Source organism: Muntiacus reevesi, chromosome 16 (genome assembly GCF_963930625.1).
Source record: "Muntiacus reevesi chromosome 16, mMunRee1.1, whole genome shotgun sequence".
Classification (NCBI taxonomy): domain Eukaryota; kingdom Metazoa; phylum Chordata; class Mammalia; order Artiodactyla; family Cervidae; genus Muntiacus; species Muntiacus reevesi.
Genome location: NC_089264.1, coordinates 420,921 through 493,009, shown reverse-complemented (window position 1 = coordinate 493,009; position 72,089 = coordinate 420,921). Strand labels below are relative to the sequence as shown.

At 38.0% G+C, this 72,089-nt stretch overlaps 1 long non-coding RNA gene across 1 annotated transcript; it reads right to left on the bottom strand.

The window, feature by feature from the left end:
• Window positions 1–27,730: 27,730 nt before the first annotated feature.
• LOC136148080 (uncharacterized) lies at window positions 27,731–64,278 on the bottom strand. The gene is made up of 3 exons (XR_010659434.1): window positions 64,170–64,278; window positions 56,023–56,128; window positions 27,731–27,832 (listed from the first exon to the last, which is right to left on the bottom strand). It is a non-coding gene; the product is annotated as an uncharacterized lncRNA (long non-coding RNA).
• Between the last annotated feature and the right edge of the window lie 7,811 nt (window positions 64,279–72,089).

Genomic DNA, 72,089 nt, shown 5'->3' with positions numbered 1-72,089 from the left:
AACATAAATGTAAACCATATAAACTGAGAGACTGCAAACAAACTGATGGCATCATTCTTCCTCAGCCCTTAAATATCTTTGAGTTAGTGCTATCACTAGCAAAGAAAAAAAAAAAGAAAGAAAAGAAAAAAAATCAAATTCTGTATTAGGAAGGTCTGGTAATAATTCAGTACGGCCAGCAACTCTCCACAGTTTAGTGCCTTCACACAACAGATGTTATTTCTGACACTTGAATGGCCAGGTGGGGTTTCCTCATTTAACGGCCTTCAGAAATCCTGTCCTCGGCTCAGTCTTTGGGATCCTCTCACTGTGTATTTGGAGAAAAGAGACCTTAGGAAAGGTGCATCTGTCCTTAACTGCTTTGGCCCTGAAGATGTGTGTGTTGCTCTCATTTACATTCATTTTAGGGGGAAGCAGCCACAGGGCCCCATCTCTCTGCAAACAAGCTCAGGAAAGTATGACTTTTCATTATCAGTCCATTAGCCACATCTGCCACATTGTCCTTATGTTCTCCTACACAAACTACAGGTAATTTCTGAGGCTCTATCAGTTAGGCATTTCACAACAAAGTCACAGAAATCCCAGGATCATTTGATCTACAAACACATGTAACTTTGTGAAATATATATTCCAACTGGTTGACTTTAAACTCAATCTAAATACCAACGGATCTACTCACATTTCTGAGAGACAGCTTACATTCATTAACAAATGTTAGTTAGCCTGAGTCTCAACACCAAGGTGTCAGATCAGATCAATCTGAATTGAACACACTTTACTTTTTTGATCTTCAAGGTGAGAGATATCTTGGTGTTGTAGAAAGTACCCAGCACTGGTAACTGGGGTCATGATCCACCTTCTAAATTTATAATCAAATGTCAATATAATCAAATCTAGAGGGAATTCTTATATAGGACTTTTAAAAAATCTTCATAAACTTAAACCCACTGTAAATATTGTTCTCTAAAACTTTGGAAATGGAAGTTTTACTTTTACAATAGAAGGCTTATATAAGATACAGGACTTATTCCAAATCACAAACTTGGAACCAAAACTTGAGGCTCTATATTACCAGTCTAATATATATTTTCTTTCTTAGCAAAGCAGGAAAATGTCAAAAGGAAAAATGTAATAATGGTTGCATGTAGGAGACACTAATGATCAAGTTTAAGAAAAAATTTGATAAATCTGATAAGACTGTTTTACTGCCGAAATTCTCCCTGCTCCTTGATAGTTGACCCAAGTAGTACCAGGAACTGCAATTATATCAATAATCATCATAAACTGTATCTATTTCTCACTCTTCAATCTTTTTTTTGTACTTGCAGGCTTAGGATTGCAAAACATAAGGCAAAAGGTATCACTTTGAAGAGTTTTCATCATTATAACCTTTTGGTCCCAGGAAGTGGTTATTTCATTTTAATAGTCCTCTTTCTATATATATAGGTGTCTTATGCCTGAAATGAATTTTCAAGACTGTCTTTATGTGAAGTATTTGGCAATCCAAAAACTACTGTTTCTGAAAATATGTATAGACCAGGAATGAAGTGTTCCATTTTTACAATGAGATGCAGATTTCCCATTAAAAAGTAAAGCTTTCATCTCCAATGCTATCAAGGACAGTATTTGAGTTTTGGTGAATTAATTTAAGAGGCTATAGAAGTCCTATAAAAGAATTTTTGCTAGTCTATTTATTACTTACTGTTGATTATAAATTTGAGCATTACTATTAGTGTCCAGCTTGTGACTTTGAATAGTAGCAGATAAATATTGCTAACTGGTATTTAATCATTTTCAGTAACACTCTTTTCAATTAAACTTAATCTCATACACGTTTATACAATTTTACAATTTAATTATACAATTATCTCATACTATTTGTACAATTTGAGGGATCAATTATCAAAATGCATTGATACTATTTTTTTACTTGTCTCTATCTCAATCACCCTGTTTACTGTTTTAAGTGCCCTTTCTTCCTTAAAGCAAAACAGGACAAAAAAAAAAAAAAAGAAAGAAAGATAGATACAGGAGAAAATGTGGAGGTTATTTCAGGGCTGAAGTAAGATATGAAGAATTGTTCTAATCTTTCCTCCAGCTTTTAACAGTGTTTCAAACTCTATCAAGTAAGAATAGATGACTGTTATGCGATGTAGGGCATTGTGGGCCTGGGGTCTTCAATATTTCTCTAAGTTTGTAGATTTCATGGTCACAAGTAAGCACAAGTAGTTAATAAGTTCTATGCACCATCTTCGCTAACCCTACATACCTATGAACCGGCACAATGCCTAGTACATAATACTTGATTAAAAATTAATGAAGTATGGTTGGCAGCAGTTCCTCTATCTCTTGGCCAATCCTGACTTGTACATTCTTCTCTCAATATTATAGGTAAGCCAAATAAACAATCACCCTGAAAGCTCTTCAAATGGCTAAGAAAACTTCTGTCCCAAACTATACTGTCATCTGAAATTCCACTTTTGAGTTTCATTCATTTAGCTAAAAATGTCGGTCTTGTTAAAATGCAAAACAAATGCAGCAACACAGAGTCAATCACACTTGAATCCCTTTTAAATTATTTAAACTCATGACAGATGAATATCAGATTTGTTTTTCCCTAGTGCAGTCTGGCCAGAGGAGGGAGTCATTCTGTGGTCATAGAAGTAGGATGAGAAAAACCCAAGTCAGTAAGATGAGTTTAGATGAGTCAGAACAAAGAAACTTATCTCACACTGTTGCCTATAGATGAAATAATACTAAGAGCATACATATTATCTGATTATTACCAGTACTCATACATAATGAAAGTGAGATCCACTGCTGTGAACTAGTTAAAAGCTAATCATTGTCAGAGTCAAGGTTAGTTTCTAAGAGACTTGACTTTTAGTTTTGTGCTCCTTCTTTCAACTTTGATTACTTCTTTATAAATGCGAATCCTACTTCAAAGTAACCTAAACCTTATAAAATATTTTGGAAATTCAAAAGAACCTTAAAAGGAGTATCAACAAATTTCCTGCCTCTGTAATTTTCTATAGTATACATAAATAACTACTTAGGCTCCTTAAGAGTGATTCAATTTTCCAAACATGTAAACTATGATTAATTAAGTGTGAAGGTTTATGATTATGTAATTGGAATTTGGTTTAAAAATATTCTCCATCATTTTCATCAATACTAAATCAGCTAATTGAAATAATCATTGGGATCTACATCTATAGCAAAAAAGAAAAATCTGTATTGCTGCAAAAAAGAAAATATCTTTCCTCCTACTTCAAAAATGTATTCAATAAGGTAATTACTGCTAAATAAAAATTATACCATGTTCCATAATAGAGTGCTGAGGTCAACAGAGTCAAAATTAAGAATATCAGGCAATGCATTAGAGTTCTCGAGAGAAATGGGACCAATAGGGCATAAATATGTATATATGTGTGTTTATAACAATATATGTATATATTTGTACACAAACACATTCATTACAGGGAATTAGCTCCCATGATTAGAGAGATGCAGAAGTCTCAGTATTTGCAGGGTGGTAAGTCAGAGCTGAAGACTCAAGCCTAAGTCCACAATTCTGAGAATCAGGAAAGCCAATGATGATGTTCCATTCTAAAAACTAGCAGGCTTGAGATCAGGAAGAGCTAATGTTTTAGTTTGAGTCTAAAGGCAGGAGCAAAGTCAGTGTCCCAGTTCAAAGGACACAAGTTGGCAGAATTCCCTCTTCACAGGGGAAGGTCAGCTTTTCTGTTCTATTTAGGCATTCAGATGATTAAATGAGGCCCACTCACATTGGGGGGGGGGGGCAATCTGATTTACTCGATATGCCGATTTAAATTTTAATCTCATCCAAAAACACTCTTAGCAAATACTTGGTGTCTTAATCCACTTGGGCTGCTGTAACAAAATACTATAAATTGGACAACTTATAAATAACAGAACTTTCTCAGAGTTCTGAAAGTTGTACATCAAAAGATCAGAGTGATAACATGGTTGGCTGCTGACTTTTTCTGGATTGTAGACTTCTTATTGCATCCTCACATAGCAGGAAAAACAAGGGATCTCTGTGGGGCCTCTTTTATAAGAAAACTCATCTCATTCATAAGGGTTCACCTCTTGACTCTTAAGTCACTTCCTTACACCCTTAACTCTTGATACTATCATTCTTGTGGGTTGCCATTTCCTCCTTAGGGGAGCTTCCTGACCCAGGGATCAAACCTGTCCATCTTATGTCTCCTGCTCTGACAGGCGGGTTCTTTACCACTAGTGCCAGCTGGGGAGCCCCCTACGGTGCCTGGCATCTACATTAGTCAGGGAGCACTCTAAGGGAGCCCTCTGTGACATCCTAAAACAGTGGGGGCAGCAGGAACATTGTTCATAGTAGGGTGACTGAGTCAAAATTTTACGTAGTGAAATAGTCTACTGATAAATCCATTTTCATTTTGTGTTTTACTGCTCTGTACTCACAAAAGCATATAAAAATGAGCTTCCCTACAGTCTCCAACCCTAACTCCCTTCTCTCCAGAAGCACAGTCAGCCCCACAGTTCTAGTTCTTAACTCTCCATGTGACAAGGTGCATAGTAGACAGGATCCTCTTCACACCTCTTTAAAGAAATCAGACCCAGGACCATGGACCACGATGCTGTCAGTTCTTACAACGGCTCTTTCTGTGTGGAGACTGGGGACACTCCAGGTCTTCCCTGGTAGCTCAGAGGGTAAAGCATCTGCCTGCAGTGCAAGAGACTGAGCTCCATCCCTGGGTCCGGAAGACCCCCTGGAGAAGGGAACGGCAACCCGCTCCAGTGCTACTGCCTGGAGAATTCCATGGCGGGAGGAGCCTGGCAGGCTCCAAGAGAATCTAAGGAGAGAAAGACAAATGGTAGTGTACTACAGAGAGCTCATATTCTCTTGCTTATCTTTTTCAGGAATTTTGTGTTGTCAAATACAGTCATCATTAAAATTTAAATGATATAAACTTACTGTGAAACTAATTTTATTAACAACAATACTAACGGATATTCAAAACTCATCACTTCCTAATTATTATACTGCATTTTATTATAATCTGTGCTCTTTCTTGAGGTTATTTACATGTCTTAAATTTGTATGGTGGAAATAATAAAAAAAATCTGTTCCCAACTCTGCCTTCACTGACATCATGTTGGTAACATGAAACTGACCACCATGGGAGCAGTCCCACTACAGAAATGGGCAAACACTACACTGTGGCTTCAGTTTCACAGTGAGTCCATTACGAAGCTGGCATATCACTTGGCTGACAGAGTGAGTGCCAAGGTCTAACAAGGATGATCTGACCCTAGCTATTGTGAGGTCACTGAGGATGAAGCAGAGGACAGTGGTTACAAATTGAACATGGCACCCATGTATGGAAGGATTTCTAAACGTGCTGTGTCTATGGAGTGGATTCTAAATCATGATATTCTGGAATCCCCTCCACCTTCAAAGGGATCATTCCTGGTCTGATCAAAAAGTATTGGCAGGCATGACCTTTGCAAATGAGGACCAAGTCTCTCTTCACTTGTTCTGGTATAGAAGAAGCCTCCGATCTCGTCTACAAAATAATGGAAGGGTTTCCCACTATTAGATGACACTGTACATTTGCCCAACTAGGTGGTTTGTGTCTGGATCCAAAATAAATGGTATTTATATGAAAAATCTGATATTACTTGTACCCCTACGATTGTGTAATGATTCATGTTTGTTATTGCATGGGGAAATGCCTTGTTAGTAAAAATTAAATGTGGCAGTAGGCATATCTCATAGGGACACTGATTATAAATTGCATTTATTACTAAGTTTCATATAGGCCAAATATTTGAAATATTCATATTGTCTTAGAAAAAACAGGTGTGATTAATGTTTTAAATGTTTGCATCTGATTCCAGAAACTATGTTGCAGAGTTATAATTCCCCCTCTATCCCTCAGATTTTGTGAGACTAAGAAATGATTATACATGTGACATTGGAAGGAGAATTGATGAAGTTGGTAGAAAGGTCCTACAACCTTTCTCAAGACCCCCCAAATCATGCTACCTTAAAGATACTCTAAGGATGGCTCAGATATTACAGTTAGTCAAATGCAGCTAATGAGTTAGTAAAATTAGGATATTAATGTTACTGGGAATTGGTTGATCCTCACTGATTAGTGAGTTAGTCATGAGAAAAACTGCCCTATCCATTGTATCCCAGGGGCTAGCCAAGGAAAGAAAACCATTTTACAAGCAAGATTAAAGGGAATTAAGTACAGAGAATTGGTTATACCAGTCATGGAAGAGCCATGAGACCAAATAAGGGATGTGTGTAATCCACAGATTATCACCAACAGAAGACTACTATTCTCTTAGGCTGGAGGTCAAAGGAAACAGGTGATATCACCAAGAGTCAAGACAGCATCTATGGTCACCTGGCTGACAGGCTTTTTAGGACCTGGAGTCAAAGAGTTGAAGACATTCCTGCCAGAGATGCCAGCAAGATCAAGATAGAGAAAAAGACTCTGGTTTCTCCCTTCCTCCTGCTCCTCAACTACATATCAAGGATTCTCATTAAATCTAATCATGTGAACAGTATGTAGCTTCTAGGGGTCAGCAGAGCAAGAAAGGGAGAGGGAATACATCTGAGGGGAAACAGGTACAGGAATAATAAATCTAGCAAATCCAAAATATGTATCTATATCTAGATGGATAGACAGATAAACACAGACTCCCCCCAACATCCATTAATGCTATGACAAGGTAAAGAAAAATAGGGTTTTTTTCCCTTTACCCAGGTATATTATCTAAAGGAGCACTCAATTAGTTACTGAATTAGAAGTTGGTACATTCACCTGCTATTTAGCGTCCTAAAGGAGCACAAGATTGGCCAAATATCATGAGAGTCTATTACTGATCCAAGAGACTCTTTTTTTCCCATTATTCCGAAGCTCTCTATCTGTTCTCAAACTGGGAGAGGTACTATAAAACAGAAAATGAGACTGATCTGACAGTTAACCCACTCTTTTCACCTTGCCTTCTTTTAAATATGCTGAGAAAAGTAAAATGGTCAAAAGGAAAGGAGGAGGAGCGGCACAAGTATGCTCACAAACTAGGTGATGGATGGCTGACAGCTGACTCTTTCTCAAGTGCTTTTATTGTCCCACGTGCTTACCCCTGCATCCCAGGAGACAGCTTGATGTAACACGCCAGTATGAGTGTCACTTCCTTGCCATATCCTCTTTTCACCATCACAAAGATAAGAGTCCATCAGAAAATACATGTTTCCTAGGGTTACTTCTGTTTTACGCAGATCCTCTTTATGAAGCTATTCTTAGAGTCCTCTTCAGTATCATAAGCTTCAACTAAGAAAACTACCTTTCCTTCCTTTCTGAACATTGTTTCATGAGGAATGAGTCCTGTTACTTACAAAGATAGGCAGAGGTCTCTCAAAGCAGAAAAGTCATCTCTTTTGCTTGCTTTCCACGTGCCATCTAGGTACTACAGTTAAGAACTTCAAGCACACAAATTTGTTCTAGAGAACTGGCAACTCAAAAATACAAATAATCTTTATAGTATTCAAGTAACCCTTAAACTTTTTGAAAAATAACCTTGCTTTAAAAGTCAGAGTGCAAAAAAACTCAAAAGAGTTGGCACGTCCCTCCAAAAGATTCTCTAACGTTTAGCAAAACTGAATTCACACTAAATCTGTTTATGAGTAAAAGACAAGTCAACTTTAAAACCAATCATAGATGACAATGTTTCTTTTCAATGTGTCTGCTTTGGAGCCATATTTCTGCTAAACACTCAAAAATTTCTTCTTGAGTATTTAGTGATATATTAGAACCAGAAATAAGGGATGTTAGTGCTAGAAGGCAGTCAACGGTCTGTAATTTAATTCACATATTCCTTCTGCACCAGACTCTGTAAGATCACTGAGTCAGCTTAAGAACTTTGAAGCTGTAGAGTCCAGGGCAGGCCATTACAGTATGCCGATATCACTGTCCTCCTGCTCTGACGTTCTCCACTGAGTGACAGGGGAAGGAGAAGGAAGCGCAGTCACCATCAACTGAGAGTGATGAGACTGGAATATTAAAATTCAGGCTTATCTGAGCTGACTGAATTGGCTGGCAGAATGTTCTCCAGTTAAAGGTGGGGAAAGGTTAATTCTGCACATGACACCGCTACTGCATTTATACAAGTCTCCTAGGACAACTGTTTGCCTTGAATTGTTTTCTTCCTTTATTTCAGTCAGACAGTTGTGTTGACTGATTTTTCTTTTTGATGTATGAAATGACTGTTTGACTGAATTTACCATTTGATTTCTACTAACGCACTGTAAAAACAATAGTCAACTTAGACTGGCAGGTATGAAAAATTCTACCGCAGAACCAGACAGAAATATTGCGTTCTATAGGTACATATGTCATATGCCCTGGGTTTTGGAAAATTGTTCCAATTTCAACTATTTTGCCCCATGTTTCAAAAGAGTGGGGCCACTGATTTAATAGTAAAAATAAGATTTGTGAAGTTCATATAAAAATAATTTTGTGTGAACCTGAGAATCACATAATGGGATCAGAAAAGAACTATTATGAGAAATTTTACTGTTTCTTACTTATCAAGAGGTGTTTCTATGTCAAACTTTTCAGTCTTCTTCTAGAAGATGTTTAGGAACAAAAGGTTTGAATATATTCATAGCAAATCCTTATTTATAGTTTTGTTTTCCCAATAATTATAGTTACTAAGATAGGACATGGAAAATGGCCTATCTCATGATTCTAAGCTCCTATTGAACATGTGGGAATTGGTAACATGAGTAGGAAAGTGAAGCAACTTTTGAGATTGTTACTGAGTAATGCTGATTTTATAATGAGTGCTTCCTTACATATCTGACTAATTTATCACGGTGCAGATGGCTGATTCCCATGCTTAGAAATGACAAAGGTCTTAAGAAATTCTCCATATTCCATTCATCAATCTGTGTTCTTCTTCAAAGCAAAATTAATCCCTTGACTATTAACATATTAGCTTAATTATAATTTTTAATTTTAAAATTAACTGTGAGAATCGGAATTTCTGGTAGGAAAAAGTGATGGAAGATGGGACAAAATAAAATAAATCAAAGAATTCATAGAAAGCTAAAACAGAATTTTTCAATAGTAGGTAAGGACTTCTGCTTCCAACTATATCAGTTTACCTTAGGAAACCATACTAGAAAGGTCAGATAAATCATAAGCAACATTTGACTGTGAGCATTATAAAGCTAATGAGGTAGCCATGACATAGAAAAATAAAATAGAAAAGAAACTCATAGAAGTAAGAACAGTATTCTGCACATGCTTTATCTAATCCAGTCATTTAGAAACTATTGATGAAAATCAAAAGCATGAGAAACCAAATATGGCTCCTAAGAGGCAGAAAAGCCAATAGATCTTAGGACAATATTGGAGGACTGAGGAGAGAGCAGGGTTGGACTTTAGAAATAACAAGGCAGCTAGAATTTTAAGGATCAAAATCCCAGAGATGGGAAAGATTCAGAGACTCGAGCTCAATTCAGCAACAGTGGTCCCTTGACGTTATCACATTTTCCACGTAGGTAGACAAGGCAAGATGTTAAGAAGTCAAACAAAAGCTAACTGAAGTCAAAACAAAGACTCAGGAGTCTTGTAATGCTGAGGAGATAAAACTGAGGTTCAGAACCCACCAAAGAATAGTGGCCCGGTGGAAAGCTAATGATATGAATTAGGACACTGGAGGTTTCTATATGTATCTGTGTCCACGTGAATGTGTGTTAGGAAGGTTGATGAAACAGCTACCTTGATGGAAACATCTATAAAGAAGGAAAATGAGTATGAAGCTTGTGCAATGACTGAAGATCAATAAGCTGATCTTTCCTTCTGCTCCTTACCTGGGAATAGGAAATTCTCTCTTGAAAAAAGGACAGTTGACCGTTCAACAATACAAGACTTAGAGACACCGACTCCCTATGCAGTCAAAAATTCACATATCACTTGATAGGCGGCCCTTCCTATCTATGGTTCTGCATCTGAGGATTCAACCAACCACGGATCATGCAGTGCTGCAGTTGTTGGGAAAAAATCCATATATAAGTGGATCTGTGCAATCTAAATCCAGGTTGTTCAAAGGTCAACTGGAATGTCATTATGATTCTCTACAACTTGTCATATCCCAAGTCTGGTGTTCATCAAAGAACCACCAAGACTCCCAAGAAAAGGAGAATTAGAATAAAAAACAGAATCAGAATCATGGATGACCTAGATATTAAAGTTCAAATATATTTTGATAAATATTACCAAGTTCAGGAAAATAGATGACAAGGTAGAGAATTTAACTAGACAACTAGAAACTGATTAAAGTTGAACTGACAGAATTCAAAATTAAACTCAGTAGTGGGCCGAACACAGGTGAAGAAAGATAAATGAACTGGAAGACAGAGTAGCAGTAAAAATAGGAAGACTAAACGTGGAAAACAAAAAGGATAAAAAAGTACAGAAAAGAGCATTTGAAACATATGGGCCACAGTAAACATTTTCATCATATGTTTACATTGGAGTCCAAAGGGAAAAGAAGAGAGAGATTCGGGCGAGAACAATATTTAGAAATAATAGCTGAGAGTTCTCAAAAACTAAAAAGAATATATCAAGCCATAAATTCAACAAGCACTAAAAAACGCAACAAGAGTAAATATAAAGAAACCATATCTAACACCACCAGAGTACAATTTACAAATAGCAAAGAAAAACAGAACACCTTAGAAGTAACCAGAGGAAAAACAACAGTTGACCTTTCAACAACGCATGAGATTAAGATTACTGCTTACTTCTCAACAAAAATGATTAATACTAGAAAATAATGGAACGTGCTAAAGAAAATAACTGCTCACTGAGAATTCTAGAGGCAGAGAAAATGTTGTTTGGAAGATGAAATAAGGAAATCTGCAAACAAACAAAATTTAGAGAATATGTTCTCATCAGAACCAACTGAAAGGGAGACCCGCAGGCAGAAGGAAAATTATCATAGAGGAAAATAAGGACTTGACAAAGGAATTAAATAGAACAGAAAGGAAGCGTAAGTGAATAAATCTGAATAAAATCTAACTGCACATAAGAGTAATAATGAAATATATAAAAATTAGAATGCATTAAAACAAGAGGAAGAGGAAAAAGTAATAAAATAAATTTAAGGTCTCAGCACTGCTTGAGAAGCAGTAAAAGAGCTAATAAGTCACGGTGCATGTGTAACTGCTACCTATATAAGCATTGTGAGCTAATAAAGGGAAAATGGAGTTTGATGAATTTAAAAGGAAGAGCCAGAGGAACATAAAAAGGAAGGACAAGCAGAAAACAAGGAGTAAAAGGTCTATAATAAGATACGTTAACTGTAAATAGTCACATTAAAGGGCAGAGATTTTTTGAAACAAACAAAAATCTTAATTCTATGCCCCTTACAAGACACCATAGTCAGACTGCAAGTTAAAGGATGCAAAACTTATGTCATAAAAACAACAAGCAAAACTGAAAAAAAAATAATGGGAGATTTGAAAGCAAAAAGTATCACTGGAGATAAGACAGGATAATAAAACCAACCATTACTTTACAAGGAACATATCATAAAACTAAACTTCGAGGCAATATATGAAGGGAAATTCTGAAAACTAACTAGAAATAAAATCTAAATTACCTAGATCAATAATTCAGAACAACAACAAATCAGTAAACTACAGAAGATCTGAATACCATTGTTAAAGTCTTTGGCCTATACACCCCGAGGAAACCAGAATTGAAAGAGACATATGTACCCCAACATTCACTGCAGCACTATTTACAAAGCTAGACAAGGAAGCAACCTAGATGTCCACCAGCAGATGAATGGATAGGAAAGTTGTGCTATATGCACACAATGAAATATTACTCAGCTATAAAAAGGAATGCATCTGAGTCAGTTCTAATGAGGTGGATGAACCTGGAGCCTATTATACAGAGTGAAGTAAGCCAGAAATAGAAAGACAAATACTCTATATTAATGCATATAGAGAGAACTTAGAAAGATGGTACCAACAATCCTACATGCATGGCAGCAAAGATGACACAGATGTAAAGAACAGACTTTTGGACTCAGGGGGAAAAGATGAGAGTGGGATGATTTGAGAGAAGAGCATTGAAACATGTACATTACCATATGTAAAATAGATGACCTGTGCAAATTTGATGCATGAACCAGGGCACCTAAAGTCGGTGCTCTGAGAAAACCCAGAGGAATACAGTGGGGTGGGAAATGGGAGAGGAGGTTCAGAATTGGGGGGGACACATGTATACCTGTGGCCATTTCATGTTGACCTATGGCAAAAACCATCACAATATCCTTAATGTAACTATATCCAATTAAAATAAATTAATTGAAAAACTCTTTGGCCTACATTTGCATAAAACACTGCATTAACAAGAATGAAATGCACATTTACATACAAATTTTGAGGTGTACATGGCACACTTTTAAGTTGACTGAATGCTGGGTATAAAACAAGACTCAGAATAATCAAGAAATTTTAAAATGTATAACCAATATTTTATCAAATATTTGGACATTAAAAACACACTTCTGGATTTCCATGGTGGTCCAGTGACTAAGACTCCATACTCCCAATGCAGGGAGCCTGAATCCCATCTCGAGTCAGGGAACTGGTTCCCACAAACAAAGAGTTTTCATGCCACAACTAAACGACCTTGCATGCTACAATGAAGACTGAAGATCCTGAAAGCCACAACTAAGACCAGGTGCAGCTGAATAAACAAATTAAATTAAAAAAAAAAAAACCAAAACATACTTCTGATAAATATGGATGTCAAAGATAAAGTCATAATAGGAATTAGAATTTTATTAATTGAATGATAATGAAACACTGACCTAGAGCCAGACATCCTGGAATATGAAATCAGGTGGGCCTTAGTAAGCATCACTACGAACAAGGCTAGTGGAGGTGATGGAATTCAAGTTGAGCTATTTCAAATCCTGAAAGATGATGCTGTAAAAGTGCTGCACTCAATATGTCAGCAAATTTGGAAAACTCAGCAGTGGCCACAGGACTGGAAAAGGTCAGTTTTCATTCCAATCCCAAAGAATGCTCAAACTACCGCACAATTGCACTCATCTCACACACTAGTAAAGTAATGCTCAAAGTTCTCCAAACCAGGCTTCAGCAATACCTGATCCGTGAACTTCCAGATGCTCAAGCTGGTTTGAGAAAAGGCAGAGGAGCCAGAGATCAAATTGCCAACATCCGCTGGATCATCGAAAAAGCAAGAGAGGTCCAGAAAAGCATCTATTTCTGCTTTATTGACTATGCCAAAGCCTTTGACTGTGTGGATCACAATAAACTGTGGAAAATTCTGAAGGAGATAGGAATACCAGACTACCTGACCTGCCTCTTGAGAAACCTGTATGCAGGTCAGGAAGCAACAGTTAGAATTGAACATGGAACAACAGACTGGTTCCAGAATTAGGAAAAGGAGTACGTCAAGGTTGTCTATTGTCACCCTGCTCATTTAACTTACATGCGGTGTACATCATGAGAAACGCTGGGCTGGAGAAAGCACAAGCTGGAATCAAGACGGCCTGGAGAAATATCAATAACCTCAGATATGCAGATGACACCACCCTTATGGCAGAAAGTGAAGAAGAACTAAAGAGCCTCTGGATAAAAGTGAAAGAGGAGAGTGAAAAAGTTGGCTTAAAGCTCAACATTCAGAAAACGAAGATCATGGCATCTGGTCCCATCACTTCATGGCAAATAGATGGGGAAACAGTGGAAACAGTGGCTGACTTTATTTTTCTGGGCTCCAAAATCACTGCAGGTGGTGACTGCAGCCATGAAATTAAAAGACACTTACTCCTTGGAAGGAAAGTTATGGCCAACCCAGGCAGCGTATTAAAAAGTAGAGACATTACTTTGGCCACAAAGGTCCGTCTAGTCAAGGTTATGGTTTTTCCAGTGGTCATGTATGGAAGTGAGAGTTGGACTATAAAGTTGAGCACCAAAGAATTGATGCTTTTGAACTGTGGTGTTGGAGAGGACTCTTGAGAGTCCCTTGGACTGCAAGGAGCTCCAACCAGTCCATCCTAAACGACACCAGTCCTGGGTGTTCATTGGAAGGACTGATGTTGAAGCTGAAACTCCAATACTTTGGCCACCTGATGTGAAGAACTGACTCATTTGAAAAGACCCTGATGCTGGGAAAGATTGAGGGCAGGAGGAGAAGGGGACGATGGAGGATGAGACAGTTGGATGGCATCACCAACACAACAGATATGGGTTGGGGTGGACTCTGGGACTTGGTGATGGACAGGGAGGCCTTGCATGCTGCAGTTCATGGGGTCGCAAAGAGTCAGATATGACTGAGCATCTGAACTGAACTGAATGAAAATATACTGTAGCAAAACCTGTGGGCTGCAGATAAAGCTGTGGTCACATAGACGCTTAAGTATTAGAATTATATAATATATGTAATCATATACGTGTGTGTGTGTTGTGTAAATGGAAAAAGAATAAAGCTTCCAAAAGATACCCTATTACCTTGAGGTAGACAACTACTGAACTATACCTAATAGTGGAGGCAGGGCAGACTTCAGAACTTCAGGAGACCAGCAGAAGGCAGCATTTGGAAACAGGAGTAGCTTCCAAATTAGGCAGTTTGAGAGCACAGTGAACGCCAATGTCAGAAGCAGTCTCCAGGAAAAAGCATTTAATGTATAAAGTGGTGGAGAAACTAAAATATATTTAAGATTTGACACTCTAATTCCTTTTAAGGATGATTTATGTTTCTAGGGAAAAAATAAGAAGTACTTGATGTAGAAGGTGAATAACTTTATAATTTCCAGGAGAATCTTGGTACCAGGATGACACAATGAAGAACTTGGGAGTCCCCTGACTAATCTAGCAGCGAGAAAATGAAAACAGAGATGAGAGAGAGAAATAGAAAGACATATTTGTGCAACTGGGCACTGCTGCACTTTAAAGTCTAGGTATGCACTCCAAATCATAAACAAATGCCACCATGTTCAGAGCTAACCCTGAGACAGTGATTAGTGTCTAAGAGATTAATTAGGGACAACTCTTGGCATCAACAACGTATGGAAGAAAAGGACATCAGATTGGGCAAAGGTAGAAGTAAAGTTGTGTTGCAGCCTCAGGAAACCTCAGGTGACCCTTTGGGGGAGAGTTCTTAAAATGAGATGACCCCTTCAGGGGGATGTCCCAATTCAGGAGGATGTCTTAACTTTTATATTCTTACACCTGTCATTGGATGAAGGGCATTGTACGAAGGGGTGATGTGACCCTGGGCTAAGTGGCTCCCTTTAGCTGAGATTGGCTGTCTGCAGCATTTCCAGGGCTGGGGCAAAAGCTCTAGAATCTGAAAATTGTTCAACTTTCCTTGTCTGGGTTGCCAAAGTAAAAAATACAGGCAGGGTATATTACAAATAGTTCTTTAGCCTGGAGAAGAGGTCTTGAAGCTGTGAGCCACTCACTGGGAAGCAGCAGGACATGAAGGATTCTTGAACAGATCGGAAGCTACTGGAAGGTCTTTCAGGAGTTCAATCCCATAATAAATACTGTACCTTCAGTGTAACTTTGCCCTCTCTGCCAGTCTTCCTCAGTTCCCATGTGGGCCCTTTTTTGGACTTGAACTTGGTGTTCCCAGAACTTGAGCTGGAGACTTCCATGAAGTCTGCTTTCCATCTACTGGCTCAGCTTTCTTGCTCTCTCTGCTCCAGGCTAGTCTCTTCAAACTGCCTTTTCCATTTCTGGCAATAATACCCCTCTCTAGACCTAACTAATGCTTTTCTGGGGCAAAAGGAAGAGAATTAATAAGGGTAACTTTTATTTCTAGGAGGGAAGTTACCATATTCCTTCAGAGTATTCATCTCCTTGATTATTTAACTTTTACTCTAGATTACTCATGGGTATTTCTGCTCCCCTACCTTCAACCCAAGGAGGTTTTAGAACATTGTCCTCTCTCAGCATCAAGTCTCTCTCCATCCTCCCTCTCTCTCTCTAAGACCCACCTTTATCCACACACTCACAGGCTTTCTGGACCTCCGAGGAAGATAAGCACTTCACAGAATCTCTGCTACAGGACCAAACATACTGAAATGACTTTTTATGAGGATATTGAAGCAACAGAAAAAGAATACATGAGGATTGTTTCTCCTGAGGGTTCAATTATTTAGAGGGCCTTTATCACACTTCGATTGATAAATCTAACCTTTCCTTTCTTGACTACAGTTGATCACACTGTGATGAAAACAAGGTAGAAAATGGAAAAATAATACTTGGATTTTAATGAAATAATAAAAATGCAGGGCCTATCTTTGACTTTTGCCAAGAGAGAAAAGAGTTCACATTTCGACTATGTGGTGGCAGGAGTCCCTTTTAAAACAGGGCCAGTCTGCATGATGCATTGAAAAATCAACCTTTTCAAATATAGCCATAACCCCTCAAGATTGTTTCATTTCTTGGGGCCAGGCAAACCAAACTTCGGGTTTGGTTTGAGTGGTGCCCTGTATACTAAAGTGATAAACATAATCTGGAAGCACAGCACAGGCTAAAAATATGGAGCTGGCAGCCTTTGATTGAAATTGAAATATTTTTCTGCTTTTAATTCACTGCATAAAATTTTAACTGTCCAAATTCAATCAGGTAGGTCGTCCTAATGATCATGAGCTTCAACCCTGCTAACAACTAAGCCTGCACTGTTAAACTCTACTTTATCTGTTCCAGAAACCTCCTGGGTTTCTTTAATGCCTCTGTTATTACTTGCTTTGCATCATTCTGCGTTTCTTTAAAAACACAGCTGTGTGACCTCTGGAAGTTTTATTACTTCCTTGAGACTTGGTTGCCTCCTCTATGAATATCTGGGTATATATTTAGTATTGCTCAATAGAATTTTTTATGATAATGAAAATGTTTTGTATCTGTACTAGCCAATGCAGTATTCACTAGCCACATGTAGCTAATAAACATCTTTAAAATATGGCAAATCCAACTGAGAAACTGCAGTTTTAATTTTAAAATTTGTTTAAATACAAATAACCTCATGTAGGTAGCATCTACTGACAGTATAAATCTATGTAATATTTTAAGGATATTCTCCACTCTAAAACTCTACCATTCATTAGCTCAACCTAAATATTTCTGCCCTTTGACAAGCAGAAAATAATTTATGCCGCCCTTGAAATTATTTTTCAAGACCTTTGTCAGTTTGGGGACATCATATTCTTAAAAGTGACTTTGCTTTGTGAAACTTTAATAACGTTGACGTTTCCTGCCCTTGGAAGCACCTCTGTTATTATGGGAAATGTTGTGGACGAACAAGGACCATTTCAAGAGATGTGGGAAAACTCCTTCTGGACTTAATTTCATGATGAGGATGCTCAGAATGTCAAAATGCTAAATTGCTTATAGTAAGAACCATACCTCTTTCACACTATTTTCTGCATGTAGCTGGAAAATGTTTAAAATATTTTAAAATAACTGCACATCTATTTCTGAAGCTGATTTGGCTGTTCAAGGCTTACTAGAACTTTATCCATCTCACTATTTCACTCAGTAAACAAATGCAGTTGTTACATATGTGTCTGTGTTCCCTTCTAGATTATGTGTTTATGAAGTTAGAAACTAGATTTATGTCACAGCCCTTATGTATAGCACAATATTCATTGCTAATTCAGATCGTATTTTAAGATGAGACAAAAGTTAACATTTTTAATGTAGTCACAAATATCTAGCAAACCAATCAGAAAAAAAAAAAACAATTTTTTTAATTGGTCAAGAACAAAAAGAGAAATACTTCATGCAAAATCATATCTCTAATAACTACCACTGGAATTAGAACACACACATGCTAAAATTATTTTAAAATATCTTATCAAAGACTTTAAGGCTGTACCTAAAAAGATTATATCAGAAGTGAACATAATCACGTTGTCTGACCAGCGTGAATCACGCAAGGCATATTATATATAAAATAAACAATAAGAACCCACTGTATCGCACAGAGAACTTACTCAATACCTTGTAATAAACGGTAATGGAAAAGAATACACACACACACACACACACACACACACACACACAACTGAATTACTTACCTGTACAGCTGACATACAACACTGTAAATCAACGACACTTCAATTTTTTTAAATAAGTGTAAAAGGTCGTATAGCTTCATAAACTCACCTCTGGTACCCAAGGGACTACCTGAAACAACAGCAGCTACCACTTTCCTGGAGACAGGACATGGCCAGCAAACTGGGCTGTTACACTCGGTAATAGTCATACCTGTAAAAAATATACAGGCTCATTAACACATAGGAATTCCTCATTTTTCTGGCAGTATTAGGCAATGAGGTATGCATATGAGAATTTTTTAAATGACAAATTTAAGAAGAGTATTTTAACCTTCACTCATTAATTTTTTCTAAAATTAAGAAATGTATTCATCAGTGTATTTAATGTTTCCTTGATGACTTGGGGTCATCAGTTCAATCAACGTTTGCATGAATAATACAAATGGAAGCAAGACAAGCACTCACACTGAAACTGAAGATGACATAATGTTCTATCAACTGGAATAACTGATGAAGGAGTAAGAAAAAAAAGACAAAAATGAAAACAAACCATGATCAAGAAACAGTCACGTTCTGACTTCTTCTATTTAGTTTCAAAAAGTGAATTGAAAGTGCTCCGTTGTGTCCGACTCTTTGTGACCCCATGGACTGTAGCCCACCAGGCTCCTCTGTCCATGGAATTCTCCAGGCCAGAATATTGGAGTGGGTAGTCGTTCCCTTCTCCAGGGGATCTTTCCAACCCAGGGATCGAACCCAGGACTTCTGCATTGCAGGTGGATTCTTTCCTGTCTCAACCACCAGGGAAGCCATTTCAAAAAGAGACCACAAATCCCAGTGGTATCTCCAACATTATTAGCTGTCTTTATCCCTTGTTTCCATTTTCCTTTCCTTTTTCTTCTACCCTAGAGGGGTTCCAGGAAATGTTTATAGCTGCTCTCAAGACAAATTCTAATACCTGCTTCTTCTCAAAATTTCACAATGTGTCCAGGAGATAAACAGTGTGGAGGTCAAATACAATTCACCACAGGGAGATCTGTGGTGAAAATAACATCAGAAACTAGCTCCTAAACATGCAAAGAGCAGAGTATGGTGTCAGGCACTAATTTCCTTCCAAATACCTCTCCATTTCTAAACGATGTCTTTATTTATTTACCAAGATCCCTTTTTATTGGTTCCCTCTTCCAGACTGCTTCACTTCACCTGTCCTCACATTAAAGACATTCACACTCTTTTTGATTCCAGTTATTTGCTCATTAAGTAATCATAGAACACACACATGCTAAAATTATTTTAAAATATCTTATCAAAGACTTTAAGGCTGTACCTAAAAAGATTATATCAGAAGTGAACATAATCATGTAGTCTGACCAGCGTGAATCACGCAAGGCATATTATATATAAAATAAACAATAAGAACCCACTGTATCGCACAGAGAACTTTGGAATTAAATACTGAGTAAAATTAAAATACTGGAATCACTTGGAGGGTTTAAGCACTTCCACCAATGAATACTGGGTGTGGAATTCAAGAGGCTGCACTTGACTTGGCCTTGTCCAAGTTCTTTCTTAAGAAGTATGTAAGATAAACCTAAACTCAGAGTTATTCAGATTGGACTGCTTTCTCAGGTGGACTAGAATTCACTGCTCATTCCACCCACTCTGAGGTCAGTGGCACTTTTCGGAGATGGGGTGGCCTCCTCTGCCCACTGCGGAGGCTCAGTTCCCCCTGGGCCCACTCTCTGTCTCAAATCCCACACTGAGGCCAGATGCCAGCCTTCCCAGAACATTAGTGGTCTCCTTTCAGTGTTTGAACTGCTCAGACTGAGTCCCCGTGGACTCTTTCTCAGCTTGAAACCTGATCTTCAACCCCTTTACCTGACCTGGATGGTCACCTTCCTACTCTAGGCTTCAGCTGCTTTAGCTGTAAAATGATATATCTCTTCTTAGTTCCATGGAGTCGCAAAGAGACCGACACAACTTAGCAACTGAACAATGACGACATGATATTCTTTATGATACCCTGTATCGCAGGACCTGTTTCTACGGCTCCTGATGCCAGCTTCTTTCACAATCATATCTTGTTCATCTCTGAAAGTGGAATCCAAATCAATCATTTCCAGGCAGCTTTCAAATCTAGAATCATTCCCTGAACTTTCAAAGCAGGTTCTCTTAATCCCTTTCTCCTAGGATGGCAGGCACTTCATACTCTGTCTTCTCTCCTGAGGATTCACAACTCCTCCAAGATCAAGATGCTGCTCAACCAATTCTCAGGTCACACTCTGCACAGCGCTTGGTGTATGGCAAACAGCCAATAAAGATTTGAAAACGAATTAAATCGAAATGAATGACTCACGGTTGCTGACAACTTTAATTGTTCTCCCTTCCTGGGGAGAACAGTTGGAAGAATCCCCAGTCTCTCTTGTGGCCACAGAAATGGACTGTGGCCAAAACAGCAGCAGAGAAACTGACCTGGATCCTTCCAGAGCTGGCTCATCAGAAACTTCCATATGCATTTCTCCATATTCTTGACCCCTTCTGCTGATGGATGCAGATGGGGATGAGGTCTAAGGGAAGGGAGACGGTATAGGATGGGAGGAGTCTGGGTTCCTGAATGACCATCTGAAGGAGTGCAGTCTCCCCAAAGTGAATACCCACCCAGGGCTGTGATGTGGGAACCATAGTGCTGTGCTGCTGAAATTTGGGGAGTTGTGTGGTAATTTAGCATAAACCATTATACGCACAATTATGCTAATTATACGATCCACTTAAATGGCCCTCAATCTAGTACATTTAAAATGACAGACATCAATTTGTGTTATTGACACTTTTACCCTCCAATTTAACCCTGCTCTTCTGAATCAGTCATTTGACCTCAGAGAATATCAATTCCTCAACAGATTTTACTCTGAGATTCATACACACTGCAATCAGAATTACAATATTTGAAAAATAATGTTGAGAAAGTACTTTCCAGAGAAAACTTCAGTAACTTTTAATTCCTTGATCCTGCTTTGAAAACACAGCATAGTAAACTACTTGCAGTTTATCCATATTTATTGCTAATTCACAAAGTATTTTAGTTGGGATTAATTTTTAACAAATAAATAGCAGGTTTCTTGTCCACATCACAGCTGAATGACTAAATTCTCTCTCTGGAAGATTTCTTGACTGACCTTTATTTGTACTCAGTCAACTGATCTGGGTCAAATACCAGATATTAAAAATCTTCAGCATGTTCTTTTTCTTTCATTACTTTTCATCCAATAAGCATTTGACCACGTGGATTTTTCTCTGGTCTGGAGTATTTTTACTAACAAGCTACATGATGTTGCAAAAGACCTTAAGGCCCAAATGCTGGTATCTAATGAGTCTGTTCCTTTGAAGAGACTGATTTACTTTTGCTCCAACTTTTGGAAAACTTGCCCCAAAAAGCTCCACCACCCTCCTATTCTGCCCACTTCATCCATTAGAGAAGACGATTTTCTCAGTGTTACTTCCAAGGTACAGGCAGATGAACGCTTATACAACGGATTCAGTTACCTGCCTGGGAACTGAAAGGACCTTTCCCATTCAAATATCCTGGTTAGGAACCACGTTTTTTAATTTCTCTGGGAATTAAGAAACAGCAAGGAACGAGGGTACGTGGTTGATAAATGAACGTCAGTTCTTCTGAAAATCACTCTGTCTCCTCCCGTTCCTCTTGGTGTTCAAGGTAGGGAAAGAACCCTGGTCATCACCATGTGGTTATCGCTCTCCTTCTCTTCGAAGAGACAAGCCGTTTCATTGAGGACACTAATTCACCAAACTCAAGGCTCGAATTCCTTTTATGTACCCGATGCCTATCTTTATAGTATATGCCATTATCTTCAACAGTGAAATGATATGCTTTATTCCTCATTACAGAGACCAAAGTGCTATAGCAAAAGTCACTCCTGAGAGTTTTACGTGGAAATTTACTGACTCAAGAACAAATTTCTGTAGAAAAAGACAACCCATCTCTGTGTTACAAAGCATTGTTCCTTGCATCAACCACCAGTGTTAACTACAATCTATTATGATTTGAAGCATGCTAAATAAGCAGATTGTACTAAAAAAGAAAAGCACATAAAAAACCCACAGAACAAAACCCAAACTATTCTCAATAAAAATATCCATTTGCTGGAGCCAATCTGAGATTTAACCAGGATTAGATACTTTAAACTGCAACACTGCATACCAGAACACCATGAAATAAACATTTCTCCTGATTTGGATACCATCTCCTCCTGATGCAAACTCTACCCCGACCCAAAGAAATCCAAAAATCCCAAAACCAGCCAACCAACAACAAAAAATAACCAAAGACCCAAAACCAAACAAAAAACCAAAGAAACCACGCCCATTACTATAACTAAAATTCTCAAATATTTGAGCGTCTATGGTAACTGCTCAAAGAAGTATTTTTTAAATGCTCATTTAACTTAGGAGCTTCCCTAGTAGCTCAGTTGCTAAAGAATCTGCCTACAATGCCAGAGACTCGGCTTCGATTCCTGGGTTGGGAAGATCTCCTGGAGAAGCAAACGGCAACGCACTCAAGTATTCCTGCCTGGAGAATTCCACGGACAGAGGAGCCTGAAGGGCTACAGTCAGTCCACGGTGTCCCAAGAGTTGGGACATGACTTAGCGACAATACTGTCACCATTTAAGAGCAGTGCAGCTCCGCCAAAAGTCACCAAAAGTCGTTAGGCTTGAAAAGCCTAACGGAATCAAGAAAAACTCTTCACCATACCCCAAAACATACAAAGGCGGGAATAGTTTTATTTCAAACTTTGCTTAGATGTTAGTATGTCACAAACTGCCCTCCAAGACGCGCTCTTAGAGTCAGTGACCGTCAATAAAGCCTGAAAACGCTGAAAGTGAACGTTAATAACCTTTTGTAGCCTATCCTCCAGAAGGCTTTAGCAAAGAGCACGGAGTCCCACCTGAACACCCGCTGTTGGCGGCCAGCGAACAGGATCCCGAGCTGGGCGCCCCCATCACCGGCGCGCATCCGGGAGCAGAGACCTCTTCACACCCGCGGACCCAACGCGCCCGACGCGCACCCCGCGGCCCCGACTTCGGGCTCCTCGGAGGCACCTCCCCTTCCCGAACCCGCGAGCCCGCGGCGACCGGGTCCAGGCGGCGCCCACAGACCCAGAGGCCGCCCCCCGCGGTCGAGGGGCGCCGAGTTAGGGAGGGCTGCGAGCGCGCGGGGCGCCCACAGTTCCACGACCGTCTTGGGCCCCGGCCCGGGGTCCTCACCCTGCGGCCGGTGGCGGCGACCCCGGACCCGAGGACCCAGCGAGGCTCGCGCTCCGCGAGGCTGGAGGAGTCGGGGGCCGCTGGCCGTTGGGCAGGCGGGGGCGCGCGGTGAGGGGCTGCGGATAGAGCTGCACTTACTCGTGTCTGCGCTGCTCCCCGGTCCGGGGCCTTTCGCAGTGGGGACCGACCCAGTCTCCACCTTCCCTCCCCTCAGGAGCGGTCCGGGAGCTCTGGCGTCCCTGTGCCTCCGCCCACTCGCCTGTGGCCGCTCGCGCCTGCGCACTCGCACCTGCAGCCTCTCGCGCCTGCGCACTCGCTCCAGGCCCAGTGGGGGCGGGGAGGGGCGTTTGTCAGCCCCAGGACTCCTGGCTGGAAAATCCTGACTTTACATTTCCTTAGAGTGTTGGACTTGATATCAGTTGTTTAAAAAAATAAATGTCAAGTTTTCTTATCCTAATCATCATTTCATGACTATAGATTCTGTCTTTGTAAGATTTAAGAATAATAATTTCTACTTGGTCAACTGAGTCAGATAATAGGTACCAAACTTATCTATTGCTTCTATAAATTTTCAGTCAATACGTTTTAGCCTGTGAAGTTTTATTTAGTGTGTGTGTGTGTGTGTGTGTGTGTGTGTGTGTGTTACTACTAATCAGCCTCGGCAGGGGCAGAGTCTTGAGATGAAGGGAGAGTTAGGATCTCCTAGGCTAGCGCTGTCTCCCTGCCACGTAGTTTGCCGTGGGAACTAGAGGTCCTGAGACCCCAGGATATTTTGGCAATGTGGAGCAGATTCTCTGCGTGTGCACACAAGTACACACTGACATACGTCAGAGGAAGGGAGCATAGGCAGTGGGGTCAGGGGAGGGGTGGACCTTGGGGTGGCAACGGTGACAGAAACATGCGTCATTTCTCCTGGACTGAGGCAAAGACCACCTTGTTGGACCTCGTATGGAATCAAGGTCAGGACATCTGCACTGGCTGTGGTGAGGAGTCCTGAGAAGCGAATGAGACACCCCCCGGCTGAAGTGGACAAGAGGAGGCTGAGGGTCCTCTTCAAGGTCCCTCTCAAAGCCCCTGCTTCCTGTGGATCCTCTCACATTCCCTCCTGGGGCCCACGGAATGCTGGTGTCCTGAAGTCTCTCAGAGGTAGGGTCTGTGCTGTGCTTTCCCTGCTGGGTGTGCAGTATGAGAGGTTCCCATCAAAGGGGTCATGTGTCCAGTGCGGGGGCGAGGAGAGTGGCCCTTGCACTCCTACACATTCCCCTGCCCCTGACCTGGCCTATACCTCCTCCTACTAGCATCCGAGCTTCTCAGTGGAGGAATGGAGCCTCTGATCTATTCACTTACCAGCTGTGCCCTGAGCATTCAGTGGGGGCTGTGATGAAAAGAAGCACCAGGGTCACAGGCTGGAGGGGGAAGTGGAGAAACACAGGCCCTCGTCTATCAGATCTAGTCCGTTAAATCTATTTCTCACTTCCACTGTATAATCATTAGGGATTTGATTTAGGTCATACTTGAATGGTCTAGTCGTTTTCTGTACTTTATTCAATTTCAGCCTGAATTTGGCAATAAGGAGTTCATCATCTGAGCCACAGTCAGCTCCCGGTCTTGTTCTTGCTGACTGTATAGAGCTTCTCTATCTTTGGCTGCAAAGAATATAATCAGTCTGATTTCAATGTTGACCACCTGGTGATGTCCATTTGTAAAGTCTTCTCTTATGTTTTTGGAAGAGGGTGTTTTCTATGACCAGTGCATTCTCTTGGCAGAACTCTATTAGCCTTTGCCCTGCTTCATTCTGTACTCCAAGGCCAAGTTTGTCTGTTATTCCAGGTGTTTCTTGACTTGCTGCTTTTGCATTCCAGTCCCCTATAATGAAAAGGACATCCTTCTGGGTGTTAGTCCTGGAAGGTCTTGTAGGTCTTCATAGAAGCGTTCAAGTTTCTTCTGTTCTTCTGCTGAAGAAACTCTTCAAGTTCAGTTTCTTCAGCATTACGGTTTGGGGCATAGACTTGGATTACCGTGATATTGAATGGTTTGCCTTGGAAACCAACAGAGGCCATTCTGTTTTTTTATGAGATTGCATCCAAGTACTGCATTTCAGACTCTTTTGTTGACTATGATGGCTACTACATTTCTTCTAAGGGATCCTTGCTCACAGTAGCAGTTATAATGATCATCTGAGTGACATTCACCCATTCCAGTCCATTTTAATTTGCTGATTCCTAAAATGTCGACGTTCACTCTTGCCATCTCCTGCTTGGTCACTTCCAATTTTTCTTGATTCATGGACCTAACATTCCAGGTTCCTATGCAATATTGCTCTTACAGCACCAGACCTTTCTTTCATCACCAGTCACAACCACAACTGGCTATTGTTTTTGCTTTGGCTCTGTCTCTTCATTCTTTCTGGAGTTATTTCTCCACTGATCTCCAGTAGCATATCGGACACCTACCGAATGGGGAGTTCGTCTTTCAGCGCCATATTTTTTGCCTTTTCATTCTGTTCATGGGGTTCTCAAGACAAGAATACTGATGTGGTTTGCCATTCTCTTCTCCAGTGGACCACATTCTGTCAGACCTCTTCACCATGACTCGTCCATCTTGGGTGATCCTACTTGGCACGGTCTATAGTTTCATTAAGTTAGACAAGGGTGTGGTCCACGTGGTTAGAGGAACCATGTGATTAGACCTGGTTCATGTGGTTAGATGCACCAGTCTTACTGGGGTAGGCTTATAATCCATGTTTATAATTCTAAATTAGGTGAAGGATACTGGTTGTTGTTTTTTTTTCCCTCACAACATTGATTATACCTATCATATAATTGTTACTATTCCTAGGTGAAGGAGGCCATAATTTTTCCTCATGATGTTGATCATATCTATCATTTTTCCTCATGACATTGATTATACCTATCATTCCTCATGACATTGATTATACCTGTTATAGACTTCTTATATCTATGCCTACCTAAATTAAGTGTTACCATTTGTTTAATACCTGTTTCTCTTACTTGTTAAAGATATGGTCATGTCCATTTCATCTTTACATTTTCTAAAACATTTCCAGACATTATATTAATGTCTATCAATGGGGAAATCAATACATATTTCTTGACTATTACATTGATATATCTTGTTTGTCAAACATTTTAGGCAAAATTCATAGTACCAAGAGTAAATTTTTCTTCCTTAAAATTATTTTACAAAGATCATTTACTTATGTAGATCAAATTCACATTTCTCAACCGTGTACCCTGCCTACATAATCTTAACATGCTATTAAAATGTGTACTATCCACGAGATTTCTCTAGTGTTCCTTGGTCCTTTTAAGATGGTGCTCTTGATGTGCAGGGGAAAGTATGTAAGTGACTCATTTGAAATGGAGCCCTTTTCAAAGAGCCAGGATTCATTGGATATATCTTATAAAAGCTCCACCCTTACTGGGGTCTAACAGCTTTTGTAAGCCTGTTTCTGATGCTCCTGCTTAAACATTTTCAGCATTCAAAATGCTTTAAACTGTCATCATTTTTTTTACACATTGATACTTATTTTACTGTGCGACTTTTAACTTCTTGGCTTTTACCTCCCTTCTATCAACTTTGTTTGAACTGTCCACTGACATGGCATAGAGGGACTCCTCATAGAATTTAACTTAACCCTGACCTAACCTCAGTCCAAAAGTTGTTTCAAGTGACATCATCCACCTTTAATTAAGTCCCATCATTCTTCTCCCATGAATTGGCTCCTGTGACACTGCAGGCAGGCATAGTTAGCATCCCTCCATTCTGCCAGGGCATTGGCCGCATGCGATGTTAGCTTTAGTTCAGACGCCTTTTAAACTTCATTTTGCAACATGGGGAGTCGCTTTAATTTTTTTACACCCCTTAATGTATGTTCCCAGTGTAGTTCAGTGAGAATGATTTCTTGATTTCTCCCCCTTTTTCAAAAAGAGAGTGCAATTCCACCTTAAATTTAAAACATGTTAAAGTATAATAAGTATAATAAATATATCAATGTTCACAAGTGGGGCTTGATCAAGACAGGGAATTTTTCTTTTCCTGTGGTTTTTCCACAATTATAAGAACAATGTTGTTTTATGAGCTCAAATTCTTGAGAGCATAAAGACCGAGGATGAAGTAGTAATTGCCAACTAGGAAGTGCCGGATTAAAAGCATCTGAGAGGTTCCAAAGTGCCTCAGTGTATAAAATAACAATGAACTCTGGGATTAGAGGAAAAGAGGAAGCTGCTGAAATTATGTTCCTTTAATTCTGCCTTCGAAACAGCTAACATGTTGAATCAGTAATATTATGTTTCTTTTTCAGTCTTTAGAGGAATATGACATTTTTTTCCCTAATACCCTTCAGATGGTATACCAGAGAGGTTCATCCAACAGAAATGATCGATGAGCTTTTAATCTGAAAAAAAAAAAAAAAAACCAAAAAAAAAAGTCATGATCCTTGGTGGTGAAGAAATTCATCAAAAGCTCCACAGTTCTGTAAAAGTACAAGTCTTTCTACAAAGAGTGAAGCCAGAAGGGAGCCCCGCAGAGGGTGGGAAAATCATATTGATAAGTGTGTTCATGTTTATTTCTTCCTTACTGAACTTCTAGACCAATTTTGGAAGGTCCTAGATCTATTTTAGCTAAGGAATTCCTTTTGAATGTCAGGGCAAGCCTAAAGTTGGGCTTCTGGCAATTCTGCCAACAGTGACCACTAGTTCCTTGTACTAAAGTTTATATCAGAGCTATAATTTAAAATAACTGCTATTTCACCCATAGCCTATTCTTATGACAATCAATAATGTCTCCAAGATTATCAGATGTCCTCTGGGGAACAAAATTGCCTCATGAAAATTTGTAATGTCAATCTTTTTTCTTGCCGATATCCTTATGTCTGTTTACCCATTGTCCATCTGTCACAGACACACTGAGACACACCAATCCTGAACACTCAACATTTTATCTTCTTTATTCCCATTGCTGGGTTTCTGAGTGATGCTTAAAAAAACAATCACACAATGGTTTCAAAATTTATCGCTGCCTAGCCAAGTGTCCTTGTATCTTTACTCTTCACTCTTCAATTCCCTATAGCATCTGCTGAAGTAGTTACCCACTCTTATTATGATTCCATTTTGTCCCTCATCACCCACCTTCTAATTCATGGAGAAAATCAAAGCATCAGAAGATAAGTCTCTCAAATTTCTGTCCTGGAACCTAAGAACATATCTGCCTGACATTTCCTCTTTTTATATTATTAAAGAAGGACTCTTCTGCCTGTCCATTGATAGCTTCTGCCTATGCCATCTCCAGCCCTTCTCAGGACCCTTACTCTATGAATTATATAGTTAACAACATTTATGAAGTTTCAAACATGTCAGCATAACACAGTTTCTTTTTCCAGTTATTTATTTACTCTTTCCTGTCTCTTAATAACTTTCCAAAATTAAATTTGTATCACCCCATCAGTGCCATCCAATCATTCCTCAAAGAGCTTGAACACATTTTGTGTTCCTACGAACATCTCTAGCCAATATCTTCTTATCTATTATACTTCGTAGCAATATTTTGCCTCTGTTAAATTGCTTAAAAGAATATTTGACAGTTCTGCTCATCTTAAAATTTTCTACTTTTTGTAACACTACAGATTCCTTTGATTTTATTCTAGTCCTATGGATATTCTCTCTTGGGATCCTTGCAATGGTCTTCTTCTCATACAAGTTCATGTTCCTCGGGGCTCTCTTCACAGTGCCTCAGCTCATTACTTACATCTTTTGTATTATTTTAGCTGCCTTCTCATATTTAATCCCACAGGTCTACCTTGATTCATGCAGTTTTGAATGAGTTCTATAGGTTGTCTTGCTCAGACTAACATTTATGTTAGTTCCTAGAATTTGATTACTTGTTGTAAACACCCCCCCTTTTTATTGTATTCTGCCATCTTTTTACCTCAGTTTTTTCTTTCTCTTTCTTTGCCAACAAGTAAATATTTTCATGTTTCTGCAAGGTTAGGGCCCTCTAAGCAAGGAATTAATGGAACAAGAGTTAATAAGCAAGCCATGGAAGTTAAAGATGTGTGACAATATGTAGTTTTGATCACCACCTCCTATATAGTCTTATAAACCTGTCCATACATACTTCTTTCAGGCATTCTAGTGAGAAATCTAGAAAGCTTTTGTTGTTCATCAATGAGTTGTGTCCAATGCTTTGTGACCTCTCAGACAGTAACAAGTCAGCCTTCCCTGTCCTTCACCATCTCCCAGAACTTGCTCAAACTCAGGTCCATTGAGTCAATGATGTCATCCAGCCCTCTCATCCTCTGTTGTCACCTGCTCCTCCTGCCTTCAGCTTTCCCAGCATCAGGGTCTTTTCCAGTGAGTCAGCTCTTCACATCAGGTGGCCAAAGTACTATAGCTTCAGCTTCAGTACCAGACCTTCCAATGAATATTCAGGACTGATTTCCTTTAGGACTGATTGGTTGGATATCTTTGCTGTCCAAATGACTCTCAAGAGTCTTCTCGAACACCAAAGTTCAAAAGCATCACATCTTTGACACTCAGCCTTCTTTATTGTCCAACTCTCACATCCAAACATGACTAGGGGAAAAATCACAGCTTTGACGAGACAGACTTTCGTCCGCAAAGTAGTGCTTCTGCTTTTTAATAGACCATCTAGGTTGGTCATGGCTTTTCTTCCAAGGAGCAAGCGTCTTTTAATTTCATGGCTGCAGTACCATCTGCAGTGATTTTGGGGCCCAAGAAAAGAAAGTCTGTCACTGTTTCCATTGTTTCCCCATCTACTTGCATGAAGTGATAGGACTGGATGCTATGATCTTCGTTTTTTTGAATGTTGAGGTTTTTTTTTTTTAAATCCATTTATTTTGAATGTTGAGTTTTAAGCCAGTTTTTTTCACTTTCCTCTTTCACCTTCATCAAGAGGCTCTTTAGCTCCTCTTTGCTTTCTGCCATAATGGTAGTGTCATCAGCATATCTGAGGTTATTGATATTTCTCCTGGCAATCTTGATTCCAGCTTGTACTTCATCCAGCCGCCTGACATTTCACATGATGTACTGTGCATATAAGTTAAATAACCAGAGTGACAATCTACAGTCTTGATGTACTCCTTTCTAAATTTGCAACCAGTCCATTGTTCCATGTCTGGTTGTATCTTGCTTCTTGACCTACATACAGATTTCTCAGGAGGCATGTAAGGTGGTTTGGTATTCCTGTCTCTTAAAACATGGTCCAGGTTGTTGTGATCCACAACTGAAAGCATGTGCATAGTCAATGAAGCAGAAGTAGATGGTTATCTGGAATTCTCTTGCTTTGTCTATGATTCAGTGGATGTTGGCATTTTGATGTCTGGTTCCTCTGCCTTTTCTAAATACAGCTAAAATATCTGGAAGTTTTGGATTCATGTATTGTTGAAGCCTAGCTTGGAGAATTTTGAACATCATTTTGCTGGCATGTGAATTAAGTGCAATTGTGTGGTAGTTTGAACATCTTGGGGATTGCTTTCTTTGGGATGGAATGAAAATTGACCTTTTCCAGTCCTGTGGCCACTGCTGAGTTTTCCAAATTTGCTGGCATATTGAGTTGAGCACTTGAACAGCCTCATCTTTTAGGATTTGAAATAGATCAGCTGGAATTCCATCACCTCCAGTAGCCTGGTTTGTAGTGATTCTTCCTCAGGCCCACTTGACTTCACACTCCAGGATGTCTGGCTCTAGGTGAGTGATCACACCATGGTGATTATCTGGGTCATTAAGATCTCTTTTGTGTAGTTCTTCTGTATATTCTTGCCATCTACTCTTAATATCTTCTGCTTCTGTTAGATCCATACCGTTTCTGTCCTTTATTGTTCTCCTCTTTGCATGAAATATTCCCTTGGTATCTTTAATTTTCATGAAGAGATCCATAGTCTTTCCCATTCAATGGTTTTCCTCTATTTCTTTGCACTGAACACTGAGGAAGGCTTTCTTATCTCTCCTCGCTGTTCTGAGGAAATCTGCATTCACCTGAGGATATCTTTCATTTTCTCCTTTGCCTTTCACTTCTCTTCTTTTCTCAGCTATTTGTAAGGCCACCCCAGACAACCATTTTGTCTTTTTGCATTTCTTTTCTTGGATATAGTTCCACCTCCTATATAGTCTTACGAACTTCTGTTCATAGTTCTTCAGGCACTCTCTCTCTCAGATCTAATCCCTTAAATTTATTTGTCACTTTTACTGTATAATTATAAGGGATTTGATTTAGGTCATACCTGAATGCTCTAGTGGTTTTCCTACTTTCTTCAATTTCAGTCTGAATTTGGCAATAAGGAGTTCATGGTCTGAGCCACAGTCAGCTCCTTGTCTTATTTTTGCTGACTGTATAGAGCTTCTCCATCTTTGGATGGAAAGAATATAATCAATTGGATTTCGGTATTGACCATCTGGTGACCTCCACATATAGATTCATCTCTTGTGTGGTTGGAAGAGGGTGTTTGTTATGACCAGTACATTCTCTTGACAAAACTTTGTTAGCCTGGTTCATTTTGTACTCTAAGCCAAACTTGCCTGTTACTCCAGGTATCTCTTGACTTCCTACTTTTGTATTTCAGTTCCCTGTGATGAAAAGGATATCTTTTTTTTTTTTTCTTTTTTTTTTTTGGTGTTAGTTCTAGAAAGTCTTGTAGGTCTTCATAGAACTGTTCAACTTCAGCTTCTTTGGCATGAGTGGTTGGGGCACAGACTTGGATTACTGTGATATTGAATGGTTTGCATTGGAAACAAACAAAGGTCATTCTGTCATTTTTTAGATCACCTCCAAGTCCTGCATTTTGGACTCTTTTGTTGACTGTGAGGGCTACTCCATTTCTACTAAGGGAGTCTTGCCCACAGTACTAGATACAATGGTCATCTGAGTTAATTTCACCCATTCCGGCCCATTTTCGTTTACTGAATCCTAAAATTTCAATGTTCACTCTTGCCATCTCCTGTTTGACCACTTCCAATTTACCTGAATGTGTGGACCTCACATTCCAGGTTTCTATTGCAATATTGTTCTTTACAGCATCAGAATTTACTTTCACCACCAGACACATCCACACCTGGCTGTTTCCACTTTGGCTCATCCTCTTTATTCCTGCTGGGGCTATTACTCCGCTCTTCTCCAGTAGCATATTGAGCGCCGAGCAAAATGGGGAGTTTATCTTTCAGTGTCATAGTTTTGGCTTTTCATATTGCTCATGGGGTTCTCAATGCAACAATCCTCAAGTGGCTTTCCGTTCCTTCAGTGGACCACGTTTTGTCAGAATTCTTCACCATGACCCGTCCATCTTGGGTGCCCTACACTGCATGGCTAATAGTTTCATTGATTTAGACAAGACTGTGATTCATGTAATCAGTTTGGTAAGTTTTCTGTGATTGTGCTTTCCATAAAGAGAACTTTACCTCCCCAAACTATATATTTACATTCCAAAAGGGAAGGAAACCTGGAACCTTGGGTGTATACCAGGATATATAAACCTGGAGACACTTGACTTACAGTTCGTCTAGAGACCACTACTTACTTCCCACAAGGGAACTTCCTTTTCTCTACCCTGGGAGAATTTGTTTGCATAAGGGAGAATCATTTCTCTTCTCAGGAAGGAAGGATGTTAACTGGACAGCATGTGTATTGAATCCCTGATTCTTAATTTCATGGCTTCTCTCCTGTTATGTGACACCCAAACACACCAGCTTGTCCATATAGCATCACCCCAGAAGAAGGTAGAAATTGTTGTGTAGTGAACTGACACAAGTATTACTATCAGTAATAACAATCTGTCTTGATCCAGAAACCTCATGTTTGAATTGATGGTAACATTAACAAATATAGACATTAAATACTTAATCGTCTTTTCCTTCTTTTTCGTGAAAATCATGCCATTTTATTTACTACAGGGATAGTGAATAATTTTATTATCATTTCTTTTGTTTTTTTCTGGTATCGTTCTTCAAACACATAGAAAAGGGACATTTGAATCAGGGCAAACTTGAGTGCTCATGGGTTCCAGCTATATGACAGGTTCTCCCTGGTTACTCTGAGAGCTGAAAAGAATAAATTTCTGCCACTTGTAGTCTGCGTGCCACATCTAGATGAGTGCCAGCACACTGGCTGTAATCTTGGCTATAGACACTCATCTCGAATCGTATTTATTTTCCCTTGTCGTATGGAAATTTCATAGCTCACGTCTTTGTTGTTATTGTCATTTTTCTTTGTGACACCAGATTCTTGAAGCAATCCATCCAGACCAAATGCTTTCCCATGGACAGAGTTATGTGTGTTCTCAGTCTGCTGTCTCCTGCCACAACTACAGTGCAGCCCTTGTTGATACATCCCTCAAAATGTATTGTACCAGTAGTGGCCACCGCTTTCCCCTTGAGTTTCTTCCTTTCTCCCTTCAGTCATTTCTACTTTGTTTCTTGTGTGTGTGTCCATGTCCATCTGTCTCTCTTTCTTGTGCAGAAAGTCAGAGCATCAAAGATCAGAGGAGAAGCATTAAACTTTAAGACAGGCATAGACAGCATTTTTCCCCCCTCAAGAAACTGACCATCACATGAAAGGATGACTTTCCTGTATTTTAGGAGAAATAGACTGAATGGTTCTAAACGAGGAAGAGAAAGTGAAGAGGAACATGGTAATTTTCCTGCTTTGATTAGTTTTTAAGCATTAGTAGACAAAAAACACAGAGAAGGGATGGGGATGTAGCTCTTCAAACATTCTTTTATTCCAGTAAAATTATTCTATGAGTAGTTCCCTTATTTATTCTCTTCAAAACTACTTGACTGGAAGAATTCACATGGACCACCATCCCACCAATGTGGAGCTCCAGGTTCTTAACATCTCAGTGTTTCAAATAATCTAAATGTGGGATATATTTTGGCATGTTGTTTTTCCAACTACTTTGAAGCATAAATATTTCTAGTTGACATTCTACTATGCCTAAAATTAAATGTAAACTGATTTGATGCTCTGTAGGAAGGGTCTTGGAGGGTCTTAAAGAATTTTAATTTGTCACAATTTGTTTTGAAAGAATCCAAAATTGTACTTGAGTTATATCCCAATTTTCCAAGTATTGAATGAAGTATTTTAAAATCAAAATGCAGTCTTATTATTTTAAAATGTGTCCTCATCAAATTAAGAATAGATAATTTAATGATTCTGCTTAGTGTTGGTGGGGAATACGTGTAACTCTATGGCTGATTCATATCAATGTATGACAAAACCCACTGAAATGTTCTGAAGTAATTAGCCTCCAACTAATAAAAAAAAAAAAACATTTAATTTTTTTGAATTACTTCAATATTAGAATTGGGGAGGACAATCTGTTAACAAAGAAAAAGAAGTTGTAATTATTTTATAGTGAGCATTTTTTCAGGTATATTTATTAAATTACTACTCTGAGAAAGGCAGTATGCTAGCTCTTCTGGTATATCAAAATGAATATATAAGTCAAAAGGGAAATATGGGCTTCTCAGATGACTGAGTGGTAAAAAATCTGCCTGCCAATGCAGGAGATTCAGGAGATGCAGATTCGATGCTTGGGTCAGGAATATTCCCTGGAGAAAGGAATGATTATTCCCCTGAGTATTCTTGTCTGGAAAATCCCGTAGACAGAGGAGACTGGTGAGATACAGTCCACGGGGTCACAAAGAGTCGGACTAGACTGAGCACACATGTATGCAAAAGAGAAATATAATCTCAAATTATTTGTTGAAAAACTACTTTGTGTGTGTTGTTACTTAATCTTAAGTTTATTTGAAGAAACTAAATATACACAAAGAATTCATATCCATTTAAATTCACATAGGGGATTCCATGGCAGGATTTTGGCTGCTTTAAAATCAGGTCATGGTGGAGAATTCTGACAAAATGTGGCCCACTGGAGAAGAGAATAGCAAACCACTTCAGTATTCTTGCCTTGAGAACCCCATGAACAGTATGAAAAGGCAAAAAGATAGGACACTGAAAGATGAACTCCCCAAGTTGGTAGACGCCCAGTATGCTACTAGAGATCAGTGGAGAAATAACTCCAGAAGAATGAAGAGATGGAGCCACAGCAAAAACAACACCCAGTTGCGAATGTGACTCATGATGGAAGTCAAGTCCGATGCTGTGAAGGGTAATGCTGCATAGGAACCTGGAATGTTAGGTCCACGAATCAAGGCAAATTGGAAGTGGTCAAACAGGAGATGGCAAGAGTGAACACTGACATTTTAGGAATCAGTGAACTAAAACAGACTGGAATGGGGTAATTTAACTCAGATGACAATTATACCTACTACTGTGGGCAAGAATCCCTTAGAAGAAATGGAGTAGCCATCACAGTCAACAAGAAAGTCCAAAATGCAGGACTTGGATGTAATCTCAAAAACAACAAAATGATTTTGTTCCTTTCCAAGGCAAACCATTCAGTATCATGGTAATCCAAGTCTACGCCCCAACCAGTAATGCTGAAGAAGTTGAAGTTAAACAATTCTATGAAAACCTACAAGACTTTCAGGAACTAATACCCAAAAAAGATGTCCTTTTAATTATAGGGGACTGGAGTGCAAAAGTAGGAAGTCAAGAGATATCTAGAGTAACAGACAAGTTCGGCTTGGGTGTACAAAATGAAGCAGGCTAGTGGAGTTTTGTCAAGCGAACACACTGGTCATAACAAACACCCTCTTCCAACAAGACAAGAGGAGAGTCTACACATGGACATCACCAGGTGGTCAAAACTGAAATCAGACTGATTACATTCTTTGCAGCCAGAGATGAAGAAGCTCTTGTTAGCAAAAACAAGACCCGCAGCTTACTGTGGCTCAGATCATGAACTACTTAATTCCAAATTCAGACTTAAATTAAAGAAAGTAGGGAAAACCTCTAGAACATTCAGGTATGACCTAAATCAAATCCCTTAAAATTATACATTGGAAGTGAGAAATAGATGCAAGGAATTAGATCTGATAGACAAGAGTACCTGAAGAACTATGGATGGAGGTTCTTGACATTGTACAGGAGGCAGGGATCAAGTACTTCCCCAAGGAAAAGAAATGCAAAAAGCAAAATGGTTGTCTGAGGAGGCCTTACAAATGGCTGTGAAAAGAAGAGATGCAAAAGGCAAAGGAGAAAAGGAAAGATATCCCCATTTGAATGCAGAGTTCCAAAGAATAGCAAGGAGAGATAAGAAAGCCTTCTTCAGTGATCAGTGCAAAGAAATAGAGGAAAACAATTGAATGGGAAAGACTATAGGTCTCTTCAAGAAAATGAGAGCTACCAAGGGAGTGTTTTGTGCAAAGATGGACAAAATAAAGGACAAAAATTCCATGGACCTGCAGACACAGAAGATATTAATAAGAGGTGTCAACAATAGCCAGAAGGGCTATACAAAAACAGCTCCATGACCCAGATAATCAGAATGGTGTGATCACTCACCTAGGGCCAGACATCCTGGGGTGTGATGTGAAGTGGGCCTTAGGAAGCGTCATTATGAACAAAGCTAGTGGAGGTGATGGAATTCCAGTTGAGCTATTTCAAATCCTAAAAGATGATGCTGTGAAAGTGCTGCACTCAGTATGCCAGCAAATTTGGAAAACTCAGCAGTGGCCACAGGACAGGAAAAGGTTAGTTTTCATTCCAATCCCACAAAATGCTGACAACCACACAACTGCACTCAGCTCCTATGCTAGCAAAGAAATGTTCAAAATTCTCCAAGCCAGGCTTTAACACTACATGAACCTTGAACTTCCAGATGTTCCATCTGGATTTATAAAAGGAACAGGAACCAGGGATCAAATTGCCAATATCTGCTGAATCATTGAAAAAACAGGAGTTCCAGAAAAACATCTATTTCTGCTTTACTGACTGCACCAAAGCCTTTGACTATTTGGATCACAACAAACTGTGGAAAACTCTTAAAGAGATGGGAATACCAGACCACCTGACCTGCCTCCTGAGATGTCTCTATGCAGCTCAGGGAGCAACAGTTAGACCTGGACATGGAACAAAAGACTGGCTCCAAATTGGGAAAGGAGTACATCGAGGCTATATATAGTCACTCTATTTATTGAACTTATATGCAGAGTACATCATGAGAAACACTGAGCTGGATGAAGCACAAGCTGGAATCAAGATTGCTGGGAGAAATATCAATAACCTCAGATATGCAGACGACACCACACTTATTGCAGAAATTGAAGAAGAACTAAAGAGCCTCTTGATGAAAGTGTAAGAGGAGAGTGAAAATGTTGGTGTAAAACTCAACATTCAGAAAACTAAGATCATGGCATCTGGTCCCATCACTTCATGGCAAATAGTTGGGGAAACAATGGATACAGTGAGAGACTTTATTTTGGGGGGCTCCAAATTCACTGCAGATGGTGACTGCAGCCATGAAATTAAAAGATGCTTACTCCTTGGAAGAAAAGCTATGACCAACCTAATAAGCATATTAAAAAGCAGAGACATTACTTTGCCAACAAAGGTTCGTCTAGTCAAATGTATGGTTTTTCCCAACAGTTCAGTTCAGTTTAATCACTCGGTTATGTCTGACCGACTCTGTGACCCCACGAACCGCAGCACGCCAGGCCTCCCTGTCCATCACCAACTCCCAAGGTCCACCCAAACTCAAGTCCATTGAGTCGATGATGCCATTCAGCCAGCTCATACTCTGTCGTGCCCTTCACCTCCTGCCCTCCATCTTTCCCAACTTCGGGGTCTTCAAATGAGTCAGCTCTTCACATCAGGTGGCCAAAGTACTGGAGTTTCAGCTTCAACATTAGTCCTTCCAATGAAGACTCAGGACTGATTTCCTTTAGGATGGACCTATTGGATCACCTTGCAGTCCAAGGGACTCTCAAGAGCTTTATCTAACACCACAGCTCAAAAGCAGCAATTCTTCTGCTCTCAGCTTTCTTTATAGTCCAACTCTCACATCCATACATGACTACTGGAAAAACCATAGCCTTGACGAGACAGACCTTTGTTGGCAATGTAATGTCTCTGCTTTTTAAATGCTTTCTAGTTTGGTCATAACTTTCTTTCCAAGGAGTAAGCGTCTTTTAATTTCATGGCTGCAGTCACTATCTGCAGTGATTTTGAAGCCCCAAAAATAAAGTCTGACACTGTTTCCACTGTTTCCCCATCTATTTCCCATGAAGTGATGAAACCAGATGCCATGATCTTCATTTTCTGAATGTTGAGCTTTAAGCCAACTTTTTCACTCTCCTCTTTCACTTTCATCAAGAGGCTCTTTAGTTCTTCACTTTCTGCCATAAGGGTGGTGTTATCTGCATATCTGACGTTATTGATATTTCTCCCGGCAATCTTGATTCCAGCTTGTGCATCATCCAGCCTAGAGTTTCTCATGATGTACTCTGCATATAAGCTGAATGAGCAGAGTGACAATATACAGCCTTGACATACTCTTTTTCCTATTTGGAACCAGTCTGTTGTTCCATGTCCAGTTCTAGCTGTTGCTTCTTGACCTGCATACAGGTTTCTCAAGAGGCAGGTCAGGTGGTCTGGTATGCCCAACTCCTTCAGAATTTTCCAGTTTATTGTGATCTACACAGTCAAATGTTTGGCATAGTCAATAAATCAGAAATAGGTGTTTTTCTGGAACTCTCTTGCCAGTGGATATTGGCAATTTGATCTCTGGTTCCTCTGCCTTTTCTAAAACCAGCTTGAATATCTGGAAGTTCACAGTTCATGTATTGCTGAAGCCTGGCTTGGAGAATTTTAAACATTACTTTACTAGCATTTGAGATGAGTGCAATTGTGTGGTAGTCTGAGCATTCTTTGGGATTGCCTTTTTTAGGGATTGGAATGAAAACTGACATTTCCAGTCCTGTGGCCACTGCTGAGTTTTCCAAATCTGCTGGCATATCGAGTGCAGCACTTTCACAGCATCATCTTTCAGGATTTGAAATAGCTCAACTGGAATTCCATCACATCCACTAGCTTTTTTCTTAGAGATGCTTCCTAAGGCCCACTTGACTTCTCATTCCAGGATGTCTGGCTCTAGGTGAGTGATCACACCATCATGATTATCTCCATCATGAAGATCTTTTTCGTATAGTTTTTCTGTGTATTCTTGCAACCTCTTCTTAATATCTTCTGCTTCTGTTAGACATATACCATTTCTGTCCTTTACTGTACCCATCTTTGCATGAAAATTTCCCTTGGTATCTCTAATTTTCTTGAAGAGATCTCTAGTCTTTCCCATTCTCTTGTTTTCCTCTATTTCTTTGCACTGATCACTGAAGAACGCTTTCTTATCTCTCCTTGCTTTTCTTGGAACTCTGCATTCACATGGGGATATCTTTCCTTTTCTTCTTCGCTTTTCACTTCTCTTCTTTTCACAGCTATTTGCAAGGCTTCCTCAGACACCCATTTTGCTTTTTTGCATTTTTCTTGGTGATGGTCTTGATCTCTGTCTCCTGTATAATGTCATGAACCTCTGTCCATAGTTCATCAGGCACTCTGTCTATCAGATCTAGCCCCTTAAATATATTTCTCACTTCCACTGTATAATTGTAAGGGATTTGATTTAGGTCCTACCTGAATGGTCTAGTGGTTTTCCCTACTTTCTTCAATTTAAGTCTGAATTGGGCAATAAGGAGTTCTTCAGTCCTGTCCAACTCTTTGTGACCCCATGGACTGTAACTCCCCAGGCTCCTCTGTCCATGGAATTCTCAAGGCAAAATACTGGAGTGGGTTGCCATTTCCTTCTCAAGGAGATCTTTCTGACCCAGGGATTGAACCCTGGTCTCGCGCATTGCAGGCAGATTCTTTACCATCTGAGCCACCAAGGAAGACCCCTCGAGAAAGAGTGGAGAAAAGGGAGCCCTCCTATACTGTTGATGGGAATGTACATTGGTGCAGACACTGTAGAAAGTAGTAAAAATAAAAATAGTAGTAAAAATAAAATTACCATATGATCCAGCAATCCCACTTCTGGGCATTTACCCAGACAAAACAGTAATTTGAAAAGATCCATGTTCCCCTATGTCCATAGCGGCACTGTTTACAATAGCCAAATCATGGAAAGAACCTAAATGTCTATCAACAGATGAATGGATAAAGAAAGTATGGCAAATACATACAATGGAGTATTTACTTAGCCATCCAAAATGAAATAATGCCATTTGTAGCAACATGGATGAGCCCAGAGATCATCACACTAAGTAAAATAAGTCAGAAAGAGAAAGACAAATACATATGACAACACTTAGATGTGGAATCTGAACTACGACACAAATGAACTTACCTACAAAACGGAAAAGACACACAGATATAGAGAACAAACTGTTGGCCAAGGGAGGGTCAAACTCCCAAAGACTGAGAGTTAATTGGAATTAGTGGGTGCAAGCTAGTATATATAGGATGGATAAACAGTGTCCTACTATATAGCACATGGAACTATATCCAATACCCTGTAATAAGCTATAATGGAAAAAATATGAAAAAGAATATATTGGATAATTGAGCCACTTTCCTATATAGAAGAGAAATTAACATAACATAATAAATCAACTATTCAATATTTTTTAAAAAATCATAACTTTCTAAATTTAAGTTGGCTTCAAAACTTGGCTTGCATGAATATCTTTTTTTTTTTTAATTAAAGCTAATAATTTTTAGAGTTCTTCATTTTTTCTCTCTTGGAACAATCTGAAAGTTCTGTAATTCACTTTAAACTACAGATGATTTTACCTGCTTGTAGCATGTAAACCAATAGTAATAATTCTAATATTCTCTGGTTCATGTGCATAGTTTTCTATTGCTGCTATAACAAATCCCTACAAACTTAGTGGCCTAATGCAAAATTAATATCTTATAATTCTTAAGGTCAGGAGTCAAAAGTCCCTTATGAGATTAAACAGAAGTGTCCAAAAGACTACATTTTTTTTCTGGACTCTATAGAGGGTAATCCATTCCCTTGCCTTTTCCAGATTTTAGAGACTGCCCACATTCCTTGGCACATGGCCCCTTTCTACATCTTTAAATGAGCAAAAGAAAATTGAGCCCTTCTTAAACCACATCATTATGCTCAAAATTCTCCAAGCCAGGCTTCAGCAGTACATGAACCGTGAACTTCCAGATGTTCAAGCTGATTTTAGAAAAGGCAGAGGAACCAGAGATCAAATTGCCAACATCTGCTGGATCACTGAAAAAGCAAGAGAGTTCCAGAAAAACATCTATTTCTGCTTTATTGACTATGCCAAAGCCTTTGACTGTGTGGATCACAATAAACTGTGGAAAATTCTGAAAGAGATGGAAATACCAGACCACCTGACCTGCCTCTTGAGAAACCTATATGCATGTCAGGAAGCAACAGTTAGAACTGGACATGGAACAACAGACTGGTTCCAAATAGGAAAAGGAGTATCTCAAGGCTGTATATTGTCACCCTGCTTATTTAACTTATATGCAGAGTACATCATGAGAAACGCTGGGCTGGAAGAAGCACAAGCTGGAATCAACGTTGCCGGGAGAAATACCAATAACGTCAGATATGCAGATAAAACCACCCTTATGGCAGAAAGTGAAGAACTAAAGAGCCTCTTGATGAAAGTGAAAGAGGAGAGTGAAAAAGTTGGCTTAAAGCTCAACATTCAGAAAACTGAGATCATGGCATCTGGTCGCAGCACTTCGTGGGAAATAGATGGGGAAACAGTGGAAACAGTGACAGACTTTATTTTGGGGGGCTCCAAATTCACTGCAGATGGTGATTGCAGCCATGAAATTGAAAGACACTTACTCCTTGGAAGGAAAGTTATGACCAACCTAGACAGCATATTAAAAAGCAGAGATATTACTTTGCCAACAAAGGTCCGTCTAGTCAAGGCTATGTTTTTTCCAGTAGTCATGTATGGAGGTGAGAGTTGGACTATAAGAAAGCTGAGAGCAGAAGAATTGCTGCTTTTGAGCTGTGGTGTTGGAGAAGACTCTTGAGAGTCCCTTGGACTGCAAGGAAATCCAACCAGTCCATCCTAAAGGAGAGCAGTCCTGGGTGCTCATTGGAAGGATTGATGCTGAAGCTGAAAGTCCAATACTTTGGCCACCTCATGCGAAGAGTTGACTCACTGGCAAAGACCCTGATGCTGGGAGGGATTGGGGGCAGGGGGAGAAGGGGACGACAGAAGATGAAATGGCTGGATGGAGTCATCGACTCGATGGACATGAGTTTGTGTAAACTCCAGGAGTTGATGATGGACAGGGAGGCTCGGTGTGCTGCGATTCATGCGGTCGCAGAGTCGGACACGACTGAGCGACTGAACTGATTGACTGACTACACCACATCACTTCAAGCTTTCCTCCACAGTCATCCTTCCCTCTGACTCTCTTCTGATTCCTTCCATTTGTAAGGACACTTGTGAGTATACTGACTCTCCCTGGATAATCTATGATAATCTCCTCATCTAAATGTCCTTGACCTAACTGAATCTGCAAAATCCCGTTTCCATGCATGTAAACATAATCAGAGGTTCCAGGGATTATAATCTGGGCTCCACTCATTGGAGATATTTCTTGGGAGATGCTCATCAAATTCAACATCTGATGGGTGCACATCATACAGACAGGACACTTGAACATTTCATTATATTCTTAACATCTTTAAAGCTACCTTTGAAACCAACAATAAAGTTAACAAGATAATTAATTTTCAGAAATTTCCAATTTTTTACATGAAGTTATCTTTCATTCCAGTCTCTCAGTTGTGTCTGACTCTGTGTGACCCCATGAACCACAGCACACCAGGCCGCCCTGTCCATCACCATCTCCCGGAGATTACCCAAACTCATGTCCATTGAGTCAGTGATGCCATCCAACCATCTCATCCTCTGTCGTCCCCTTCTCCTCCTGCCCTCAATCTTTCCCAGGACCAGGGTCTTTTCCAATGAGTCAGTTCTTCGCATCAGGTGGCCAAAGTATTGGAGTTTCAGCTTCAACATCAGTCCTTGCAATGAACACCCAGAACTGATCTCCTTCAGGATGGACTGGTTGGATCTCCTTGCAGTCCAAGGGACTCTCAAGAGTCTTCTCCAACACCATAGTTCAAAAACATCAATTCTTCTGTACTCAGCTTTCTTTGTAGTCCAACTCTCACATCCATATATGACTACTGGGAAAACCATAGCCTTGACTAGACGGACCTTTGTTGACAAAGTAATGTCTCTGCTTTTTAATATGCTGTCTAGGTTGGTTATAACTTTCCTTCCAAGGAGTAAATATATAACCACTTAACTCACTGCTACCAAACTACTTTATTATCTCTGCTGATATGAAGCAGAAGACAAAATTTAAAAATTATCTAGGGTATTTATCATTTTCAAAATGTATTTTTATTCTCTTCATTCACAAGATGCCTCTTCTAGACCCTATAAAAATATAAATAAGCAGTATTTATTAAATGGTTGAATCATATATTAATCACATATTAATAAGCACAGGGACTCCTGGAGTAAGCAGATTTTCAATAACTGGTGAAGATTTAAATAAATGTATCCATGTAAATTATTTAATATAATAAAATTTTATAATAATATAATCAAATTTTAGGATTCCCCCCCGAAAACAAAATTAAAGCATGGTTATCTCCTTTATTCAAAATCCGATCATCCTGCTACTTAATGAGACGACACCATAAGATAATAATTAACAGGAAATAAGAGTCAGTTGTCAATAACATGTGCCCAATATAGCTAACACCCACTACCACTAAGTCTCATCCCATCCAATGATGTGAGGATCTCTGCACAGCACACAACACACATTTCCTTCTCTAACTTCCAAGTCAGTGCTGAGGGATGCAGAGGAAGAGAAATAAGACCCCTGGTAACAGAGATTCAAGGGACTCGGTTTCTGTTCAAAGTCAGAAGAGGACACTGCCCTGGCAGGAATGCTTCAGCAAAGGAAAAACACACAGGCTGTTTTGTTTCTTTGTTTGTTTGTTTTAGAATTATGTTTTATTTGAAGGAATTTCTGAGGATGTAAACCCAGAAGACAGCCTCTCAGCTCTGAGGGACTGCTTGTAAGAGGTAAGGGAGGGTCCAGGGTAAATAGGAATTTTGCAAAAAATATTCGCAACAAAAACCAGGTCCCTAGACTATTTGCCTTAAGTATTCCCCCTTGCAGTTAGGTATAATGGCTACTGACAAGTACATTTTCTGATGCCTGGGAGGTATTTAGCAGATAGGATGTAGCTTAGGCTTTTTGTTTGCTTGTTTTTCCCCAAAATCTACTCTCAGAGCCAAAATATGTGTCCTCAGAAAACTTGATTCTCTGCTCAGCCACCAGTATAACGCAGAATCAATTAAGTTCTCTAATAGAGCAACAAGGAGGTTTTGACCAAGTACTCTGTGGTATCCATGCTCAGCAATAACCAACGGATAGACAAGCACCAGGAGTACAGAGAGAGCAAGCTGGTTTGCAGACACTGGACATCTTCTTTTACAGAAATATAAATCAAATATTTTAAATATGCAAGGCCTCCTTGCTTCCAGGCATTTCTAGTAACAGATTCAACACGAAAAGCTATTGTATCATCTCAAAGAGATTTTCTACACTTAGTTAAATTTACCTTGAATATCAAATTGTTTCCTATGCCTAATTTAAGTCAGCAACTCAGAATTACTTTTTTAATATTATCAGCTAACTAATATAACCTACCAAAATTAATAACATGGTGAAATTAAAAAAAAAAAATGACAGTCTGGGTGTGGTAGGCATAATCATGGCCCCCTAAAGAAGTATATGGACTAAGTCCTGGCCCTGAGACTATGATACCTTCATGGCAGGAGAAACTTTGCAGATGTCACTGAGATGGGAAGATTATCCAGGTGGCCTCTGGTGTAATTCCAAAGGTCCTTATAAGTGAAACAGGCATAAGGGGAAGAGAACAGGAGGAGAAGAAAATATGACAACCAAAGCCAAGGTCAGAATGATGAGATTGCTGACTTTGAAATTAGAAAGAGACCTTGAGCCGAGGAAGCCTCTGAAAACTGGAAAAGGCAAGGAACTAAACACTTCCCTAGAGTCTTCAGAAAGGCCTGTAGAGACTTTGGTTTTAACCACACAAGACTATTTCAGATGTCTGAACTTTAGAACTGTAAGGTAATACAGTGGTTGTTTTAAGACACTAAGATTGTAGTAATTTGTTCCAGCAACAATAGAGCTAATACAATGGGCAAACTATCCTTTTAGTAAATTATATTTTAACACAGCTCTAAGATTTCCCCACTGATTATATGCCACAAGATCTATCTTTCTATTTCTCAGTGTTAAGTACTGTCTCATCTTTTCTAGTAGGACATCAGTTTGGCTGCTCACTGGGACCATGGGTGTGATCCATTTGGAAATCCTTAGGATCAGGTATTGCACTGGATCTTTTTTTTTTTAATCTATTTTTTTTATTAGTTGGAGGGTAATTACTTCACAACATTTCAGTGGGTTTTGTCATACGTTGACACGAATCAGCCATAGAGTTACACGTATTCCCCATCCCGATCCCCCCTCCCACCTCCCTCTCCACCCGACTCCTCTGGGTCCTCCCAGTGCACCAGGCCCGAGCACTTGACTCATGCATCCCACCTGGGCTGGTGATCTGTTTCACCATAGATAATATACATGCTGTTCTTTCGAAACATCCCACCCTCACCTTCTCCCACAGAGTTCAAAAGTCTGTTTTGTACTTCTGTGTCTCTTTTTCTGTTTTGCATATAGGGCCATCGTTACCATCTTTCTAAATTCCGTATATATGTGTTAGTATACTGTAATGTTCTTTATCTTCCTGGCTTACTTCACTCTGTATAATGGGCTCCAGTTTCATCCATCTCATTAGAACTGATTCAAATGAATTCTTTTTAATGGCTGAGTAATATTCCATGGTGTATATGTACCACAGCTTCCTTATCCATTCATCTGCTGATGGGCATCTAGGTTGCTTCCATGTCCTGGCTATTATAAACAGTGCTGCGATGAACATTGGGGTGCACGTGTCTCTTTCAGATCTGGTTTCTTCAGTGTGTATGCCCAGAAGTGGGATTGCTGGGTCATATGACAGTTCTATTTCCAGTTTTTTAAGAAATCCCCACACTGTTTTCCATAGTGGCTGTACTAGTTTGCATTCCCACCAACAGTGTAAGAGGGTTCCCTTTTCTCCACACCCTCTCCAGCATTTATTGCTTGTAGACTTTTGGATAGCAGCCATCCTGACTGGCGTGTAATGGTACCTCATTGTGGTTTTGATTTGCATTTCTCTGATAATGAGTGATGTTGAGCATCTTTTCATGTGTTTGTTAGCCATCTGTATGTCTTCTTTGGAAAAATGTCTGTTTAGTTCTTTGGCCCATTTTATGATTGGGTCATTTATTTTTCTGGAATTGAGCTTCAGGAGTTGCTTGTATATTTTTGAGATTAATCCTTTATCTGTTTCTTCATTTGCTATTATTTTCTCCCAATCTGAGGGCTGTCTTTTCACCTTACTTATAGTTTCCTTTGTAGTGCAGAAGGTTTTAAGTTTCATTAGGTGCCATTTGTTTAGTTTTGCTTTTATTTCCAATATTCGGGGAGGTGGGTCATAGAGGATCTTGCTGAGATTTATGTCGGAGAGGGTTTTGCCTGTGTTCTCCTCTAGGAGTTTTATAGTTTCTGGTATTACATTTAGATCTTTAATCCATTTTGAGTTTATTTTTGTGTATGGTGTTAGAAAGTGTTTTAGTTTCATTCTTTTACAAGTGGTTGACCAGTTTTCCCAGCACCACTTGTTAAAGAGGTTGTCTTTTTTCCATTGTATATCCTTGCCTTCTTTGTCAAAGATAAGGTGTCCATAGGATCGTGGATTTATCTCTGGGCTTTCTATTCTGTTCCATTGATCTATATTTCTGTCTTTGTGCCAGTACCATACTGTCTTGATGACTGTGGCTTTGTAGTAGAGTCTGAAGTCAGGCAGGTTGATTCCTCCAGTTCCATTCTTCTTTCTCAAGATTACTTTGGCTATTCGAGGTTTTTTGTATTTCCATACAAATGCACTAGATGTTAATGCTCCTCATTCAGCTTAGCAACCTGCCTGCTAAATTTCACTGGAAATGTAGCAAGCTCACTGAGTTCCATTGCAAAAACCAGCAGTATGCATGCTTGGTAAGCTGCTTCAGTCATGTCTGACTCTTTGTGATCCCCCATACTGTAGCCCACCAGGCTCCTCTGTCCATGGGATTCTCTAGGCAAGAATACTGGAGTGGATTGCCATTCCCTTCTTCAGGGGATCTACCTGACACACGGATCGAACCTGTGTCTCTTAAACATCTGCATTGGCAGGCAGTTTCTTTACTACTAGCAAGTGGGTAGCCATTCCTTTCTTTGGGATCTTTCTGACCCAGAGATCCAATCTGGATCTCCCACACTGCAGGTAGATTCTTTACTTTCTGAACCACCAGGGAAGCCCAAAAGATAGCAGTAGATGATATAAGCTCTCATGCAATTGCAACTGCATTATTCTCACCAAATACAGCCTGATGGATATGACAGTGTTACATGAAACACATTAATTACTGAAATTATATTTGTCAGAGCAATAAATATCTACCTTTGATGCTAGAGAATATATGATTTGAAGCAAAAACTTTAATACACCTTATGTTAATTATTTACAAGGATTCACAAACACTGTGCTCTAAATGAGCATATAAATATATACATGTAGTCGCATGGAGACATATATGCAGTGAGAGAGGTCTGTAGATTATAATGATTTGGGAGGATGCTTCTACACAACTAATACGCCTTAAAATTTCATCTTCCATATGCGGTTCATTTTGGAAAGCTATCACTTCCATTGAAATGACTTTTCTTTTGTCTATCCCTCCTGCAATATTATAAAATGCTCAAAGACAAAGGTCACATTTTATTTGTCTTATTTGTCATGGCACTATATATCATAATGGCTATTAGATGGGTCAATAAACTAGTGGATGAAGTTAGAGAACTTCCATAATATAAATGCCTAGGCAGTAAATCAAGAAGATGCTAAGGACAGAGAATTATTTAATCTGCTAGTGGTTTTAAAAAAGGTCTCAATCCCATAGTTCACTTGTCAACAAGTGAGCATCAAGAGAGACAGGTTGTCCACAGTTTCAGATCTAATTTTTGCCTTTTGTTCCCAGTTAAGGCAGTCTTTCTGTTGCTTACTTAAACTGATTTCTCATAAATAAAAATGACTCAAGGACTAACTATTATGTGTGATTCTGTAGGCACACACATAATATACATAATCTTTGTGTGTATACAGGTGTATACACACACACACACACACATATATACACCTATAATGTGTGTGTGTGTGTTTGTGTGTGTGTGTATAATTATATACATCCTGGGAATCCCTAATGTCTTCATTGCATCACACCCTGCAGTTTAGTTTCCAGCATCCAACCATTTGACTGGTTTTTCACAACGTTCCTCTCAAAGTTTATATTTATTAGCTTGTCTTATTTCTTGACCTATATACCTATTTCTTTTAGTAGTCAAAATATTTCTAATCTGTTTTAAGAATTCTTTCAAGTCATCATAGCCTCTAACAAAAACATAAGATCACAGTGCCCATTTTATTCTGCAAGTAGAATTCCATAATACATTCTCAGGATGTGGTATCAGTAATTCTTCTCTCTTTCTAGAATCCTTTCAGAGTCAAAATTCATTACTTGTGCAGGTTTAGGTTATACATCTCACGGCCACAGAAGCACTGTTCATATCACAGTCCTCAGAGACTGGCATACTATTTATTGTCACAATTAGTGAATGGTGACTAAGCATCTTAAAGAATGGACAACTAATCCCACGATGCACAAAGGTGGCATGCTGGCTAGTGGGTGCTGCTTATAATCTGATTATCACTGACTCAGAAAGGGCAAACTTCAGCCTTCAAGCCTGATGTAAAAACAGAAACCAAAGTTGCTTTAGTGAGGTAAAAACTTAGCTGAACAAGATATAGGCATCGATTGTTTTCAGTCATTGTACAATGGACAGAAGAAACAGGGAACCTTGAGAGAAAGGAAACAAGATTAGCACATGAGGACCCATGTTCTGCTTGGCTGCGTTATTGAATCATGGGCACTGGAAGAGGGAGTCCAAGCAAATCCTCCAGGTCTTGCTGAGTTGAGGATACAGAAACCATGGAGGAGCATGCTGAGATTGCACAGCAAAGTTGCAGACAAAGAAGTACAAGGGGAAAAAGCTTCAGAAACGTGCTCGGGGTACTCTTGCATTTTTGCTGAGAACTAATCAGTCTATGTATAGAGTTCAAGTTCGTGAGGCTGAACAAAGGATAGTCCGTAACTTGTAAGCTGAACAATCCCAGAGATCAGAGAAAGTAGAAAGACATTTGATCAGGCCACTGAGGGTCCCTGGTGATAATCCACTGGGTCATGCATTACTACTAGAGCTAAACTCTATCTGGAGTGAAGCCTACTCTAGGCCAACCATAACAAAGCTTAACAAGAGGCCTTAAAGAGATCAAGCAGATCTGCTAGTAGCTTAAACTGCTGCCAGATGAAAGGACAGACTCTTTCAAGGAAAACAACAGTGCAGACATGACTCCAACATAAAAGTACTGAGCATGGCAAGAAGCAAGACAACATGAGCCACAATCAGGAGTAAATCAGACAACTGAAACAAATTCAGAAACGAGAAGGGTTTTCTCTGGGAACTCAGGAAAAAGGATGTTATTGGAGCTCTTATACCAATATTTAACTATTTTGATATTGAACATAATAAACTAGCAAGCAATAAAAAACAAAGTGCAAAAGACTCTCCTTAGTATACAATAAGAAAAAATAGGATTTAAGAAATATGTATGCATGATCTTCTGTGCAAAAGATATTAATACGCAGGAAATGTAATTTTGAAACCTTTGAGACAGTTCACCCTCAGAGCCCAGCTGGAAATGAAACATGACAGAAGAGGAAGAAATGACACTTTGTTGAGTATATTTTGAGCTATGACTCTTAGAATGGTGATAATGTTTCCCATAGTCTCAAGCGATTAAAACCTGTCAGAATACGGTATATACAAAATAAAATTCAAAAGGTAACAAACTTGACTCTATTACAAAATGATAAATATAATCACATTGATTAGACTGGGGCAGAAAAAACCAGCCAAAGAAGTCTTAAACACACACACAAATTGACTGTATCTGTAAGGCTAAAGACAAAAAAGAACTGTGTGAACAATATTAGACTCCAGTTTGTAAATGTGCTTTTCACAAGGTTATGAGTTTGTAGATATGAAATTACTTTGTGTGTGTGCTAGGATTGAGCAAAAAGTAAATATATGGTGGATAATGAAAGCCTGGGCGTCTACTCTCAGAAAATAGTTATTGATACAAATGAGGGAAAAGGGAAGGCCAGAATGAATGCTGTAGTGTTAGACTAGGGGGAAAAGCATATGGTATGTTTTTAGTACTCAGACAAGTAGATAAATGTAGAAACATAGATGTATATGAGTGTATGAGTTGATATATATATATATTTCCTACCTCCTCCAGCAAAAGGGCCTAGAAGCAATACCACTGAAGTAACAATGAGAATATTGTTCCTAATTAGAGGAGTCAAGATCCTTGGAGAAACATTTGGCATCAGGATCGGGCAAGGAAAATGTAAGATGAGTCGGGGATATTTTGATGCCAGAAAGTAAGAAAGTGCTCCCAGAATGATGATGGAGATTTTTGAAGAAGACACAAAACCCAACCCGAAGGAGCTCTCATAGCCAAATCTGGGAAATTTTGAGCTGTAAAATAATAAAGATAGTTAGATTTATAACCTCGAGAAGAAGATAAGATATCCACGAGTCCATACTAATATAAATAATTGAATATGTCAACAAAAAAGGGGAAGAATCACAAGGGCCAGCTCTTTCTTACAGTAAAACTTTCATCACTGAATATAGAAGGAGTAAAGAAAATAGAAAATCATTCATTTTCAGTAATAATCATCACAAGGCAGAACCTTTGAGAAATATTAAAATCAGTGTGACACAGGCACATTGAGAAGCTGTCTGCACAGTGTGAAGCATCTCCCACAATACGCGTCATTATGAAATGGCACACTTACAGTGGAGGTGCCGCCTTAGCCACGTGATCACATTGAATGCTACTCGTCACAAGATACATCAAAGACATGGAGTTTCTTATATGATGCGCTGAGCAGGTCATAACATCCATTCTGTGGTGTTTTTTTACCAAAAAAATATTTAATTTTAATGTAATTGTGAGAAAACGCCAGAAGAATTAAAGTTGAGAGATATTCTACAAAAATAAATGACCTGCCCAATTTTGGTACTCTTTTTTTTTTTTTTTTTCATTTTTCAAATGTCTGAATAAGACTAAGGAACTGTCAGAAGACATGGTGACATGACAACTAAATGAAATGAGAGAACCTAATTTATATTATGGACCAGAAAAAGGACATTAGTAGGATATATAGAAGAATACTCTATCATTTGGCAGGATGCAAAGTGTTGCAGAATAACCCATGAGTCAAAGGAAAAAGAAAAGCACAAGGGAAATTGGAAAATAGTTTTAGAAAATGAAAATATAATAAAAATTGTGTGGTGCAGCTAAAATATTTCTTACGGGAAAATGTATAGATTTAATATTCTTATATTGAACATATAGAATCTATTATCTTAAGATAATAGATTAAGGTTCTACCTTAAGAAGCTAAAAAATGAAGCATAAAGTAAACCCAAATTAAGTATAAGGAAGAACATTTTAAAAGATAAGAGCATCCTTGGTGGCTCAGATCATAGAGAAAATTAACAGAAACATAAATCGGTAATTTGAAGGAAAAAAATGAATCTGAAAAATGTCTGGCTAGATTTATCAAGAAGAAAATGGAAAAGTCACAGATTTTAGCTATCAGGAATGAAACAGAAAGAATATAACTACAGAACCTACAGACATTAATCTGATAATAGGGATGTTATGAAATCTTTAGGCAAGTACATTTGGCAGACTAGATGACATGCCAAATTCTTTGTAAAACCCTAGTTTTTAACTACTAAGAATATTTGAATTTTACTTTAAAAGTTCCCTACAAATAAAATTCTAGACTACATAATTTCTCTGATGAGTTCTGCTCAACTTTAAGGAAGTAGAGCAATAATCCCAAACAAAATGTTTTGGAAAATAGAAGTGAAAGAAACACTTCCTAACTGATGTTACAGGGCCAGTATTACTCTGTTAAACCAAGACAAAGACATTTATAAGCAATCAAACTGCAGACTAATATTCTTTATAAACATAGATCAAAACTCCCTTAAAACATAATAACAAATTGAGCTTGAGAATATGTAAAATGAGCAACTGGAGTTTCTAATAGAATTGCAAGGTTGAATAATAGCTCATAAAAATCAATTTTGTTCACCTTATTCATTATTTGAACAGAAAAATGATATGATCAGTTCAACAGATGTAAGAAAAAATTAAAACACTTAAACACTCAATATGTTAAAATTATCTAGCTAAAAATAGAAAGTAAGTTCCTCAGCCTAATAAAGAGCATGTCTAAAAACCCTGTGCCAAGCATTTAGTGCTGAAAGAATTAATGATTTCCCCCTGAAATTGGAGATAAGGCAAGGATGTTCTTATCACTTATTTGACTAAAGGCCTTGAGCAGTAAGACTAGACAAAAAATAGAAAATGTATCGACTATACAGGAAAGAGCGGTAAAACTATATCTACTACAATATAGAGGAATAAACTAGTGATATGTCCAACAGTATGAATGAATCTCAAAAACTTTCTAACTACAAAACGCTAAGCACAAAACAGTCCAGTCTATTTATATGAAAGTTCCTAAGAGACAAATCTAATTCAGAGTAACAGAATGGTGTTGGAGATAGGAAAGATAACTGGGAAGGGGTATAAGGGAAAGTTTTGGAGTGAAGGAAATAACATCTTGTTTGTTCCAGGAGCTACCTGGATAATTACATCTGTCAAAATTCACCAAGCTATACACTTAAAAGAGTAATATTTATTTTATGTAAATTACATTTCAATAGAGTTGATTTTTTTTTTTTAAAGTGTTTCCCAGGGTGACCAAAATAGGGAGAAAAAGAAGAAAAGTGTTTTGAGATAGCTACTAGGAGCTTGCTTTTTGCAGCAACTCTGCTTTCCAGCAGGCTGTGGTCTTTAAGGATACTGTCTGCCCCGAGTGTGCTGCCAGCGCTTCAGCACCAAAGGCTTCTGCCTCCTTAGAGGCAGGAGTGGGTAGAGTATCCTGGGGAGGGTAGAGGTATATTAGGGCTCCAAATGTACATTCTCTTTCCAAAGTATGTTTATTAAGCCAACAAAAACAAACCAGAAAGCTAAGTAAGTCCAAAGCATCTTCTCATGCAATTTTGTAACGAATTAAGTGAAAATTTCAACCAGTGAAATTTGGCTTATATAGTTCTTCCCCTAACAGGATTAACTTTTGGATTGCGGGCCAAACCTCGTATCACTTGTTTCCTCTTTTCTCTCCTTCCTGCTGTCTTTCCTTCTTCCCTTCCCTGTCTTCCTTTCTCATCTTCTTCCTTCTTTGCTTCCTTCCTCTCCTACTCTTTCTTCCTTACTCTTTTTCTTCATGGTTTTGTTTGCCATACATTAGGAAAAATAGAACTGGGCTGTAAAGTTTTAAGAAGGGGTTCCCGGCAGGCTCATTCTTGCCCCCATGTGATCCCTGTAGTTGGCACTATTTCCTCACTGGCACTTTCGTACTTGAGTAATTAACGTTTGAAGGAAAAGCCTGATCTGTTTTTGTCATGGACTATGTTCCAAGGTATTTTACTGGAAACACAGCAGGACTGCTATAGTGTGTAAAACATTAGGAATCTAAAACTATTCCTTTCCCAATTTTGCCCTAGTAGCAACTATGCACCCTGATTAAATTATGACTCTTATTTGAAATACTAATGTGCATAACTAAGAAATAGGATGCCTAATGATTGTCATTCTGATCTCAAAAAGTTACTGAATATGAGAGAAGTGATCAAGGGAAGCTTTGTGAAATGCTCAGAAGCATACAATGAAACCAGATTCATCATCCTGCCATTTAGAATTTTAATGTTTCAACTGTTTTTAATACTGTTTAATATAAAAATTAACCTATTTAGAATCTATGGAATATGATTAATTGCTTTGTTTAAGAAGAAATTATAAGTCATCTGTGAAGTGTTCAGTTACACTGTATGTGTATCCCCTAAATTTATACATTAAAGTCCTAAATCCCATGGTGATGATATCTGAATGTATGGACATAGGCAGGGAATTAGGTTAGGATGAGATCATGGGGGATGGGGTAAGACCCTCATGGTGGAATTAGTGTCCTTATAAGAAGAGCTCTCTCTTTCCTCCATGTGAAGACACAGTGAGAAAGTAGCCATCTGCAGTCCAGAGAGACTTCTCACCAGACACCTACCCTTCCAGTACCCTCAGCTCAGACTTCCAGCCTCCAGAACTGTGAGAAATATATTTCTGTTGTTTAATCCACCCAGTCTATGGTGTTTTAACAGTTTGAGTGGACGAATATAAGTGATGATAGAGACCATCATTTCCTTTTGACCTTAAATATGAATATATAAAACTAAATTTTTATATAATTTTATATAATTACATGAATATGTATGTAATGACATTATACATATCTTTTGACAAGATCGTGCTTATATTATAAACAATTTTGCCTCTGATTTTAACAACCAACACAATATAGATGTTTTCTCGTGTTAATAAATATTGCCTGATATTCTCTTTCACTGTTTGCATGACATGTCATCATAAAGATTGTCAGGTTCTTTTAAGCCATGCTTTTGGCTATCTAGATTATATCTGACTTTCCATTACTATATGGTATTATGTTATGAATCAACTTAGTAGTTAAGTTTTTGTCTAAACATGTGATTGTTTCCTCACACTAGAATATCAGAGTTGATTCACTTTTAAAATTATCACAGCACATACCAAATACATATCAAAAATATTATACTTATTTGTACTTCAAACAATTAGTTCATAAACGTGACTATCTCACTGAATTTTACAATGTCTAGTTCCCTGCAGCTGAATGTCAAAGGAGAGAGTGCATAAATGTCCCATCGGCCCTGAGCACCATCCGCACTTACTTTTCCTGTCTCATTCCACCCTCAACAGTACCCAACACTATTCCTCAATTTTCATTACTAAGAGGATGAGTGAAAACTGTGTGCTCTTTTATTGTACTATTATTACAAATGAAGGCACAGATAAGAGTGAAAAGTCATTCCTATCTTTATGTTTAGATTTCTTCCTCTATAATTTTTTATAAATTTTAATCAATTTTCATTTCTTAAGAGTTTTAAAATTGCCACTTGAAAGGTTAAAAGTCTTTTGCAGAGAAATGATTAATGTTATTATTAAAACTAGGCAAAACATTCACAAATTTGTAGCAGATGAATAATAAATATTATTAATCTACAGGGTTTTGTGAATAGTTTTTCCCAATTTGTCACTTTGACTTTTAGCTTTTTCTTGTACACAAGTTACAACCAGGTGTTTTTGTAAGGTGGAGTTCAACTTACCTGTGACTGTGACTTCTTTTCTGCCCAGAAGAGAGAGCAGAAACCATACCTCAATTCTAGGGTACCACTGTCATTTTTGTTTCCTCTACATCTTTCTGCCATCACACTGTGAACAAGTGAAGTAAACATTGAGGCTCCAAACTCACTTAAAACTATATAGATCATTTTAAACAATTAAACAAGGAGATTCGTTAAGGAGGGTAAATGATCAGAAAGTAAGTGTTTGCCAGAGGAGACAAATGGGAAAGGAAGCACAAAAAAGAACAACTAAAACACTGTCATCATTTTGGGGGCACAATTAAATCTGAAAATTAGCAAGACAGCGAGAACTTAACTTACATTTTGGAAGTTTATAATGATAAGTAAAAAACTGATCGACAGTCTGTGGTGTGACATAGTTTTCTCTCTGGTGTCTTCAATGCCTGTAGTTTCATATTTGAGTGATAAAAGGTTGGAAATTATAGTGCTACTACTGGTATTTGTTAATGAACCTTTAAATTGGCCATCACTGTTATAACCTGTTTATGTTGGCTTGGCTGTGGTGGCTCTTTTATTGAAATAGATAACACAATTAATTTACTTCAATCTTCTAAAATATTTGGATTTTATCCAAAGAAAATGACTGTCAGAAATAATGCCAGATTTGGGACCAGCAACAGGAAAACTCTACACATATCACCAACCAAAAGTGCCAGTTGTAAAAGGAGGGGGAAATTGTTGTAAGGGAGAAAGTGAAAGTCGCTCAGCCCTGTTCGATTCTCTGTGGCCCACCATGGACTGCTGGAGTGGGTAGCCTTTCCCTTCCCCAGGGGATCTTATCTTCCCAACCCAGGGATTGAACCCAGGTCTCCTGCATTGCAGGCAGATTCTTTGCCAACTGAGCTATCAGGTGAGGGAGGGGGCACATGCATATCACTCACATGGCTAAGAGAAAAAGAAATCAGATTAATACAAAATTGGTGTCAGACCTAATGAACAACACAGGTTGCTTCCACCACTATGCCAATCTTTGGTCTTGTGAGGGGTTGATGATGTTTTTCAGAAAAATCTTTTTTTCACTTTGTGCCTACTCAAATGTCATACCATACTGACCACTGTATAAGAAGCATGTTTTCCATATAAAAAGCTTATGGTGCATTGCAACCACTAGATACATCCTAGACTTAACAGTAAAAAGCAAACATTCTCATAGACTATGAGACATAAAGCAAAATTATATTTCCCATGCCCGAAAGATTTTGAATTTGAGATGCTTTCTGATAATTTTCATTTTCAAAAACTACTGTCAGTTTTAGCCGTTGACTTTTTTGCCATTAACTTCTAAGTAAGAAGGTGAAGCAAAGGTGGTGTTGACTTAGTTTAGAACAGGGCTTAATAAAATGTCATATATTTGCCATTGTTTGCCCTGATAGCTGAATGTTTGTTTTCAAGGTTAATCAAAATAGAAAATAACTTTTTACAAAGACATCAGAATAAAAGAAAGTAAACCTAGTTCTCATTGTTTTATATAAAAGACATTGTTTTATCTTCTGATATGAAGCATAAAATGTAGAGAGCCAAAACTTTTTAAGGATTAAATTTTTATTTTTGCTTTTATATACATATCTCCATGTATATATATTGAATTATTTGATACTTTATCTTCTTTGAAGGTGAATTGATTTTGATTGCTTAAAGTCTAGTTTCTCTATCAATTTCTTAAAGAGGAGAAAGTCTCTATCAAAATCTTTATTTTTCCAATTATCTGTTTCTTTAATCCTGTTCATTTTTGCTTCATATTTTTAAACTTTATTCTTAAGCACATAGTTATGATAATTTTGTCTTCCTAATGAAATGAGTTATCATTGTGAAATCTCTATTTTTAGGAATACAATTTGTGTTAAGGTCAGTTTTATCTATTATTAACACTGCCACTACAGCCTTCTTTTCTTACTCTTGGCATGCTAAATATATTTCTCCTCATTAGCCATTTACTAAGTAAATCTCTTATTAACAGGGCTGTGCTTATCTTAGAATTGCAGCACTTTTCTATGTATTATTACTTAAACTGTATCTGTTATATGACTTATTGTTGGGTCTTTTATTCATTTGGACAGTTTTTAATTTGGGTGTTTAGTTTCTTAGTGTTTAACATAATTATTGATATGATTCAATTTAGATCTGCCATGCAGTTTTTTCATTTATCCCCCTTTTTTTGTTACTCTGTTCCCCCTTTTCTCATTTGTTTCTGATTTTTGAATACGTAAAAAATTTTATTTTACCTACTTTCTTAATAACTATAGTTTTTTCCCTTTCTTTTTTTCTTAACTTGATGGATTACAGTGCACATATTTAGTTTTTTCCTAACCAACATAGAGTTAAAATTGGACCACTTCATGTAAATTGTAGACACAGTACAACTACATATATAAATGAGCCTAAACAGATGATAAATTCAATGAACTCCATTTTTTACTGTAAAAGTATATAAAGAGAAATACAGTTTTCCATTTACCCTTATTTTTACCATTTCTTTCTGAGGATCCAATTTGAATTTGGTATCATTTCTTCAGCCTGAATGAATCATTTTAGCTTGATTTAGCATTTCTTAAGATGTCAGTCTGCTGTTATTTTTTATTCACATATTTCAAACTTCTCTTACTGAATTTAGAATTATTATAGCTTCTTGATAAATTGGCCTCTTTATTAATATATAACGTCTCTCTTGGTCCTGGCATTTTTCCTTGTTCTGAGGTCAACTTGGTTTGATAGAATATGAGCACTCCAGCTTTCATCTAAGTGGTGTTTTCATATTATAACTTTTTCCATTCTTTAACATTTATATTTTAATACTTAAAGTGGGTTTCCTGTAGACAACATGTATATATAGGTTTTGGTTTTCATCCAATCTGACAATATTGACTTTTAATTGGGGTATTTGGGCCAGTGCTATCCAATGAAAATAAAATGTGAGCCACAAATATTAGTCACATATATGTAATTTTTTAAAAATTTAGTAGACACACCAAAAAGGGTTAAAATACTCTTTCAATACTTTGCTTTATTTATTCAAATATATCCAAAAATATTCTCATTTAAACAATCAATGTAAAAATATATTACTGACTATTTTACATTAGATTAACTCATACTAAGTTTTTGATAGCCAATGCATGTTTTATACTCATACCACATTTCAATTTGGCCTAAACATATATGTCCCTAATACCTAAATGTGACTTTGGCATTGGATGACACAATATATTCAGTGTGGCTATCAATAAGACTGAAGTTAAAGCTATTTTCTATTTGTTCCATCTCATCTTTCTCTTATCAAATATTTCTGCATTTTTATATTAATGATGTTATGAGATTAATTATATGATTCTATTGTATCTTTACTCTTAGTTAGCTCACCTTGTTCCTTTTTCTTATTAGTAATCGCTTTAGAGTTTACCATATTCATCTTTAACTTATCACAGTCTAAATTAAGATTATGTTATTATCACTTCAAATACAGTATAAAAATCTTATAAGAGTGTAACTCCATATTCACTTTTCCTCTTTGGTTGTATTGTTGTCATATGTTTTATTTCTGCTAATTCTATAAACGAAACCATGCATTATTACTTCTTAATAATAAATGTCAAGTATATTTGTTAATAATGACAAGGAAATGATCTGCTACAGAAATTTTTTAAAGTGAGAACATATATCTTCTTTAAATATTTGAATGTTTATTTAAATATTTTGGAGAAGGAAATGGTAACCCTCTCCAGTATTCTTGCCTGGAGAATCTCCATCGACAGAGGAGCCTGCCAGGCTGCAGACCATGGGGTTGCAGAGTCAGACATGACTTAGCAACTGAACAGCATTCAAATATTTACCATTTCCAGCACTCTCACTCTTTTTGCAGATTCAAATATACGTTTGGTACCAATTAACTTCTGTTTGAATATTTTCCTTAAGTATTACTTTTAGTATGAATCTTCTTAATTCTCACAAGTTTTTTTTTGGTCTGAAACATATTTTTGCCTGTAAGTTTGAAGAATATTGTGATACATGCAATAATTCTAGGTCAAGAAATATTTTTCATTTAGCATCTTAAAGATCTTATGCCACTGTCTTCTGGTTTTATAGTTTCTGAAGTCTGCTTTCATTTTGATGTATATTTTTCCCTTTGTCATGTGTCTTTTTTCTCTACCTTCTTTTAAGATTTTCTTAGTGTCTCTGGTTTTCAGTGATTTTATTATAAACCTTAGTGTTGGTTTCATTACCACCATTGTGCTTTTGTTATTATTTAAATTATTGAATTTATGTGTCTGTCAGTCATCAAATTTATAAACTTTTCATGACTATTTCATCACATTTCTTTCCTGCCTCATTATTTTTTCTTCTTCTAGGACTCCAGTTACTAATGTGTTATAATACTTGATAATATCCCTCTAATAGTGAAATTTATTTTCATCTTTTTCTATGACTTTTTAACATACTTTTCATTAGCATGCCTTTAAATGTAATGAGGTTGCCTGTGACTTATATACTTATAATAACATTCAGTGTATTTTTTTAAGTATATGTTGTACTTTTAATCTCTAGAAAATCTATCTGAATTTTGTTTACAACTTCATTATGATTATTGTGTCTAAGATCTCATCATGTTCAGGTTTTCTTTTATATCCTTTATAGAGAAGTTCTAATGTTTATCTCAGCTACCTTTTAAATTAGCACACTATATAGAGTCAGTAAGTTTCTAGAAAAAAGTGAGCAGAAAGTACAAAAATTCCAATGTATACTCAATTTCCCCTAAACTAGACAGTTTTCCCCATGTTTAGTATCTCAGAGTAGTGTGGCAAATTTTTTGCAATTGATAAGCCTATACATACACATTATCATTAGCTAAAGTGTACAGATTACAGTAGCCTTCATTCAGTAGCCTTCATTCTTTGTGTGTATATTTCTATGGGTTTTGACAAGTGCATAATGTCAGGTCTCCACCATTACAGTGTAACATACAGATAGCTTCCCAGGCCTTTGTGCCACCTGCTCATCCCTCACTCCCAGCACCCTAATCCCTGGCAACCACTGGTCACTATTTTTCTTAGTTAATTTGACTAGAGGTTCATCAACTTCGCTGATACTTTCCAAGAGCTAGCTTTTGGTTTTGCCACCTTTATTGATTTCTGTTTTAAATTTCACTGATTTCTACCCTAATTTTTTATTATTCGTTTGTTCTTACTTTGGATTTAATTTGCTATTTTTCTAGTTTTCTCACCTTGGGTGACACAGAAATGAAGAGGTGTTTCTGAAGTTGGTTATTTCCCTTTCCCCACATCAAAGGTAAAATGGGGCTGGAGTTTGATATTTCCCTTCTCCTAAGTCAGATAGGCTTTATTAAAATACAAGTCAGTCAGATTTTGGTAAAATAGTAACTTTAGAGGGTATTCTTTGTTAAGGATAATAGGATGCTTTTGGAATATTTCAGAATGCTGCATTCTTCTCACACTGTGGGAATCATGAGGACATCTCTCTCTAATGTTCATCCTCAAAAGCTAGTGGGACTATTGGGGGTAAAACTCTCATAAGCATGAGACAACTTGTATGACTGGCCTGCCTGGAGTCTCTTAACATTCAAGCTTATCCAAACAGAACTTCCAACAATTCAGCAGTTGCTGTTTAAGTATTTCTAACAGACTTCTGCTCTTAGACTTTTGCTCCTAGTGAAGAAAACATTTTGACTTGCAGTATATGAATCTGTCTCCAGTTGGGGCAGTAGTTTGCCCTGTGACCTTCAATTCTCTGATGTATATCATATATCTAAAAATGATTGCTGATTTTTACTTTGTTCATCTTTTTCTTTTTCTGAAAATGAAGTGAAATTTCTAAGATTTCTATACTGTAGACCATAAACTGGAAGTTGTCCCAGCTTTCCAAACTCTTCATTTGTTAATTCCTTTATGTGCTATTTCTGCATTTATTTCTATCAAATTATATTTCTCCTGATTAAAATCTGTATTTTTCTGTTCCTTTGATTGCCTAGTAATTTTTGACTAGATGCTGGACACTGTGTATTTCATATTGTACAATAAAGGACTTTTTTTTTTATATATATACCTTTAAAGAGCACTGTATTTTCACAAGGCAGACAGTTAGGTTACATGTGGGTCATATTAATTTTTCAAAACTTTCTTTTTAACTTTTTAAACATGTTAAAAAAGGTTAAAAAGGAAAGTGGCTTCCCTGGTAGCTCAGGCAGTAAAGAACTGCTTGCAATGGGGGAGACCTAAGATTGATCCCTGGGTTGGGAAGATCATCCCCTGGAGGAGGGCATGGCAACCCACTCCAGTATTCTTGTCTGCAGAATCCCATGGACTGGTAGGCTACAGTCCATAGGGTTGCAAAGAGTTGGACACGACTGAAGCGATGAAGCAGGCACACACAGAGAATTTTAAGGCTAACTTACTTTCACTTGCTTTCACTGCTAAGACCTGATGTATCATGAGGTCTTTCCACTTTGACTTCAAGAACAGAAATTACTTCCATCTTATGTGAACTCAAAAAACTTGTCACTCCTGGCCTTTCCCAGGTTCTTTCTCTAATTTCAGAGTTTCCCCTAATGTTTGTGTAGATCAGTACTTAACCAAAGACTCAAGGTGACCCTTCTGCAATTTTCCAGAACTTTCTCATTATGCAGCCCCCTCCACTCTCATATTCTGCCCCACATTCACTGTTCATTCCACTTCAGCCTTCCAGAGCTTTTATCTCTGCTTCCTTTACCCTGATTACCTGGCTCCACTTGGGATCCCCATCCCTGTGCTGTCCTTCCAATCATTAAGCTGTAATGTTGGTACAACCACATCATGTGCCTCTGCTCTTAGAGATTATCACTCTTCTAAGGGATTCTGGCCCACAGGAGTAGATTTAATGGTCACCTGAGTTAAATTCACCCATTCCAGTCCATTTTAGCTCACTGATTCCTGAAGTATTGATGTTCACTCTTGCCATCTCCTGTTTCACCACTTCCAACTTGCCTTGATTCATGGATCTAACATTCCAGGTTCCTATACAATATTGCTCTTACAGCCTCAGACCTTTCTTTCATCACCAGTCCCATCCACAACTGGGTGTTGTTTTTGCTTTGGCTGCATCCCTTCATTCTTTTTGGAGATATAGCTCCACCGATCAGCAGTAGCATACTGGGCACCTACCAACCTGGGGAGTTCATCTTTCAGTGTCCTGTCTTTCTGCCTTTTCAGTTATCATATACAAAACAGGGCTTCCTCGTGGCTCAGTGGTAAAGAATCCACCTGCCAATGCAGGCGATGGAGATTTGATCCCTGGGTCAGGAAGGTTCCATGGAGAAGGAAATGGCAACCCACTCCAGTATTCTTGTCTGGGAAATCTCATGTATAGAGGAGCCTGGTGGGCTAACGTCCATTGGGTCGCTAAGAGTTGGACACAACTGAGAGATTAAATGACAACAACAACAATATACAAGACAACTGAGGAGAAGTGTCATTAAATCAACACTTCCCCCTAATGCGTAGTAAACTATCTAAAAATGGATACATATTGTCTTTAATAATTTTAGTTCAGTGATGAGAACTATTTTTTAATGATCGATACATAGGTCTATATTGTTAGAATGGAGATAGGCGAATTTGCATCATGAACCCACAGACCTTCTTGGGTTGAAAAATGAAAGTGTTAGTTGCTCAGTCATGTCCCACTCTTTGCGTTCCCATGGACTGTAGCCTGGCAGGCTCCTGTGTCCATAGAATTCTGCAGGCAAAAACATTGGAGTGGGTTGTGACATAACCAAATCCAGTTTGCCCTGGATGCTTTATAGTGTACTCAAATATCCATGCTCAAATTTCCCCATCATGGAAAAATAACAAAGCCAGTGAAAGAAAATTTACTAAAGGTAGAAGGAAACCATAAGTTTCTAATACAGTTGGGAAGATATCCAATGATGTATCAGTGATGCAGTGCATCACAGGATACAACAAAGATGCGACAGTGATCTTAAACTTTAGATATAGGAAACTGAAATTTACTCCAGTTTATAATTCCTCAGAGTAGAATCCCAACCTGGAGAAAAGCTTTGTGAGAAATCTCAAAGAGCTGTATCACTATAGGCAGAATTAAGGACAAGTTTAATAACTTACTTTTAGTTGTGTTGTCAATGGGTTTTGATACAGGGAAGACTGGGAGGACAAATAACTCTCCTGTTCAAGGATTCACTGCACATCTGCATAAGGCAGCATTCTGTAATTAAAAAAAAAAAAGTTGATAAGCAATTTCAGACTCAGATTCAGCTAAGACTTGAAATGGACATTCTTCCATATTTGATTCAGAGCAGCCTTCTTTCTTAAGCTCATCTTTTTTTCATTTATAAATCTATAGAAAATAAAATAAATGAAATAAAAACATTCACTACTTAACTAACATTGTCTATTTGGTTGAGTGGGGTTATCATCTCACATATTTCTATTTCCCTAGGCTTTGTGTCCTTATCTTGAGTAATATCTTTGTCACACATTTCTAGCGTATGAAGCATGAGATCTGCAAACCAACATTTCTAGAGAAATATAAGCAATTTACCAGAATTCACAGTCAGTTACCAAACTCTGTATGCCTGGTTTGTGTAGTATTGATGAATTTACACTCTCTTTGGCTTATATAAAACTGAGAATGAGGATGAACGATATTGTATATATTAATAACCAAACATTAAAACAAAATAGACTTATTGTAGATCAAGACTGCCTCCTCCCCTCAGCCTACGATAGCAGATGCAGTTTCTATATAGAGAACATAGTTTTAAAATCTTATCTCAAATGTCCAAGTCTAACTCTTGAGAAAGATAGGTTTGGCACTAAGAGTAATAGCATTTTTTTAACATCCAATATCTTGTCTCATCAATTATTTTAGTAAAGTTTGCTCTGCAACTGTATTCTCTTCATTCCCAAAATGTCACTGGCAGACTGTAATACAGTTCCTGAACCTTGATTCAAAGCTGGGCAGAAATCTCATGAAAGCTATTTTTTTCCCCCTATAATGTGTAACATGTGGGTTTCTTGGCTTACAAAGAGACTTCAAGAAGGCATGATTCTTTAATAATATACCATAGAGAAAATGTTACTTAAAGTAAGCTTTAAGATAAAAATAATCTAATTATGTAATTATGGATAGAGAAAGAGCTCTCTGTGGTTAGCCTGGATCCAACTATGATAATATGATTTTCATGAAATTGGCACAGTTGACAACTGAGACTGCAAATGTTAGATTGCTCATCATTGGTGGGCTTTCTGTAAGATTTTAATCATGAACAGGCAATGACTACATCAAATACCACTTAAGTTTGAAATCAAACAGACTGTTTCCTATATTAAGTACAATTTAAGGAGACATCACCTTTGATTCATATGTAAATATCTGGCAAAAATCCTTAAGCTACTTGTTGACCCATTTTTCATCTTTGGTAGATGGGAGCATAGTTTGCCAATATAAGAAGCTACTGAATCGCATTGACTTAGGGATCCAATCCAAATCCAGAAGATACTTTAGTTTTTGATATTGTTTACATTTAGCAAAGCACAATTCCCAGTTTCTACCAGGGAAAAAAAAAGGACTTACAGCCCTCTCTATAACAAAGAAACATAAACTACTCAAAAGATTTAGGGAGCCAAAAAAGAGGGGAAAAAAAGCCTTCGAATTTCTTTTTGGTGCATGAAGTATACATAACTTTAAAACTTAAGGATTTAACTTTCCTAAATATATGCCTGGATTTAAAGATCACAGGGGGAAATGTGGTCAAAAAATAAGTTTGAGGTTTTATTTCAACTATATTATTTATAAAATAATTCATGAAGACTGATGATTTCAAAACAGAGCCGTGTCATCATTTTCTAATTCATGTAAAACAAATGGCAACATTTTGAACATGTGTCTGTCTTTCATAACATTATGCATTTTTCCCATCCCCGTAAAACCTCACTACATATATAACAGTATCTTTAACTAATGAAATTGCAGTCATCCAAACAAATTGAGACAACTACAAACTTACTAAAAACTAACTGAATGGGTAATTTTTTCATTGGACATTATTTAAAAATTAAGGTTAGAAAAATATGAATTGGGGCTATTTTCCCTAGAGTCACACTATTCTAACCTGTATTTGTAAGGAATGAGAAATGTACGAAGAAATTCTTTCTTGCTCAAAGATTTACAATGAGGCAGTAACTAAGAAAGAATCAGTCATCTGTGGCCACTTTGAAGTGTCGCAACCTTTTAGTGAAAATGTTTATCTCATTGGAATGTTTATCTTGTTGGAATAAAAATGTGTGTATCTGGACACAAGAAAATTAACTGTGGATATAGAACAACTGTAGATTTACTTTTTGAAACAAAACGTTTTTAGTGAAGAAATACATATGTGAATAAATAGATGATGGTCAAAAATATGTGGCCTACAGTTTAAAAAAATAGGGAAAAATTACTGTTCTTGTTTCATATTCGAGAATGGCAACCACAGATAAAGACAATTTGAAGCCTTTATTCCCCCAGTTCTGTAAAATATTTGGTTTGTTAATTTTACGACACTTCAAACAGAAGCCTCCATTGTATAACATTTCATAAAATAAAATTTCCAAAACTGATCTCAATTTATTTGTCCAGCAAACTCTGACTCTTTTATAAGTTGTAATTACTAACACTTTCGAGGACGGTTAAGTTTAAAAGAAAGAATTTCCACATATATGACCTGAATTTGAAGTTTTTTCCTAAATTAATTTCCATGGAAAATATATCACACATTGGAATATAAATTGATAGATTTTTATAGTTAACATCTATTCTTTTCAAAAATACTTCCTAGACTAGAACCAGTCAGTGATTTTCAGTTTTACCTCTTAGTGCCAGATAATAACCCTTCTTTTTTTTAAATTTTGGGAACACCTTACTATTGATTTACATATGGCTGTGCTGGGTCTTCGCTGCTGGACGGGCTTTTCTCTCATTGCGGTGTTCAGGGTTCTCATTGTGGTAGCTCCTCTTGTTGCAGAACATGGGCCCTGGACACTCAGGATGCAGCAGTTGCAGCATCAGGGCTCTCGGGCACAGGCTCAGTGGTTGTGGCTCATGGACTTAACTGATCTCTGGCAGGTGGGATCTTCCCAGACCAGACCCTGAACCTGTGTTTCCTGAATTGGCATGTGGATTCTTTACCACTGACCCACCAGAGAAGTACGACCCTCCATTCTTATCTTTTGACTTTGTCCAAGTCCATCCACATAACTATGCTTCAGTGAAATTTCACTTTCTTTTATATATTGTTCAATACAATTTATTTCCAGAGAGATACATAGCTATTTTTCCATGGATTAGAAAGAATGACTATAACATTTTTCCCAGTTTTTTTTTTCCACTTGATTTGTAAGATTTGTTTTGTGACTCAATATATTAAGTAGTTGTGACATTGGCCTATTAAAATCTAAATACTTTAAGGTCAAGCAATATTTAAAATAAGTAATTTCATTAATTCCTTAGCTTTTAGAGGAAAACAAGGTAAAGAAATAGCATTTAGAGTTTATATCAAACTGCCAAGGAAAGGCACCAGGCCTTCTCAAAGCCAACCGCTCTCCTCCATGATTAAAGTAAGATAGCTGACCTGTTAGTTCGGTTCCATTTTCACTTTTAGCAATGTCTTAATCAGGAAATTGCAAAACAATGTTGTCATGCAAGACTTCCAGGAGTACATCTGTTTCTGATGTACAGTGCATAATTTAATGACGAGACACTTCAGTGGTCTACCCACTGCGAATCTCAGTTGTTAAATATGTCTGGAGCAAGACATCTTTAAACAGTAGGCGCTATTTTGGTACATTAATTTTCTCACACTCAGAAGCGGAAAATATAATTCTAACTGTCACTTTGTATGAAGCTCTGTTTACTTTAAAATGCTATTTAGAGCTTAAATGTCTTGTTCAAACTGATTAACTATAGTGGAATTTAAAACTTTTATAAAATCTATTTATTATGGTTAATGTTTTTAGAAATTTTTTCTCCCCTTTAGACTATAGTTTAAGAAACCTATCTAATTGGCAATGAAACACAGACTCTCAAGGCAAACCTTGAAAAAGATAAACCAACCGATTTCCAGAAGACACTAAAATCTAAAATGCAAGCCACAACTTGGTGTAGAACTAGAAGTGTAAACAGAGAAGGTAAACACTTCTCCAGGAGATTAGGAATGGAGAGCCAAAGCCTAAATAACCGTCCCCAGACCACAATGGCCTGGTGCTTACCAACAGTATCTTCAGTGATTCAGCTTGGCTGACCACACGCTTGCTAAGTGGCTTGGTATCCAACAAATCTCTTACAGTGTATAAGATCTAATGATATGTGGTTAAATGTGGGTATCCTGTTTAGAACTTGTCTGACCAGTATCCCAAAGAGATAACAAATGTATGGTAAGGGGAAAATATCCCACTAAAGAATTTACAAGTAGAAGAACTTTTATTAAAATTGTTTCAGTATTAGTATCAGCCTCCATTTTCAATTATAGATAGTACCTTGAAACAATCAACTCCACTCTTCATTTAGACTATCAAATAACTCCTGTATTCAGATTTAGTCCTAACCTATTTAAGATTGAAAAAATGTTTCCCAGTGAGATCTTATTATTATTTTATTTTTTTGCAGTAGTTGACTATGGGATAAATAAGACTCTCTAGCAAAATGTAATGTAAAGACTTTGAAGAGAGCTTTAAAATTAAATGAATGATTATGTCACTTATAACTGTGACATAACATTACAAGAAAAGTATTTGAACTTCTAACCCTTGAGTCATTGAAAACTATTGCAATCAGAAGTTTCTCCAGAGGAATTGAGAGATGACAGATGAAATGACTTTAGAGATTCATTTTGTCCTTGTTTCTCTAATTCAGGCTCTAACACTCCTATTTTTAAGGGCACCGTAAGGCTCTCCTACATAGACTGTTGCTTGTCAAATACCTAAGACATATAATTTTTCTGTAATCATGTCTTCCCCAATAATTTAAATTTTTTCTGATCTCCCTTCTCTGACTTCCAGCCACTAGGTACACAGAAAATACACCCAAATCTTTAATGAATGACTAAATTCTTACCTGAGAAACTTAATTTTGCTGGGAAAAGACATAATAAAATTTTCAATGAAATGTAGATTTATTTTTTAAATCATTTTCTTATTTGGGTGACTATTAAAGACATAAATTTGGATACTGTCAGCATGTAGGTGATATTTAAGCCAGTATTTGGATGAGATCTTAAAGGGAGTGAATGTAAGTAAAGAATCAGAACATCAAATTTTGAACTCAGGACCACAGCAATGAGAATCAAAGAGATAAGGAGAAGCCAGCAAAGGAGACGGGGAAAAGAATAATGAGTGAGGTGGCAGGAGAAAGCAAACTGTGTGGTGACTTATAAGCTAAATGAGACCATCTAATCATGGAAGATGGTGTGATCAACACTGTCAAGTCATACAGTGAGACTAAATGGCATGAGAACCCCAAACCAGCCACTCATCTAGCTGTAATGAAGGTTATGTGTAAGCTCCATAATATCATTTTTTTTTGGTGGAGTAGTGGAGACTGGTAATATATTAATAGAAGTTGGAGAAACCCATACAGTCATCTCTTTTTAAGAGTCTTAGTATAAAGGGGAGCAAAGAAATGTGATGGCAGCTGGCAGGGGAAGTGTGGTTAAGAGAAGTTCTTGTTTATGCACAGTAGTCTGTTATCTGTTATTCTCAAACTCCTGGTTGATCACTCCCCCATCCCTTTCCCCTTTGATAAACATAAAACAAACCATAAATTTGTTTTCTACGTCTGTGAATCTGTTTCTGTTTCATACACGGATTCATTTGCATTATCTTTTTAGATTCCACATAAAAGTGCTATCATATGATATTTGTCTTTGTCCTGACTTACTTTGCTTAGTAGGGGATACTATATTCAGTATCTTGTAATGACCTGTAATGCAAAATAATCTGAAGGATATACAGAATTGAATCACTTTGCTATACCTAAAACTAGCACAATATTGTAAATTAACTATATTTCGATTTAAAAAATATAAAAAAGAGAAGTTCTTGTTTAAGATGAGAGAAATAATAGCACAAGAGTAATCAAGAAGAGAGGGAAGACGATAATATAAGAAAGAAAGGAGAAAACTGATGGGAAAATGTCTCTGAGTAGACATAAGGGGTTTGATTATCTAGGCTACAAGTTGAGGAACTGTATTTAGAAACATGGAAGGAAGAGTAGGTGGGGAATATGAGGACAGATGCCAATGAAAATCTGTTCTGATTGCTCTAAATGTTTTAACCCGAGAGTAAGCATGGGAAAGGAGGAAAGAGGATAAGGTATAAAAATTTTTGGAAGAAAGTAGAATTAACGAACTAGACATATATTTTATGGCTGCCTAACAAATTGGTTTGAACATTATTTAAAAAGTTGCCTCTAGTTAAAGAAAATCCTTTCTCAAGATGAGAGAATTTTAAGAAGCCTAACTGTACTATAGCATTAGAGTCTGCATTCCTTTTATTTCTGTTTGATTATAGAATATTTAAACACATACACATAGAAAAGTGTTTCAATAATTATCAACCTAAAGGTCAGTCATTATTCTCTAGTTGCATATAAACTATAAAGTATATATTTAAAGTTCTACATGCTGTTAATATATACTATCTGGCCTTTTACAGAAAAGTTTGTTGCTCCATGATCTAGGCAGCTAACCTCATAGATCATGCTCTTATTTTAGCATTTGACAACTATTGTGATGTAAATGCCTACATCATGCAAACTACAAGACACCAATGTGATAATCACTGAAGTCAGAGCAGGAAAGACCTGCAAATCCACACATTGCTGTTTCTATTTTTACTATATAGTTATAAATCCTATAAGTAACTTCGCAGCACAGATAATAGCAAATTGTAGTTAAATCAGGAATTGATGAATTTTAAGAATGCATTTCTTTTGCTTTTAAGATTATTTAACTGTAAGTTTATACAATTTTAGTAATGGCTTTGTGCAACAACTTGCTCACGAGAGTACTGAGAATTTAACAATGTGCTTTCAAAGACTGATATAAGGTAGCTCCAGTTCATCACTTCTCTCATCCCCCAACCATCTTTTTTTTTTTTATGATGTATGAGGAGTATCTTTTTTTTTTTTTTTTTTTTTATTAGTTGGAGGCTAATTACTTCACAACATTGCAGTGGGTTTTGTCATACATTGACATGAATCAGCCATGGAGTTACATGTATTCCCCATCCCGATCCCCCCTCCCACCTCCCTCTCCACCCTAACCATATTTTTAGCTGAAGTCTTTGAGCTTTGATTTTGAGCCCCTAGTGGAGACACACCACTGCCCTATTGATAGTATATTTTATTGTCTGGAAATCTAGCTATGAATTAATAGCCTCAAACATTAAACCTTACACAGAAAAATTAAAAAACCCAAATACTTCAGTCTGATTACAGTTTAAGAATATACGTAGTCGGCCTTTCCCAGGACTCCCAGAAGGGAGAATGACCCTCCTCACCTCGCTTTCCCAACCCACCCTGGCTCGCCTTTCAGCCCCTTTCTGCACCTCCTTTTCCCTTCAAGTGAGAAAAGTCTAGTTCCCAAGCTGCCGGAGTCGGTTCCCTCGCCCCTCCCGCTTCCACGCGGGTCTCCCCCCACTCCCCCAACCATCGTTACTGCCACCACCTCGGTCCCACTCAATCGATTTTTGCTGCAGGTCAACATTTATTACCGCAGTCCCCCCTGCAGGCAGTCCTGGGCAGGAAGCTTTATCTTCGTTCCTTTGGGGAGATGAGACCTGGAGTCATTTGTGCTGTCCCTGAAAAGTCGGTGGAACAGCATATGGAACGTGACTTGGAACCACGACTAATGGTAACCTGGTTTGGGGGCCCTTTCTCCGTTCTGGTTAGTATCAACAACCCAGCCCACTCAACCCTGCTTCTCTGGGCGGATATCTGGGTGGGGTTACTGCACCCAGATGCAACTTGATGGCGTCTTTCTCGGTCCT